This window comes from Acomys russatus, chromosome 26 (assembly GCF_903995435.1).
Source record: "Acomys russatus chromosome 26, mAcoRus1.1, whole genome shotgun sequence".
Classification (NCBI taxonomy): domain Eukaryota; kingdom Metazoa; phylum Chordata; class Mammalia; order Rodentia; family Muridae; genus Acomys; species Acomys russatus.
This window is the reverse complement of record NC_067162.1, coordinates 50350753-50422453: the sequence shown is the minus strand read 5'-3', so window position 1 is coordinate 50422453 and position 71701 is coordinate 50350753. Positions and strand designations below refer to the sequence as shown.

The 71701-nt window shown below is 50.1% G+C and overlaps 1 protein-coding gene across 1 annotated transcript; it reads right to left on the bottom strand.

Annotated features, from left to right (window-relative positions):
• Positions 1-41331: 41331 nt before the first annotated feature.
• On the bottom strand, positions 41332-68062 carry LOC127209565 (mitogen-activated protein kinase kinase kinase 21-like). Its single transcript, XM_051169255.1, is given in 15 exon segments — positions 41332-41741; positions 43790-44009; positions 44011-44255; positions 44258-44530; positions 45855-45952; positions 46888-47038; positions 48749-48871; positions 50117-50357; positions 52364-52539; positions 53355-53503; positions 55355-55535; positions 67303-67677; positions 67680-67848; positions 67851-68020; positions 68023-68062. Coding segments are annotated over 15 exon segments (2982 nt in total). The 3' UTR covers positions 41332-41370.
• Positions 68063-71701: the final 3639 nt, after the last annotated feature.

The window sequence follows — 71701 nt, the reverse complement described above, 5'->3', positions numbered from 1 at the left end:
GCAACCCACTTGGTGTGAGTTCCAGCCCTGTGAGAGACCCTGCTTCAAAAGACAAGGTGATGAGCACCTAAAAAAGGACACGTGAGCTTGGCCTGTTTGTCCTTCATATGTAAGCGGGCAAATGCACACCCACACACATGCATACACACGCACACCTACACATGAGCACACACATGTACATGAGCATGCGCACGCATATACCCACACATGAGTGCGCACACACATACATGCAAACATATATGTACAGGAACACACATGTGTACACGCATGCACACAGGGCTTTTTTCCCCTTCTGTCACTCACTGTGATCACTATGACAAATACTCAAGAGAAGCAAGTCCAATGTTCCTTGGTTCATTAATTCCCATTTTAAACCCGCTTGCTTGTTAATTCCTTTTAGGCTCTTCTCAGGCGGTGGCCGTCAGCAGTCCAGGATTATGCTCCTTGAGGACAGAAGGCACAGAACAGAGGCGGAGACATGAGCTCCACACAGGGTGCACACACGTGGAGGACAGAGAGCATTTTGGGAAGTCGGTTTCTATCTCCACACATGGGTTCTGGGATTCAACTCAGGTCATCGGGCTTGGCAGCAAGCGTCTTTACCCACTGATCCACCCCACCTGTCCAAAGGACATTTAAAAAGAGACATTTTGGATCAATGAAGTTGAGAGATTTTTGTTATTCAAGGAAAGCTGAATAATATTGTTCAGACTGAAGAGCGTTATCACCTGGTGCTGGGATCAGCAGAAAGTAACCAAGCACACACACACACCAGCACACAGACACAAAACAGGAGTACACACAGGAGTGTGCACGTGCAAACACACCCACACACACAGGAGCACACACATGCACACACACAAAGGAGCGCATACACACGCACAGACACATGGGAGCACACACACATGGGAGCACACACATACACAAGAACACATACACACACACAGGAGCATGCACACACATGGGAGCACACCCACATATACAAAGGATTACACACACAGGAGTGCAAACATGCACGCACACAAGCACACGTACACACACACAAAGAGTATACACACAGGAGCACACACAGGAGCACAAGCACACACACACACACACAATGTCATTTGCATTGGTCAATGTAAACAAGAAGGCATTCTCTTTCCCTTGTCGCTTACCTAGAGAGAAAACCAGGAGTGCAGGATAAGACTGTCCACAGGGCGCGGGGCTCGTGAGTGGTCTGGAAGAGCTCAGGTCATCACACTTTGAAAGCAGGAAATGCAGATGAGAAAGTGGGAAACACACTAGGTAGGAATAAGGGGGGACGAGGGCGGGGGGTGGGGGGGTGGATGCGGAGTGTCTGCACTTAAGCTCCAGGCTTGGCGGCGGAACTAGCCCAGCCTGGCCTTGAACTCAGGTCCCTCTGCCTCCACCTCTCCAGTGCTGACACTCCAGGTGTAGGTCATCACTCCTGGGGAAAATGACTTAATGTAGAATCCAGAGCAGATAAACAATTACCAGGATTCAATGTCAGAAGTCAGACCATGCAGAGAAAACTGGGCAAGTGGCTCAGGTAAATACTTCAAACAAAGCCAGTGGGGACGGTGGGAAACGGGTTCACATAGACCACATAAAGGCAGCACCCACGGGGCTGGAGACATGGCGCAGCAGTTGAGAGCATTGGCTGCTTTTCCAGAGGACCTGGGTTCAATCCCCAGCACCCAGTTCCAGGGATCTGACGCCCTCACACAGACATACCTGTAGACAAAAGACCAATGTACATAAAAGTCATATAAATTAATTATTTTTAAAAAAACACTACCCACAGCCCCAGGATGCCTAAAATAAACATTAGCAAGAAAGTAAAGAAAGGCTTCGAAATTATGGAGGCACTTGAAGAGACATAGAAATTAATTTGGAAATGCCCCAGGAGCTACAAAACACACAAAGGTATCATTACGTCAGAACTGATAAGGCCTGGGGAACTTCCTGGGGAGGGGGTGGGCACAGTACTTTCTACCTCAGTTTGAGTGGTAGGTACACATGTGTAATATTTACAAAGTTGTCACATGTACCCTCCACTTGCACGAATGCACCACACATAAATTATATCCTAAAAGTGGAAACAGGATTTCCGTTCCAAAAAAAAAAAAAAAAAAAAAAAGCAATTTTCACTGCATTTAAACTATAAAAGAGTCCTTGTCTCCTACTAGACAGATGGCTGCTCACGGCTGCTCTGTTCATGACAACCAGAAAGCGGAATCAGTGGGGACGCCACCGCCGATCACCTGAGTAATGGGCAGTGAAAATGCAGTGCGTATGCACAAAGGGAGTTTATACAGCTGGGAAGTAAGGACAAACCGGTGACATTTGAAGGCAAATGGCCAGGACTGGAAAAACGTTACACTACCCGAGCCAAAGGCAATCCCAAAAGGCAAACCCTGTCTGCTCTCTTTTACATGTGGGCCCCACTGTCAAAATGTGCCCCTTTCGTTCCTCATCCCCGCGGCGCCCCCCCCCCCCCCCGGCCCCGGCCTTGCGTTGTCTTGTAGGTTCTTAGATTTTGACGTCTGGGGAGGACTTCTCCTGCAAATGAGTCACTGCTCAACTCTCTGGCCCGGCAGAGAAGCAACTCTCCGCACTCCAGCCCTCTGCCGTTGCTGTTCACCTATCCTGGCAGCCTTAACCCTCTGCCCGCAGGCCTGACTTCAGAGCGGAGAGTTACACAGAACCCGGGGTTCTAAGTGCTCCACTGGTCCGTTGCGCTGGGACGTCTTTTAATGTCAAAGAAAGAGACCATTTGTTAATGACACCCAGTGCAGGGGCATTTACATTTGTTGAGTAAAATCTGTGAGCTTATGGGAAATAAAGTCACGCCTAAAATTTTTAAAGAGTACATAGATGCGTGTGTGTTTAATTTGGGGTGCATTTAAGTCTGGGTGCCTATAGAAGGACTGTCTTCTGAAAGAAAGGCCTTAAGGAAGAGAGGAAGGCGGCAAGGAGATGAGGGCGTTCACTGGGGAGCAGAATGGCAGGATACAACAGAGGGGTGCGGAGGCCTAGCTAACACCAAGATGCTCGAAAAATCCTTACGGAATCTGCTCTCCTGACCGCTTTGGCTATGGACTCTCCTGTCACTTGCAAAGTCTTTCTACATCTACAGAAGGGTCACACATGCCCACTGTCTCCTTTCTTTGAGGGACATATCTCTGCTGGTATGAATACTTCTCTGTCTCCGCCCATCCTCAGCCCAGCACCTGCCTCCTCCAGGAAATCTCCCATAGTCACTGCTACTTTCTGACCTTGAACTGGCAGAGCACCCATGAGAAGCCATTTGTGTGGCCCTGGCCAGCCCACCTTGTCAGATGAGATTTGTCTCTGGGTCTCTTCTCCTTGGCCGAAGAGCTCTCATGAGGGTCTCACGGAAAGACTGGGAAAGCGGCTGGGGGCTTAGTTCAGTGGAAGGGTATTTCCCCAGCATGCCCAAGACCCTGGGTTCAATCCTTAGCGCGAAAAAGAGAGAGAGACGGAAAGGCATCCTAGGAAAGGATGTAGGCAATATAAAATACAATTATCCATCTCACAGAAACAGAAATGAAGACACCAAAGAGCCGCCTAAAAGGTGATTCTTCTGGAAGTGGGAGAGGGGACGGTTGCCTTTGAAGACTGGAGTGAGGGGGAGCAAGTTGCAGTTACAGGATTCATTAGTTACTTTTCTGTATCTGTGACCAAATACACGACACATCAGCTGAAAGGAAGAAGTAGTTGCTTGGTCCAGTGTCTGAGAGGTTTCAGTCCACAGCCCTCGTCCTCGCCCTCACTGAGTCAGAGCCCGCGCTGAGGCAGACGTCAAGGTGGTGGGAGCATGCAGCAGAGAGCGCTCACATCCCAGCAGCTGGGACACAGAGAGAGGACAGGACTGGAGACAGGTGTACCCCCCAAAGGTGCACCCCCAGTGAGTGCTTTATCCATCTAAGCCCTACTTCCTAAGGTTTCCAGAACTTTTCAAACAACAGCCCCCCCCCCCTGCAAGCCGCGAAGGTGCCATTTTGTTCTTTGTTCTTTCATCTCCATCTTGGTTAGACAATGCTGACCCCTTGAACAGTCTGAGTTCTGCAGTTCACGCAGCTTGTTTCTGTAGACCCTTTTCCTGCATCCTCATCCTCCCTCCCCCAACAGTGGCCACCAGAGAAGTTTTCAGTCTTCTGATGTTTTGTTTTTGCTGTGTGTTGTTTTGTTTCAGGTTTTTTGTTTTGTTTTGTTTGGAAACAGGGTTTCTCTGTGTAGCCCTGGCTGTCCTGGGCCTGGACTCGCTTTGTAGACCAGGCTGGCCTCAAACTCAGAGCGGTCCGCCTGCCTCTGCCTCCCAAATGCTGGGATTAAAGGCGTGCGTCACCACCACTCCTGATGGTTCTTTAAGTCATGGTTAGCCCTAGCAACAACAACCTTCAGATCAACAAAGGAACCTCTCAGCCCACTTCCTGCTTCCCCAAGGCAGATGGCCAGCTCTGGCTTTTACACCATTGACCCCCTGACTCAGGTGTCTCAATACAGGCTAAAGCGTGCGCTGTCCCCAAGTCCCTGGCTTCCTTGTCAGCCTTCTTCTCACAGACCATCCACCCCGGACACAAATAATTCAACACACAAGCTGGTGGGGAGCGTTCTGGGTGACGGAGAGTTCTGCGGTCCAGCCTTTGTCCCTGTGTTGGTCTGGCTGTCAGTGTTGCCTGACACGGGTTGGGGTATGAGGTGGAAATCTTAATTCTAGATGAGCCATGAACTTCAAGTCAAAGACTCAGTGTCCCTTTCAGACATTTTCATAGCGAGTTTCTTTTACTAAGCTCATTTTTATTTGGTGCTTTTCCAATGAAAAAATTCATTAGGCAAATTCCTCCGAATAATGCCACTATGATAACTGCATAACGAGGCCAGACATTGTTATCCAATTTCCACAGCTGAATGGCAAAGAAACTTGGGGAATGCCCTGTCAAGGGCACCCTGGGAGGGTGTCCCCAGCCTGCTCCTGTCCTCCTGAATTGCAGCTCCACGGGACACACTGACAAGCCTGCAGGAAGGACTGCTTCCCAGACCATGCACTTGGCATTAGCTAAAGAAAAGGGACTTGGTGAGAAACAGCTCTCTTGCCCTCACTTTGGCATCTTTCAAGGACCCTCACGTCACTGGGAAATATGTTTGCCCTTCGCTGAGATCCATATGCACGCAGAGGAACATTCAAGAAGACAGAGAAGGAGAACGCTTCAAAGTGGGGGCTGCGTTTGGAGCGACAGCTGGGCGTTTGCTGTCTGCTTGGGATAGCAGCAGAAGCCGAAAGAAAATACGTGCCGATGGGTCTTGGCCGAGACCTAGGAGCTAACTATGCACAGTGTTCATATCGCACACATCTTCCTGAGAGAGTGGGCTGAACAACGGACCTGGCGCTTTCGTATGAGGGGCTGAGAAAAAAGAGGGCTTCTGAGCCCTGTGACGTGAGAGAAGCCTTTCAATGCCCTTAAACGAAACAGACAGAGGGACAATGGGCAATGTGTCCTGGGCCGCTCCATCTTCAGCTCACAGGCCTTTTTGTATTTTAGTATTTTGATACTTAGTGATGGTGTGAAACTCCATTCCCAGAAGCAGAACGCAGAAGTTACCCCTTGGCCGTCTCTCGCCTTGACCATCTCACCTGACTCCTTCTCCTCCTCACCCCTTCTCCCCTCTGCCTATAATCTGTGTGCTATGTTGTTTCTGAGGTAGAACTTGAAACCAAGGAGCCTCGAAGACACTGGTTCCCAACTCATGCTGACTGTGTGTTGTAAGCAGGGGTGCTCTGCCTTGAAGCACCCCACTTTCCTCTCAAGTACAGAAGGTGCCTGCAGAGGGAAAGGCTTCCTTTCCCTGGGGCTGCAGATTAAAAAGAAACAGGTTATATTAAATCACGGCATCCCATTTTGGCTCCCTGCGGTTTGCCACCAAGATGGTCGCCAACTCTCCTTGTTCTCGGAGGATCAAATCTCTCCTCCCCATATTCTACATACCCAGCTTGCCCAGATTCTGGATTTTTCTTAAAGCAACCAAGAGCAGAGGTGAGATGGAAAAGTGTTGTGTGGGGTTTTTTGTTTATTTTTGTTTGTTTTTTTGATTGAATACTTCCCATTGGAAAAGCATGTGTGGGGATGGACATGTGGACAGGACGGACATATGGACGGGCTGTCGCTGAAATGCTGAAGTGTTTCTTAGGTTTGTAATGGCACTGGGATGCGGATGGCGCCTTGTGCTCAGCTTCTCTTCCTAACACTAGAAGTAAACAGAAGTAACTTATACTACAGCTAGAAAAGCAAAACCGCAGGAAGGCAGGGACAAGGCGCAGTAACCATGGTAAACCCAGTACTAAGCACATGGGGAAAACTCATCGCTCCCCCCCACACACCCCTACGCCGTGTGAATGGAAATGGGGCTCGGTCCTATCCACGAAAGAAAAAGCAGAAAACCCACTGTGTGGTGAGGCCAACCTTTTGATTAAAAAAATAATAATAATAACTTTCCTGGGTTCCCAGCTTGCCTTGTGGTTCAGTGAATGAAGGCTCTATTGTACCCAATACAGTGTCCCCTCTAAATTAATCATAACAGCTTTGTTCTGCAAGCCTGACCCTGCGAGGAACTAATAAAAAAAAAAAAAGAACCATATTACAAAAGCTGTCTAGGTAGAAAATTAAAATACACTCCACTGTGCTGTGGCATTCGCTGGCTTTTTTTCTCCTGTGTACGTAAACCCATCGAACTCGAGGGGCAAGGTGGTGTCTCGCTCCGACGAAAATTTTGAACATGCTGAGCTGGGTACATGGTGCAGGCCCAGTGAATGTGTACGGAGGAACAGACACCTCCCCCCGAAAGCCAGGCTATCTCTGAACAAACCAGGAAGACTCCATTTTTCCCCTTGGCATGCATCTGTGTGTGCACGTGTGCATGTGTGTGTGTGTGTGTGTGTGTGTATACATGTTAGTGTGTATACGTGCAAGAGGAAGTCAGATTTCAGTCTTGGATGGCATTCCTCAGGAACTATCTACACTGTTTTTTTGAGACAGGGTCTCTCACAAGACCACAGACAGGGTCTCTCACAAGACCTAGGGCTCCTGGGCTAGGCTTGGCCAGCGAGCTCTGGGGATCTGCCTATTGCTCCCTCCCCAGCCCTGAGATTACAAGAACACACTTGGCTTTTTCACACGTGAGCCCTGGGAACCAAATTCGAGTTCCTGTGTTTACAAGGCTGTGCTTTGCAGAGCCATCTCCCCAGAAGCCTGGGTTTTTAATGCCACTCTGCTAAATGATAAGTCAAGACCGCTATTACCAAACATTAGCAAATCTCACCATGGCTCGGGCCATCGCTTAGTAACTCTTAGGGACACTTACTGAAGTCTGGGACGAGTAATTTCAGGAGACAGGATTGTATTTCTGATTTAATCTCATAGCTGATCTCCTGCGGTGGCTTAACAGCATGTGAGTAGGAGTGGCTTTGCTTTGGTCAAATAATTTCTGTCAGCTTCCGAAAAATACACACCAAGCCTCTATACACGCCTAAAACTACGAAAAGCAGTTGTGCTTCTAGGGGCAGTACACAAATCCTATTGACTTATGAAAAACAAATGATGATGCCTTTGATACAGTCACCACCATTTTATGAACTTTGTGGAGCTCTGGCTGATGGCATGCAAAGCTTAAAATGGCCCTAGCCCAGGGAGTGTCTTAAAGGTCCTGTGCACTCTCTATCTGGCACGGGCAGCAACCGTGCCAGGAAACAAGCACAGCTTCTCAGGAATTGCACGCCCTCAGGTCCACGCTGCCAGAAGAGGAAGGTGGGAGCTGTGCTTTGGACTAGACCCTGCACTGAAGGTTTGCGTTCCCTCCCTCACACCCCCAGGCTTTGCTACTGGGAGTTTATTCAGCCTTTAGGAGGTGAGAGGAAGCTGGGTTACTTGGGCTGTGACCCCCGTCTTCTCTACACTGCCTACTTCCTGGGTACCATGAGGTGAGGAGCAGGACCCCCAGGATGCAAAGGCTCAAGGTTACCCAGCCAGCCCACCCCAAACTCAGCATCCCCAAACTGCGAGTCTGGAGAAGCCATTTATTTATTTATTTATTTATTTATTTATTTATTTATTTATTTAAAGCTAGTTCACCCCGGGTGTTTGCTACAGTAATGGAGAACTGCCTGAGAACAGGGCTTGGATCCTTGGCAAAGATGGCCACTGGTGACTGGGGACAAGACATGCAGGGTTTCAGAAAATTCAACTCCTTTGTAAACACACATGCATCATGTAGATTGCCCAGTCCACTCACCCTGAGAGGTGAAGGCAAACAACTAAGGCAGGGGAACCCTGACATCGGAGGACACAGGCAAAGGCCTCTGGTCATAGCTCCTTTGAGATATCCTTGGATGTGGTTCCTTCCGAGTGACTTCCTTTAAAAGATGTGCGACTGTTTCCCTCAAGCACAGATGTGCAGCGAGTTCAATATCTAGAATTAAGAAATGAAGCCCCATTCACTCTTGGCTAGAACCCTTAAGTCACTGTTTGGGTTGTCTTAACACAGCCTGAGGCAATGCCTTGAAATCAGACACATTAGTGTTTCCTTTTCACTGAAGTAGGTGTGTGGTCACTCCAAGTCGACTGATGGTCAGAAGTGGTCTCAGCCCACCTCAGAACAAATTGTGCTGTCAAGTGAAGTCAGGGAGATGGGATTCCCCTGCCAAATGCATTGTGGGAAATTCGTTTACTTCTTAGGTTGCCTGCAGGTCCCTATGTGCTCAGATCCCTCTGTCATCCCACACAACCTCAGCCACATGCCTGGGGGGAAATGATGGGTCTTTGGTCAAGGAATCTTCCAGAGTTACGCAGAGACCACATGACCCTTCAAGCTGTGTCCAGACCATCCTATGCTTCTCAGGGTTGGGAGTTGGGAGGAGGCACAGTCCTTCCTGTATGAAAACATACAGTGTGTGTGTGTGTGTGTGTGTGTGTGTGTGTGTGTGTGTGTGTGTGTTTAAACATTGAATTGTGTCTCAGAGGTCCAAGGACAAGGTTGTTTCCATCAGTTGCCAGTGATTTGGTGCTGAGGGTGCTGGGAAAGAGAGACTCTGAGTTCACAGCTGGGAGAGAAAGGACTCTCTTTCCTCAGAGGTCAGCAAGCTTTGGGAAGATGACATGGAAGAGGTGCCGACAATTCGAATGGACAGAGAGATTTGGGCCGTGTCCAGTTGTTGCGCTAACAGTGCTCTCTGACGGCTGATGACAGCTCGGCTCTGATGCCATGGGCCTGACGCTGATGGACTCTAAGTGCTGTGGTGTCTTCAGCTGAAGAGCTTGGCCTCCGTCTCTCCTCCTGTCTGCTGGGAGACAGATGGCGAGCTGTGAGGAAGATGCCATTAGGCTCCCAGCCCTGGGAAGACATATTGCTGTGGCTAGAATGTCTATTTCTGACTTTTTTATGTAAAAAGAAGGAGCTTCTTATCCTGGTGAAAACATGATTATATCCCACCACCCTGGGCAGCTGACTCTAACCCTAACTCAGGCAGGGTTCCTGACACTGATGGGGAGGGGTGAGGGAGTTATTTGATCTTTTACAAACACTATTAGTTGGAAATTTCTCAAAAAAGATAGATTTTTAAACAATTATGTTTATTTATTTGGTGTGTGTGTGGTTGTGTGTGTGTGTGACGTGTACATGTGAGAGGACAACTTGTGGGACTTGGTTCTCTCCTTCTTTCATGTAGGACAAAGGGCTGGAACTTGGGTCCCCAGGCTTGGCAAGGGGGTGCCTGCACTCACTGAGGCATCTCTCAGGGCCAACTACAGACTTTTCAGTCACACAAACATCAGCACAGTATTCTGGGGAAACCGTGTTCACACCTCTCTGGGTTACAGGAGTCCTGGATGAGATAACATGGGACATACTGTAAATTCAGTATTTTTAACTCACTTCTGTTCTCTTGGTGTGTGGGAGGAAACTCAGACAACTCATTCAACAAGACAAAGGCTACACACCTGCCGTCTGCAGGAAGCTACACCTTCATTGACCCTGGTTAAGTAAAATTAACTTCTCAGTGGTGAGTGTCATCTTGATGTATCTTTTTATACTTGTATGAAATTAAAAATTACTGAAGAAGAAAAGCATTCATTGAACCAATGTGGACAATTAAAAGGAAAAAAAAAACATGCCTTCTTCTTTTGCACTGAGGGATGCCAGCAAATAATTTTTAGCAGGTCAAGAACATGAGGAAACTAAAACTTCATATATAAGTGACCATTAACCATGGTGCCAAGAAAACAGAAGGGAAAGAGCGCAGTGTGGGGGAAACTGGAAATTCACGTGTAAGGAGTAAAGTAGAGCCCTTCCTGCACAGCGTGTGCAAAAGCACATCAAAGACAGATAGGAGGGGGACTGCAGAGGTGGCTGAGCACCGCCATCTATAGCTGCAGTTCCAGGGCACTGCATGCACACACACACACACACACACACACACACACACACACACACACACACACACATACACGTACACACATACACACACGTACACACATGGCACACACACGTGCGCACACATATGCATAAATGACACGCATGCACCTAACGATCTAAAAATGAGCTGACATGTGATCAGCTGGTAGAATGCTTGCCTAGCATTCACAGCGCCCTTGTTTCAAACTCCTGAGCTGCGTAAAACCAAAATGCGGTGTCACATGCCTGTAATTCCAGCGGAAGTCAGGATAGGGGCGTCAAGAGTTCAAGGTCATCCTCTATTATATGGAGAGTTTGAGGCCATCCTGAATGTGAGTCTCTTTCTCAGAAACTAACCAAACAAACAAACACTCTAAATATAAGATTAAAACATTACAATAGTGTGGGAGAAAAACTGAGGAGAAATCTTGGGTGTCGGGTTTGGCAATGACTCCTTGGCTGTGACACCTAAAGGAGAGGCAGCAACACAGAAGAAACAGAAGGAAGATGCTAAGCCTCAGAATTGCCTGTGCGTCAGGGACACGGCGTGCGCAGGAGAAGGGTAGCCTGGGTGCTGGCCGACTCCCAAGCAATATGTCCGCCAACTGGCTAGTGTGCAGAATATAGACAGAGTCCCGCCCTTGGCTCGGCAGTGCAACGGAAATGTGCACGAGACGTGAAGAGACGTGTCTCCGAAACCAGTGTGTAAATGTCCGGCAAGCATGAGAAGGCATCTGGCAGCTGTTATGTTAGCTTAACACAACCTAGAATTGCCTGCAAGAGAGTCTACACACATGCACACACACACACATATATACACACACACACACACCATACACACACATATGCACACACCACACACACATATGTACACACCACACACACACATATGCGCACACACACACACACACACACACACACACACACACACACACACACAGAGCACACTTAAATGAGCAGAGAGGAGATAGTCTGTGACAACCAGCCAGTCAGTAACTAACTAAACGACCAAGTGTACGTCGTGTGTCTGAAACCCAGGAATCCCCAGTAATTTTCTGACTCTTCAACTACCTCACATGAGGTGACCCATGTTCTCCCATGTGAGGTGACAGGGAGATGCCTATCTGAGGTAGCCTGTGGGCCTTTACTTGGGGTGATCAAAACCTTTCATCCAAGGTAACCTATGGACTCTCCCTGAGGTGACCCATGCATCCACCTGAGGCGATTTGGGGACTGTTACCTGAGGTGACCATGGAGTCCTATTTAAGTGATGATCACCAATCCACTGAAGACTCCTGTCCTGCGGTGACCTTAAAGTCTCACCTAAGATGACCTACCTGAGCCGACCTGTGCGCTATCTCTTAGTCAGAGTTTCTACTGCTGGGTAAAGACCACGGCCAAAGGCACCTTGGGTAGGAGAGTGTTTCCCTGCTTACATATCCTGCCTGTCAGTCCTGGGAGGGAAACCAAGGCAAGGACTCAAGCCAGGCAGGAACCTGGACACAGGACTGAGGCAGAGGCCATGAGGAACAGTGCCTGCTGGCTTGTTCCTCCTGAATTACTCAGTGTGTTTTTCTATATAATCTAGGACTGTAGGCCCAGTGGTAGCAGCACACACTGGCTGGGCCCCTCTTACGGCAATCATGAATCAAGAAAAGGCCCCTAGATGGGCACCTAGCTTGTATCAAATTAACAAAACAAAACAAACAAACAAACTAGCCAGAACAGACACTGTCCAGACCTGAGGTGACCTATGAACTTCCACCTGAGGTGACCTAAGTGACCTAACTACTTCCTTGCTCCTTCGCCTGCTAAAGAAATCCACTGCCAGGAGCAAACGCTGACTTAATGGCTCTCTCTGGGCCGCGGAACACAGCAGAAGCACTTTGGGCCTGAGCCAGGTAACCTTCGAGGCTCCCTCGGCTGTGACCTCTGTATTGACTCCAGATTGCTGGGGTGGGGCCGAGTGAAGCACACCTCCAAGACCAGTGTGTTCCACAGCTGACAGCAGCGACTCCCCTGGACGGAACTGTGCGCGTCAGCTTGTGTGCCAGCCCCTGCCTACGTAAACAACTCTTCCTAAAAGTGCAGATCTTGTTCCCCAATAATTAAAAACACAATTATTAAAGAGAAAAATAAGAAAAGTAAAACCAAATTCCCTCCCACTATCTGAGGATGACAAAGGCTAATAAATTGATCCATTTCATCTTCTCATCCAGCATTGCATTGTGAATTTTCTGACATTTAATATTTTATGAAAATTATACTTTAATGGCTGCACAGTATTATGCAACATATAAAACATAAGACGAATCCCCTAGGTGTTTTTTCAGTATTTTGAACCACTTCTTAAGCTACCCAAGTCTTCTCGCGCATTTCTGAAATGGTTTGGATACATACATCGTCACATATATGAGTTCCATGTAACATACAACTTCACACGTGTTAGCTTTGTGTAACATACAACTTCACACGTGTTAGCTTTGTGTAACATACAACTTCACACGTGTTAGCTTTGTGTAACATACAACTTCACACGTGTTAGCTTTGTGTAACATACAACTTCACATGTACGAGCTCCATGTGGTATAAAATATCACACATATGAACTCCTTGTAACATAAACATCACATGTATAAGCTCTGTGTAACATACAATATCATATGAATAAGCTCCATATAGCATAAAACAGCACATGGATGAGCTCCATGTAGCATAAAACAGCACATGGATGAGCTCCATGTAGCATACAGTATCACACGTACGAGCTCCATGTAATGTTTTTAAGGGAACTGGAATTCACTTTCAGGGTGAAACCTCAGGAGCCTCCATACAATGTTCAGCAACACTGTCGGTTGTTAGCATGAAGCCTGCCTGCCTGTCTGGGTGGGTTTCCCTCATGTTGATACAGGCATGAAGTTGACTTACCCACATCAGATGCGCAGAGTAACGAGGCTTCGGCGCCGCCATGGCAGGAGTGATGACTTCACAGACATTGTGAACAGAAGCTTCTGTCAGACACCGAGCAGCAGAGACTGGACCTGAGGCCATGGTGGTCAGTGACGGGCAGGCACGCGTGACCGGCGCTGCTTAGCTGTGCGCACCCGAGCTCTCTACACACCTAAACCTGCTGTCAGGACTCGGACGCTGGCCTTGGAGTCTGCACGACGAATGAATTTCCTCTCTGCTTCACAGTACTGCGTTTTGTTAGACGACCCCACCCCACCACCACCGTCACGGTCACACGCACGGAAATCAGGCCACGTCCCGCTCTACTCTCTCTCCCTGGATGGAGTTAATGAAGCGTGACGTGTCCTTGCCGTTTCCCTCCACGACACTGCTGCCTGCCTCACTGCCCAGGATCGCTGCAGCTTGTCATCAGCGCCTTCCTGACTTACAGATACACATCGTCAACTCGGAGCCTCCCCCACGTCACTCGGAAACTGTGCGCCTTTGTGCCGCCCCCCCCCCAACCCCGCTCTGCTGAGTTACCGATGTGTGACACACTAGCTCCCTCCTAATCCGGAAACTGTGGGATCTGTCTCCCTTCAGGACACTTGTCATGCCACACACAGAGCTATCTCTCCTCTGCTCTCTTATGTCCGGGTCTCATCATGGCTGCCATCAGCTTCCTTTACAGAAATTTCTTCTATGGAAGATTCAAACACCCGTCCCTCTGCCCGGCCTGTGAGGTTGGGTAGTTGACGTTAGATTGGCAGGGCTCAGGCCTGACCCTAAAAACTCCAGTGCCGCTATGACACACTTTTCTGTCTGTTTGTTTGTGGTTTTTTGTTTTGTTTTGTTTTGTTTTTAAACAGCATCTGTCTGTGTAGCCCTGGCTGTCCTGGACTCGCTTTGTAGACCAGGCTGGCCTCGAACTCACAGCGATCCACCTGCCTCTGCCTCCTGAGTGCTAGGATTAAAGGTATGCCCCACCATGGCCCGGCTGACAGACTCTTACCCCTCTAAAAAGCCGTCAACCCCAGAGGTCTTCGTGGTAAGCGGAGCCCATGGCACCCTGACTTGGACGGTCACGTCCACTCTGAGAAGTCAGCGTCCCGTTGTTCCGATGCAGGGGATTGCTAGGCAGTCTGCAGGTACTCCTGAGCCAGGATGGAAGAAGAGAGGCAGAGGCATGTTGCAGGACGTTCTGTTTACTTGTTCGGGGGACCTGATGCTCAGCACTCGTCCAGCAGACGAGGTATGACCAGGTATGACCACAAAAAGAGAAGCACATGGTCAGGCCATGCCCGAGCAGGGCAGGGTGGGGGCAGGGGGTGGGGGGAGGCACAGTAGGGAAATCCTGTGTGACTGGGGCATAGGCCTTTGTCTTCCCCCACCCAGAAGTGCCTGCGCTCTAGGGTGGAACTCTGCTCCCCGCTTCCCTCACAGGCCTCGACTCTAACGGGGACTGATTTCCACTTTGGAGACTTGCTGGGATGGCAGACATGTCCCCAGATAGTGGGGAACACTTGGTAAAGGCTTGGGTTCGTTACCCGGTACACTTAAGGGACACTACAAAGGCAAAAACTAAACCAGTAGTTCTACCTTCAGGCCCCAGCAGCCTGACTCTGCCTTCACTTCCTCCTCCACATTTTTCCAGCACTTGGCAGGAAGCAGGTGATGTGTTGAAATTACTCACCAAGGGATGGTGAGGGCATGGTAGTCTGCTCCTTATGGCTGGGTGGATATAGGGGTTTGGTTTATTTCAGGCAGGGAAGATACAAGTGGAACAACCTTGTATCTCTGAGCGGGTTAGACACGGCTGAAAGATCACTCCATGCACACAATCTGGAATATTATCTCGTGGGCTCTGAAAACCTCGCTTTTCTTATTTAGAAAGTGGACGGTGGCTTGGAGCATTCAAAGGCGGTGCTCAGCAGCTGTAGCTACCCGGGTGCTGCCCACAGGAGGCAGCAGTGTAAGGTAACCTCAGCCACCAGCCACGCTGAGCTTCTTTAAGGGTTTTTGTTTTGTTGGCTCTAGAGTTGCCTAGGAAAGGGGAATGTGAGTGTGGGAGGTGGCATCCCTTGCTGTGCGTATTTCTGTATGGATGTGGAACGTGGGCAGCTGGAACTGAAAATCCTGTCCTTGTCTTTTCACTGCGTGGAGCTGTTTGCGTGGCTGCTGTGTAGAAGCAGGCCCTGTGAACTCACCTGGAGTAAGTAAGGCCTCTGAGCAGGACGCAGGGTACTTTCTCCAACACGCCTTTCCCGTGCCCCCCCCCCAACTAGTCCTGGGGATCAAAAAAAAAACCACATTATATTTTGTCTTTGATGTTCACTTTTTGCCTTATTCTGTGATTTAGGACCTTTTCTCCCCTAGTCTTCCATTGTAAACAATTGATGTTGACTTTTAGCAAATCACAACTTTGGCATAAGTTCTTTATCTCAGAAAAAGGGTGACTCGCCACAGAGGGCTATCGCGTTTATCTTTAATGCCTTCCCATTCCAAAACATGTCTGGGTCTGGTCCCGGGGTCAGAGAACTACATACTCCTCAGGCTGCCAGAGGACAAGGTGCAGACCGTGTCCTCTGGGGCAGCAGGGAAGAGAATGAGTCACTGTGGTGTGGAAGGAGTGTCCAGAAAGATCCGTGAAGACAACCGTAGTTTTTATTTTTAAATAAAGTTTGGATGACAGGTATTGTAGTTTGAATGTGAAGTGTCCCCTGAGTGTGTACATTTGAATGCTGTGCCGACAGCTGGTGGCACTGTCTGGGAAGGCAGCCAGCTTCCTGCTCCACCATTGTGTCGTCACCACCACGGTGGACAACACCCGCAAACGGTGAGCCAAAATAAGTTTCTCCTCCCCTTACGTCAAGTATGTTGTCATAGCAACAAGATCCGTCACTAATACAGTGGATTACTAGGATGGGATGGAGGACAGGAACCAGGAAGTGCCGTGGACGGAGCATGCTACCAGCATTGGTAACAAGCCCTCATCTGCCCACAGGCCACCTGAAGGAGGGCACGCAGGGATGGGCTACCCGCTGTGTTGTCAGATCACACACGCAGGCATCAGTCTGCACGTGGGGAAGCGCTCTGTGGACTGAGATGCAGCCCAAGTCAGTGACTTATTTTTAAAGTATTTTAAAATGAAAAAAAATTTATTTTAACTCTCTTGAGTTCTTACCCAGGGCCCCTGTGACAAGAGGCAGACCATCGACAAAGAAGCAAGCAGGGGTTTGTTGTTCGTCTTCAGTGTCCTCCCTCCTGACAGTGCAGCAACTCAGTTTCTTCTTTCGTTTGACTCTTTCCTCTGGTGTCTATTATCCCATCGTGATAAGAAAAGACAAGGAGCTGCCCGTGGAGAAGCGCACAGCGTTAGTCCCGGCACACGGGAAGCAGAGGCAGGGGGATTTGTGTGAGTTTGAGGCCAGTCTGGTCTACAGAGTGAAATCCAGGGCAGCCAAGGCTACAGAGTGAGACACTGTCTGGAGGGAAAAAAAGACAAATAGAAGAGTAGGGAAAGATCTAGATAATTTCAGAAAAACAGGAGTATTATCGATGACCTTAATAATGGATTAGTTACAAACAAAGTTCAAGGGTTTTGTTTGTCGGTTCTTTTCACATGGAAAGAAAGAATAATTGTAGCTTTGAGATAAGTACGGATAGTAGAGAAAAACTCAAATAGGGTAGGAACCTGTAGGCAGGAGCTGATGCAAAGGCCACGCAGGGGTGTTGCATACTGGCTGATTCCTCATGGCTTGATCAGCCTCTCCCTCCCTCCCTCCATCCCTCCCTCCCTCTCTCCCTCCCTCCCTCCCTCCCCCCTCTCCTTCCCCCTCTCTCTATCTCTCCCTCCCTCTCTCCCTCCCTCACTCCCCCCTTTCCCTCTCTCTCTCTCTCTCTCTCTCTCTCTCTCTCTCTCTCTCTCTCTCTCTCTCTCTCTCTCTGGTGCAGCTCACCTGTGGCAGTGGAGCTTGAGCTTGTTTCTCCTCGGCCTTCAAAACAGCCAGGGACTGAGCACTAAAACCACAAGCCAGAGGGGACATTTCAGATTCAACCCGAACAGGTTCAAATAGCAAATGTTAAGCTGCTCTCAAGAAATAGGCATGAGCTTGCCCTTCGGGGAGAACGAGGAGAGGTTTGAGTGGTCAATGATCCTGGGTTAGATACAGTCAGAAGGCAAGAACACCGCTAGACATGGCTGCCCTGAATTCTTTTATCCGAAGACAGGAAGAGTAGAGCTCCATAATTGAGACAGAGGTGACACAGAGACTTGTGAGCTTTCTGTCCTCAGTGTCAGGTTCATGACGGCGTGGGAATCTCATTGTGTCTCTGGGGTCAAAGAGCAACCTGACCTCATGGTGGCACCTTGTGAAATCACCCATGATGAGCAGGGCACTGTGGTCCGGGGCAAGTGCCAGCTCAATTAATCACTGTCATAGCTGCTTTTTAAGCTTTTTTTTTTTTTTTTTTTTAATGTATGCTTTTTTTGGAACAGAGGATGGTGCAATATGCCCAATATTCTGCAAATGTTGTTTTTATTTCCTCAGAAGAGGGGCTGAGATGAGAGGCGTACCCAAGGTTTATGAATACATGGCTTGGGGTGAACCCAGAGCATTTCTGTCTAGGCCTGGAAGCTTCTAGGCTCCACACAATCTAATTTTCTGTAAGCCTGGACCTGGAAGGCTTCAGCTTCCAGCCTCTGTACAGTCTAACCTAGTCCTAGAGTGTTTTCAGCCTCTGAGACTTACTGCTGAGTGAACTCAGCATTTCTAATTCTTCCTGAGCTATAGGCTGACTGGTTCAACTCAGCTGTTCTGGCTCAAAACTCTTCCTTTCCAAGCTGACTGATTCAAACTGGCTTCTCTCTGATTCTCACTGAATTGCTCTGCTTTAAAACAACAACAGCTGCCTCTGAACTCTGTGAACTGAACTGCACGAACTCAGCTACACTCAACTGACCTGCACTGACCTGCGCTGACCTGCACTGACCTGCGCTGACCTGCACTGACCTGTGCTGACCTGTGCTGACCTGCACTGACCTGCGCTGACCTGCGCTGACCTGAGCTGACCTGCGCTGACCTGAGCTGACCTGCGCTGACCTGCGCTGACCTGTGCTTTGCTCCTAAACTCTATTGCACCATCTCCACAAACTCCCTGCTCTCTCTGCCCTGCTCTTAAGTAGTTTCTCTTTCCTGTCTGTTCTCGTGAGGGTTGGGAGTATCCTATCTCTGACACAGTTCTGTCAAATCTTTGCCTGATTTGTCACTTTGCCCCCAATTAGATGCCACTGTTTGGGATTAAAGGTGTGTACTAGAGGTATGTCTGTCTCCCAGCCAGAGTGACTAAAGGTGTGTACTAGAGGTGTGTCTGTCTCCCAGCCAGAGTGACTAAAGGTGTGTACTAAAGGAGTGTCTGTCTCCCAGCCAGAGTGACTAAAGGTGTGTACTAGAGGAGTGTCTGTCTCCCAGCCAGATCACACAGATCTAGGTCTCTGGATGTGATCCCTTGCCAAAGCAGCCATGTTGCTGGGTTAAAATTCCTCTACAGTGCTCTGTTTTTGTAAGCAGAGGACATGTCTGCCCAACTCCGATGAATGCTCAGAAGATCAAGCATAGCATGTCTACCTATGGTCTTGGCCCCTTGTGCCACTCAGAACAGGGCTTCTTTCATTCTCCCCTAAGAGACAGCACGGTCCCTTCGCTGTGGTCAAGCCTCCTCTTCTACATGGTCATCTTCCTGAAAGGTCTTTTACTGTCTACGGAGTCATGTGACTGTGAGTGTAGATGCTGCCTGAAGGTTCTCGGGCATTCCTTGTCTTCGCATAGCCTGGCAAACCCACGCCAGATGTCCTCTACCAGACAGAAGTTCACCCACCTCTGCACCGCTCACGTGACCGGCAGAGATCAGAGTCCAGAGGGCACCTGTTGAGATTCCCAGGTTCCTGTGCCCTGGAAAAAAGAATTAGACCAGGAGTGCAAGTAGTGGCTTAAATAGAGCGAGCCTTAATAGATAGGAAGGATGCTGTGAGAGAGTCCAGAGCAGACTGCGGCTTGGGCTCCGGTACCTGCAGAGGCCCCCATCTCTCATAGACACTCACCGGTACCCACTGAGACATGGTCTGTGAATCTCTGATGTCGAGTTCCACCGTCTCACACCTGGGGAAGTGAGTTTATCTCAAAGGAGAGATTGGCGGCCACGTGTCTTACTTTCTACCCATTCACTGTCTCCTGCCTGGAATCAGAAAACCTGGCTGCTGGCTTGTTCTGGGAAGTCTCTGTCACCCTCAGGAAGCTACAAACAGAAACCCGCTCTTCCCTTCCTCAGCGCCCCATCTTACTGTTTTCTGTTTGTCTGTCCACGGCATTAATTACGCTTCAAAGAAGCTCCATATTCACAACAATCAGTCCCAGTGGGCCCCTAGAGCCCCAGCCTGAGACCTTCTGGAAGGACAGCAAGTGCTGCTAGCCCTGAGGCCCCCTGCAGCTGCAGCAGAGCTTCTTCTGACTCCGTGAAGCTGCCATGGTGAAGTAGGCCATGGCATGCAATTCTCCTGCCAAGTGGGGACAGACTAGCCATTTTGAAAGCACGGGTGGTAGAGGAAGCTGGTAACAGTGTCTACACACCAGGAGTTTCCAGAGAGGAGCTTTTACATCAGACAATTGTGCGAAGTTGAAAAGCTGGGGCACTGTTTCCAGGGCCTCTAGGATGTCTCCCTTTGTCCATCCAGTCACTCCTGCCCCTGTTGGAAAGCTTCCTTTTCTTTCTGTTCCTGAAGAATTCCACCTACCCTTAGTGTGGCAGCTTCCTGCACATGAGAACTGCCTCTCATTAAAGTTATGGCCAATGAAATGTAAACTGAGTCCCTAGGGAGGAGCGTTATCTTTTACAGCAATTATTTTCTGATACAATGGGACCAATGGTGTCGGCCAGCAGACTCTTGTTTTCTTCCCCACTTTCTCTAACTGGGATGCAAACACCATCCCTGGAGGTGTCACAGCCTTTCTACAAACAGAATCAAAAGCCAAAGTTTAGTAGCATGGGAGCAGGGTAACCGTGGGGACCCATATCTTTGCTGGCCGCCCTGGAGGCTGCACTAGCCCTAGGCTGCAACATTTAGATGATTAGAGAGAAACAAAACCCACACTGCAAGAACTTGTTGATTTTCCTTTCCATGGATGTCTTAGCTATGAATCTGGCAAAACCAAGCCCTCCTCTCTTATCCACACCTCGGGGACTACATGATTTGTTTCGCTGGCCTCAGGGCTTCGGCGCGATGCTGTGGGGACCACTGAGGAACCACAACACCATCGCGTTTACACATTACTATCAGCGTTTATTTTTGCTAATCTAAATAAGACAAATTGAGAGAGCAAACGGGTTGAATGTCAGCCGAACTATCAGCAAGTCTTTGAGGCGTCTCATCTTCGTGATTTCCCCTCAGCCCCTCAGGAGAAGCAAAGGCATTCGGTAAGCGTTGCCCCAGCAACTGATTCTAGGAAGCCCAACGCTAGCGCTGTTATCTTTTGCTGTAATGAAAGAATTGTAATGAGTGCTTGAAAGTGACTTGGGGAAACTGTAAGTTCGATTTGTGTTTATTAACCAGTTGTAAGTTATGACATCGGAGGCATTGAATTAAAGTACAATGTCATCTGTCATTCGGGGGCCCAGGGAAATGTCATCTGAAATGAGAACGCTCACTAACCCAGGACTTAATATGTTTATGAAAATTTATCAATAAAGTTCATCCAATGTGATAGATTGCCTGAGAATTTGAAATGAATCTCAGTAATCATTACCAAGGAAATGACTAAAACTATCAGGGGAATTGGCAAAAAAGTAACAGCTCCATCTGCTCAGTGATGACAATAACCCCGGTGAGGTGTACTGTGTCGCACTATCCTTTCAGCAACTGTGACAGGGATCACATCGTTTCTCCGCTTTATAGACAAAGTTTCCTGGCCTGTGAGATACGGCGAGCAGTGTCCTGTACAACAGACAGGAGCTGCCCCGGTGCCCCACTTTCACCATGCCTTCGGGATGGACTGTGTTCCTCGAGCCTTGAGCCAAAATAAATCCTGTTGCTTGGAAACATGGGCTTAAGTCCCACACTGCAAAGATGGAAAGAGAGATCCAACACCACCAAGTTTCCCTCTGTCCTGCACACGTGGTGAGCTCTGTCCTGCACACGTGGTGAGCTCTGTCCTGCACACGTGGTGAGCTCTGTCCTGCACATGTGGTGAGCTCTGTCCTACATACTTGGTGAGCTATGACACATGGCTGTTTACCTCACCACACATTAACTTATTCTTAACAGTTAAAAAGAAAAGTAACTAACACAGTCGTACACATTTAATTAAATGACATTTTTAATTGGAAAAGATACAGAGTACTAACAGATCTACTGATATCTCTAGAATGGCCATTGCTATCACCAGCGCCCTTTTCCATTTAGAGATAAGGGACATTTTATTGCTCATTTTGTACAAACACAGCCTAAAGAAAGTGAGTATCAGGCTAAGTGGTACATGCCTTTAATCCCATCACTTGGGAGGCAGAGGCAGGTGAATCTCTGTGAGTTCAAGGCCAGCCTGGTCTACAAAGTAAGTTCAGAACAGCCAGGACTACACAGAGAAACCCTGTCTGGAAAAAAAACGAAAAAAGAAAGAAAGAAAGAAGGAAAAAGAAAGTATCTAAGTATATAAGGGGCCATAGATAGAAACAGTAGAGAGGACAGGGTCACCCCATTCACTAGCTGGTGGTAGCCATCTAGGCAGTGGGCAGGAAGCGCCGAGGACACCCACTGATGGCGATGCCGCATCCCTCGCTGTGTGCATGGACGCCACCCTTCGCCACGCACAGGCCGTCACACTCCCTGGCTTACACAGTGAACTTTTTGCACAGTGTGAGGAGGATGATCGTGGACCTCTGCCAGCCTGCGATGGCGATAATTTTAGGAAGCTTAGCTAATTACATCGTTAGCCAGTGTGAGAAAACTCTTAATGAGACAAATATTTTGGATCAGGGAATCCAATAGCATTTTATGACGCTTTTCATTAGAACGGAGCTGGGGACGTGCCTGCCTTCCCAGCTTCCTCCGTGTTCAACACAGTGGAACATGCCGGTGGTGACAGCAAGTGCCCTTCTGTTCCGCAGAAAGGCTCTGAGAGCCAAGTGGACAATCAGCTGTGGCACTTGGTCTTTAAATAACCACCCAGTGCTGTGGCCCTTTGAAAACCTTGTTATTCTGAAATGTAAAAGAGCTAGAGAGATGTCCATCGCTGCAGAAAATCCAGCAAATGGGCTTCCACAGTACATCAGCTGTGAGTGTGTGTGAGCATGTGTGTGTGTGTGTGTGAGAGAGAGAGCATGTGTGTGAGCATGAGTGCGTGTGTGTGTGTGTGCCTGCACATGTGTGCGTGTGCGTGTGTGTGTGTGTGTATCTCTGGGTGCATGTGCACATGTGAGAGAGAGACAGAGACAGAGTATGTGTGTGTGAGCATGAGTGTGCATGTGTGTGTGCGTACACGTGTGCGTGTGCTCACATGCATGTGAGTGTGTAGAGAGATAGCATGTGTGTGTGAGCATGAGTGCGTGTGTGTATGTGTGCCAGCACATGTGTGTGTGTGAGAGAGAGAGACCACGTGTGTGAGCATGAGTGTGTGTGTGCCTGCACATGTGTGTGTGTGTGTGTGTGTGTGTGTGTGTGTGTGTGTGTGTGTATCTCTGGGTGCATGTGCACATGTGAGAGAGAGACAGAGAGAGAGCATGTGTGTGTGAGCATGAGTGCATGTGTGTGCGTGAGGGCATGTGTGTATGTGAGCGTGTGTGTGTGTGTGTGTGTGTGTGTGTGTGTGTGTGTGTGTGTGTGCCTGCACATGCATGCATGCTTACGTGAGTATATGTATCTCTCTGGGCAGGTGTGTAGGTAAGAGGTTGGCACCTGTGATGCTTAGTTTTAAATGCCATTTGCTACAACCGAGAATCCCCTGGGAAGAGAGTCCCAAGTCAGGAGTTGCCTAGATGTGCTTGGTGTGTGGGCTCATTTGTGGGAGATTGTCTCAGTTCTAAGTGATACTGTGGGCAGCACCACTTCCTAGGCTGGGGCTGGGCTGCATGAGAGTGAAGACAGCTGAGTGAGCAACAGGAGCATGGGTGCATTCGTTTCTCCCTGCTGGCGGCTGTGGATGGGACCTGAGTCAGTACTTACACTAGCCCTAACGTCTCTGCGGTAATGGACTGTGACCTGGCGCTGTAGCTGGAGTGAGCCTCTTTCTCTTCTGTGTTGGCAAGGGTGCTCTACACAGAACAGGGATGGCACCAGAAGAGCACCAGGCATCCTCCTCCTCCTCACCTCCTCCTCATTTTGACTAGATTCTCTCACCAAACCTGGAAGTCCCTGGTTTGGCTGAAAGCACAGGACTTGCTGCCTTGCAAGCTTAGGACCTGAGGTCAGGCCCCAGAATCCTAATTTAAAAAGGGGAAAAACCAAAACAAAACAAAAAACAAACGTTGGGACTGAAGAGATGGCTCAGTCGTTAAGAGTTCTTTCGAGGACTGGATTTAGTTCCTGTCACCCACATATTACAGCCACGCATAATTCCAGTTCCAACGAATCCGACAACCTTTTCTGACCTCCACAGGCATTAGAGGTTTATGTGCTGCACACACTATAGACACACAAGCATTCATACACATAAGATAAGTATTGAAATAACTGTTCGAGGTTACTTTGTACCTAAGCGTGGTGATGCACATGTGATCCCAGCTCTGGAGGTAGACTCAGGTGGATCCCTGGGGTTCCTCAGGATCCCTAGCCTATGGGAAAAGCATTGAAGCCACACCCCACACTCAGCAGCCAATACATACTGCTTCACTCCCCTCCCCAGCACGAGCCACTTACCTTCTGCGTCAGTTACTTACCTTGTTGCTATGAACAGATGCTCAACAAGAAACAATTTAAGGGAGAGAGGGGTGTGTTTCCTGGTGTGTAGTCCATAAGGGAGAAAGTCACAGAGGAGGCACCCAGAAACAGTTGGTTAGATTGCTTCAGCATTCAGCAATCAGAGAGATGAAAAGGAAGTAGGACCTCAAAGCCTGCCCCCCAGCGATCCACTTCCTCCAGCAAGCCCCGCCTCCTAAAGGTCCACAATCTCCCGCAACATCCATCAGCCAGGACTGAGTGCTCAAACACAAGGAGGGTGTTTCCCACCTGGTCCTCAGCACATTCTTGTAGTGAGAATTCTGGATGCCTTTAAAAACTCAGTTATGTTATGTAAATACATTTTTGTTTTCATCCAGGGTGTGAGATATGAGCCTGCTTCAGTTGTCCACAGCTGTTAACTGTGATTGTCTCATGCTCTAGGAGGTGATTTTTGCCAGCTACAGATAGTTTAATTCTGGGGACTCTGGACAAGGAATAAATGGGGGAGCCCTGAGAGGACTGCTGTTCTCCAGCTGGTGCATCTGCTATTTTTCTGGATTGCTGGATATTCTAACAACAAAGATTAGACTTGCCCCTAGGAACCTGGCACCCTTAATCAGCAGGAAGTAGTCTAAAGTGGTGTACACTCTCTCCTTCTTTCTGTCCTACCTAGTGCTAAGGGGTTGGAGGGATTAGGGGGGAATACAGTTGGAAGGGTGGTAGCTATAAGAACCAAATAAAGTAGCCCAAAGAGTGGGGAAAGGGGGATGAAAAAAAAGATGAAAGGGCAGAAGGTGGATTACTGTGTTTCCTTTTAGACTAAGAAGACAACAGGCCTCAAATATTCTACTTTGGTATGGATTTTTTTGTATATTGATAGAAATTAAAGGTTATTTTGTTACAATATAAGGTGTGCATATATATTCATATATACATATGTTTCAACTCTTGCATAACGTATTGCACATATGTAACTCTTTTAAAAATTTAATGTAAAGGTCTATGAAAGCTACTATCGGAACTGTTTAGGATAGCTAAGAATTAGTCATCTATGAATAACCTTACTTGTAGCCTTGTTAGGTACCAGTTTAGTTAATTACAGAAATAAGCTCTATTTAGCGTACTGCATATGTTTTCAAAGTTAAGCAGATAGTAAATCGCTAGAAACAAGCAATGTTTGTCTATGCAGATATACTCTAAATAGAGCTCTTTAGAGATCTACAGAATATGGCATTTATGATGTTTTAATAATAAAAGGCTTTTCTGACAAAGAGACACATCTGTTCCTGGCAGCACCCCCAATCTACTTCAGTGAAGATGATGGCCACTGAAGAACCTCCACGTGGAATTTTCTTCAACTGTGGCAAAGCTGGCTATTGGAAAAAAACAAAAACAAACAAACAAAAAAAAAAACAAAAACAAAAACAAAAAACAAAAAACCTCTTACCTCCACTGCTGACAGCATGCTGTCCAAACTGTGGACAAGCATGACACTGAGAAGTCGACTGCCCAACTTTGCATGGACAAGATGGGCCAGTCCTTCAAAATTCCTGCTTCACATAAAAGCCAGGGTCTGGATGCCCCTGGAGAGAACCTTGGATGACCCTGCAGGAAGCCATCAGTCTCTCTCTGTCTCAGTTTTGGAAGCTGCTTGCTCTGCACTTCCTGTTTGCTTAGGTAAAATTTACTCTTCTCAGGTCTCTGATGGGGTTGAAGACTAGTTAGTTACAGTCTTACAGCTTTCCTTGTTGTCAGATACAAAAAGAAAACACACAAAAGAGGTATAAGTGTATAAATACATAAAAGCTTAAGTTGTGAAGGACCTAGGAAAGTGTTTTAGGGTCTGAAAAGATGTTGACAAATGCAAGTTATGAGAAGAAAGTGGTTTGGGCACAGAGCTTTGGACTCACAGGGTAGGATAGACAGTGGAGTGTTTCCCCCAAGGTTGCCAAATGCACATGCGCTGGAGATTGGAAATATAATTCTTACTTGATAGTTCTCATAAGTGTCTTTATTATACATAGTTTATTGATGTCCAAGAAAGAGCCGCTTACTTGGCCGACAGTAGGAAATGTGGTGAGAAACCCAGTGATGTGATGTGAATGTGATTTTGTCTTAATCCCGGGTGTGGGATACGGGGCGGCTTCGGATTGCCCACAGCTGCATCACAGGTGACTGTGAAACTGAGAAGTGTTCCTGCTCTCTAGTGGTTGGTTGTGGTATGTCCAGTAGCCATGTGACAGCAAAAGTCAAACTTACTCCCAAGGAACCCAACACCCCTGATCATCATCAGGAGGCAGTTGAAAGGGGTCTTTGCCCCCTCTCCCCTCTAACCTTCTTTCTTGCCTACCTAGTGTTGGGGGGTTGGAAAGGATTGGGGTGCAGAAGATTGGTAAATATAGGAGCCCAGTAAAGTAGCCAAAAAGCCTGCCTTCTCATTCTCCTCCTAAACAATCTTTGTCCCCTCTGCCAAGAGTTTTATTTTTTGCGGTGCATCTTCATGGTTGTATTTGACTAAACTGAAGAGCTGTTTAAAGTTCTCTCAGTAAGGGACCGGAAGCTTCCATCTTTCCACTGTTCCCCTTCCTGGCTCATTACAGCTTCAGGCTTTGCAGATGTCCTACAAAGAGGCTGCTGTGGTCTCCCCGAAACCCCACTGTGTCAAGGTTAAGCTCAGAGTCCACAGTCTCTGTCAGGAAGGCTTGTTGCCTGGGCAGGGAGAGCTGCTGCGTCCCTGCCAAGCTGTCCCAAATGCTTTCCCATCCAGATCCATGCTGGGGACTGGCTGTGGAAAGCTGCAGGGGATCCGTCCTTGGGACGTTCTCAGCCATCTGCTGCTCATGTGCGCCCGGGAAGAGAGGGAGCTGCCAACTCAGCCATGAGAGCCTGGCACTACACGGTCATCTAGAAACGACCACCTGGTCCTCCCAGGAAAAGCCCTTGCTTGCTTTGAGCAGATCCAGCGACTTGCCCTCGTCCCCTCTCGCTGTAGCCACCTTGCCAGGCACACTGTAAAGGGCTCACAGGAAACAGAAGGGCAGAAGGAAACATCCCTCATCTACAGATGCTCATGAGTTGCTGAAGAGCCCTGTGGAAGAAGCAGCTTGTCCCATCATGGCGGCTTGTGTCCTCTGGTTGACAGCCTGGCCCAGAACTGCCAAACGATGAGATGGCGACTGCTTTTTTTTTTTAAACTGATGCTAGCATGGTGACACGTGCCTATAATTCTAGCACGGGCAGAGTACAGGCAAGAGGGTCTTGAATTTGAGAGGCAACCTTGGAAAGAAACAAAGAGAGAGACACACACACAGAGAGAGACAGAGACAGAGAGAAAGAGAGAGAGAGAGAGAGAGAGAGAGAGAGAGAGAGAGAGAGAGAGAGAGAGAGAGAGATTAGAAAGGAAGGAAGGATTGTGGGCCCTAGACACACAGATTCATAGCTCATATGTGAGCTGGTGGCATGCCAGCAAACGTGAAGCTGAGGAGCAAAGGAACAGGTGATGGGCAGAGATGATGAGCAGGAGGGTAGGGGACATATTCATGAAAATGTCCTTATGTAACCCTGTATAATGAAAAATAATTGTCAAAGAAATAAATGGAACAGACTGAGAAACGGGAAACTGTTGGGCTCTAGATTCAAGCAAGCCAACAGTGCAGGGCAGCTTCTTTGAGTCTGCTGAACACTGTCTCTGCGCTTGGTACTAAAGAATAATTATTTTTGTGTGTATTAAGAACATGGAAGCTAGAGAGGTGGCTCGGTCGTTAAGAGAGCTTCCCAGCCTTTCTCTCCTTCCTCCCCTCCCCCATTAATTAATTTAATCACTTTATAGTTTGATCATAGGCCCCCTCTCTCCTCCCCACCCCAGTCCCACCCTCATCCACCCCCTTCCCTCCACTCCCGTCCCTCTCCTCTTCTCCCCTCAGAGAAGGCAAGGCCACTTCCACCCTGGTTGGCTGACACCTGCCTGTAACTGCAGCTCCAGGGAATCTGGTGCTCTCCTCCTGGCCTCCGTGGTCATCTGCAAATGGTGTGTGTGTGTGTGTGTGTGTGTGTGTGTGTCTGTGTGTGTATGTGTGTGTGTGTGTATGTGCGTGTGTATGTGTGTGTGTCTCTGTGTGTGTGTGTCTGTGTGTATGTGTCTCTGTGTGTGTGTATGTGTGTGTATGTGTGTGTGTATGTGTGTGTGTGCGCGTGTGTGTGTGTCTGTGTGTGTGTGTGTCTGTGTGTGTCTGTGTATGTGTGTGTATGTGTGTGTGTCTGTGTGTGTGTGTGTCTGTGTGTCTGTGTGTGTGTATGTGTGTGTGTGTATGTGTGTGTGTGTGTGTGTGTGCGCGCGCGCCCGCGTCTGTGTATTCATACTCTTTGACAGACACATAAATGAAAATAAAAATAAATTTAAAAATAAAAAGGACACGGATATTGTGTTACATTAGCAAAGGACTAAAAAGAGTGGCTCCTTCTCTAGGCCGCCCCACCCCGCGCTTTCAGAGTTCACGAGCACTCTGGAAACCGGGCAGTTCTGTGCAGAGCTCCCAGAAGGGGCCTAGCACCTTCCCGAGGGGTCATCGCAGAGCGTCTTTCTTGACCCTCTTCTTCCTCACACAGGCCTGGCTTCACCAAGCAGCTACAAGGCCCTCTGGTGTCAGGGTGGGAGCATGGCTGTAATTACTGATGCTTTTGTAACCTCAAAAGTTAAACATAAAAACATTTAAAAAGAAAAAGGAGGGGCTGGAGAGATGGCTCAGAGGTTAAGAGCACTGTCTGTTCTTCCAAAGGTCCTGAGTTCAATTCCCAGCAACCACATGGTGGCTCACAACCATCTATAATGAGATCTGGTGCCCTCTTCTGGTGTGCAGGCACACAATTGGACAGAATGCTGTGTAAATAATAAATAAATAAATCTTTAAAAAAAAAAAAAGAAAAGAAAAGAAAAAGGAATGACTCACAGAGACTGACCCACCAACCAAAGTGTGTGGGCTGGACCTAGGCCCCCGACATATATGTACCACGTGTGCACCTCGGTCATCATGTGGGTCCCTAACAACTACAGTGAGGGCTGTCTCGGACTCTGTTGCCTGCCTTGGATCTCTTTCCCCTAGATGGACTGCCTTGTCTGGCCTCAGTGGGAGAGGATGCGCTTAGTCCTGCTGCGGTGATGTGTCAGGGTGGGTTGGTACCCTTGGGGCCTCGCCTTCTCTGAGGGGAGAAGGGGAGAGGGGAGTGGAGGGAACAGGTGGGTGAGGGTGGGACTGGAGAGGAGAGAGGGGGCCTGTGATCAAGCTATAAAGTGATTAAATTAATTAATAGGAGAAGAGAGGAAGGAGACACACAAACTGTTGCTTTTTTTCTTCTGCACTCTCCTTTCATCCTGAACAACAAAATCTTGTTTGTTGTTCATCCATCTTAGTATGCTGATGTTACCCCCATATGTGACTATTGGTTCTCACAGGCCAAGCAAAAGTGATGAGCACAAACTCTTCCTCTTCTGTGTGGGATGCCAGTCGTGGCTGTGGGAAAGCACAGAAGGGCGCTAAGCAGTTCTGAGTAGGAAATGCCTCTCAGGGCAGTCAGCATTTAAATCTTCCCCTAATGAAATCTGCTGTGACTGTCAGGGAAATTTTATTAGGCCATCATTAAAGAGCCGGTGCAGCTGGACTTTTCCTTCAGGGCCTAACAAATATTGAGGATTTTTTTTTTTTTTTTTTTTTTTTTTTTTTTTTGCAAGTCAGACCACAGAGCGAGAGCTTAGTCATTAGAGTCCTACGGGCTCACTTAATCAGACCGCCCACCCTGTGGACTTCAGCAGGGCAAAAAATAAAACTTGGCACCCCTGACAACAAAGACAGGATCGATCCACTTATTTGAGTCCCAGGCACTGAATCAATACTGGCTTCACAGCCTCTGTCACTCCTCTGGAAATTATGCCCATTTTCTCCTTTCTCCTTCCACTTAATCCAAGCCTTAAAGTAAGAATTGGAAAAGCAGGTTTATTTGAGTTCCCGCTATGACATCATGGAAGACGACGATCTGGACTGTGTGTTCAGGGATCAACTGTGACGTCCCAGCACATCCCAGAGCATCGGTCTTGAATCTCTGATCACAAAATATATTTCATGTTAACTAGCCACAGGGGTATCTAGAGAAGCAGAACCAATAGACTGAAGATGCATTAAATTTCCTAGAATGACTTACAGAACCTCGCCATGGCTGGGAACTAGCTGACTCAGCAGTCGCGATCCATGCTCAAGGCCTGGAGAGTTCCTGGAGGACAGCTGCTGCCTTCAGTCCACACTGGGAAGCTGAATGAACTGGGCTGCCATGTCAGTGGAGGGTGGAACAGGAGTAAAGGAGAGCAAGAGTGGGCGGGAGCCTTTCTCTCCATCCTTGCTGAGAACCCAGCATCCAGCACCCTGAGGTCATTATCTCAGGCAGGGGGAGAGGACACCCTGCCTGCTGCACAGAAACTGCGGACCTCTCAGCATATCACCCTGGACGCTAAAATCTGAAAACAGCGAAGCATGGGGTCACTGGGCAGGAGACAACTTGAGTTACTGTGACTTTCCCAGAAGCACATGCAGCCCGGTGAGGGCAGGGGATAAGGGTGCTCTCACACACACACGTGTGCACGCCTTAGCCAATGGTGGGGTCAGGGGATAGGGGTGCACTCACACACATACACACGTGTGCACGCCTTGGCTAATTGATGTGTACGTTGCTTTCTTTGCTGGCACTCATTCGCAGATTCCTTTCAGCTGCTTACGTACATCACTGTCAAAGAATTTTGGAGAATATGTAGAAAGCTGGAAATTGAACCAGTGATTCAATATGGCAACCAATCCAAGCAGGAGTCATGTTGTGTCTCCGCTAAAACCCAACAGATGGTACGAATAAGACATTCAACCTTGCCGGGCGTGGTGACTCACGCCTTTAATCTCAGCACCTGGAAGGCAGAGGCAGGGGGATCATTGTGAGTTCAAGGCCAGCCTGGTCTACAAAGCGAGTCCAGGACAGCCAAGGCTACAAAAGCACGCCCACTAGGAACACCCCCATTGTCAGCAGCTCAGCCAGAACTCTTCTGCTCTGCTCAAGCCAAGTAGAAACAGAAACCACAATCCATCTTTGCCAGGTAGACCCTACGGATCCACCCAACACCCCGAAACAGTGCCTCCAGGTAGGGACTGAGCCTCAACCAATGAGCCTGTGGGCGACATTTCATAATAAACCATCCGGTCCTCAATAGCCAACCCTCAAATGAATCAATGAGGGCTTGTTCATCTTTTCCATATCTCTGTTTTGGACCTGGTTATCCGGAACCCCCACTCTAAGGGACACACAGCAAATTAAATCCCTCTGCCTCAAGCCTGGAGGCTGAGGCTGGCAGAGTCACCTGGGTTTAGAGCGCCACCGTGTGGTGTCTCAGGAGAGGTACCAACTCCTCTCTCGGCTGCCAACCAAGCTTTGCTTCTTGGTGCCCAGTCTCAGTGGGCACTGATTATCCACACGGAACCCTGCAGAGCTCTTACAGTGCTGGTCGCAAATGACTGCCTGCCATTCAAGGCAGTTCGTGCTCACTAGAAATCACATTTGTTCTCTCTAGTTGTTCTTGCCCAAGAAATGAAATGCCCGCACAGCCCAACACGAGGGAGTCTCCAGGGGCTGTGGGCTCTTAGCTCACCAGAATTGGGGGGGGGGTCATTGTTGGTGTGCTGGGCTTGTGAAAGAACTTACTTTAGGCGACCAGCACCTGAAGACATGACACCCAGCTTCCGGCCTCCACAGAGATGCACACACAGGCGTGCATGCACACACTCACAGAATCCATACAGAAGTGCCACGTAATCGAGTGCAGTTTTCTTCCTTCCTTTCTTTTTGTTTGTTTCAGCCAAATGCTTTTTATTGACCTTTCAATTTTTTTCTTTAAAAAATATTGCATGAGAATTTTATATGTGTGTATAATGTGTTTTGACCAGATCCACCCAAACTCCCTCCCCCTTCTAGTCCTTTCCAGAGTGTCCCAGCAACACTTCTCCCTCTCAGCTTCATTGCGCTCCCTGTAATGTTAATATGTGGGCGCGGGTAACCTATGGGAGGAAGAACCGCCAAGGAAAACTGCCTCCCCCTCCCCCAGAAGCTGTCAGTTGCCAACAGCTCCTCCCTAGGGGTGGGATTTTGTGAGCCCCACCCCACTCCGTGCAGGGTATTGACTGAAGTGAACCTGTGTAAGTCTTGTGCGTGCAGCCCCAGCTGTTACTCAGGTGCACAGCTGTCCTATCCGGGCCAGAGATGCTGTTCCACAGAGTTCCCGCACACCTCCAACTCTCATGGCCTTCCCACTCCCTCTTCCACGATGATCAGAGAGCATTTGGGGTAGGTCTGCGACACAGACATCCCCATTTGGGGTCGGACACTTTTATTTTTTGCACCTTGGCCAGTTGTGAGCTTCTACATTCATTGACATCTTGGGTGTTGTTGTTTGTTTGTTTTTTATCTATCTGCTTTGGAAATTTCAAACTATGTGACTATTCTAGTTGAAAGAGTCAAAAAAGACGCAACTAGACTATCGTGAGCCCTTCAAACAACAGGGAGCGCTGTGAACATTGCTGTAGTGAGGGTTGTGGTTTCTTTAAAAAACCAGTTCTGTTTGGTAAACATATTTTTGTTTTAATCCCAGGTGTGGGATATCGGGCTGCTTCAGCTTGGCCACAGCTGGTAACTATGGTTGTCTCATGCTCCAGCGGGGGCATGACCTTTACCAGCTGCAGACAGTTTACCTTTGGCGTTCTGGGTACTCTGGAGAGGGGATAAATGCCAAAGCCCAGAGAGAGGCTGGGGGTGCTGGGAAGAAGAAGGCAGATGTTCCTCATGCCAGTTCCTGCTTCTGCTGTTGTTGCTGGCTTGTCAAGTGCTCCTGAAAAAAGAAAAAGATGATAAGAAATTGGAGAGATCATGATGGGTGAAAGATTGGATTTCCAAAGCAACTCAGTGCCCCTTAATCAGGAGGAAGTAGTCTCCAAAAATCTCAATGTCCCCACTCCCCCACTAACCTTCTATCTCTCCTACCTGGTGTTGGGGTGTTGGAAGGGATGTTGGAAGTGAAGTGGAGTCAGGGCCCAAAGGGACCTGCAGATGTATCTAGCTTTGGCTCCACATAACCACTAAGTGTGGGCTACTCATGATTGGTGTTGCGTTCCCAGGAGCCTGTGGTGGGTGGTGTGATGGCGAGCCTTGGTTGTAGACTTGATGGAATGTAGGTTTAACTAAGATACAAACCTCCAGATGCCTCTGGGAGGGTATTTCCAGGAAGAATTAATTGAGGAAAGAGGACGCTCACGTAAAGTGGGCAACACCTTCAGCAGGGGCCCAGATCCAAAGAGGTCAGAGGGGAAGTCAGTGCCGCCTGCCCACCCTCGCCAGGTCAGAGGGGAAGCCAGTGCCGCCTGCCCACCCTTGCACCGTGATTCTAAATGCATTCACCCTGTCCCTGCTGCTGTCACTCTTCTCTGACACCAGAATCCATCTTCTTCAGTTTTCCAATGTTAAGACCAATGGTTCCCTTGGACCCCTGGGGCTTTCAGGACAGACCGGAACTACTGAGGTGAGGCACCCAGGCTGTGGTTTGAGCAGCTATTGGGCTCATAGTTTCCCCAGTGTGTGGACTAGCCAGCCCGTATCTTGTGAGCTAGCCTAATAAATCTCCTTTTTGTCATATATTCATTCTTTCCCGTCTGCTCCTCTAAGAACCCCGACTAATACAAGTGGGTTGCAGCTCCCAGCGCCTCCTATGGGGAGACTTCAGGTGCCTGTGAGATACAGATAAAGGGGATCGGCACATAGACATCCCTTGTCTTCCGGCCCGGGCCACAGCCCCTTCACTCAGTGCCACGGAGTCGGCAGACTGGTTCTCTGTCTGACCACCCCTTTCCCTTTCTTCCTCCTCCATATACTGTTTTTGTCTTGATTTAATAAGCCTGGCTCCTCTGTAACCCTGGGAACACTTGGATGAAGGATCCTCTTTTCTACCCTTGGGGTACAGGAGCCATTGTGGCCTCTCTGTTAAACGTGACTGTTGAAATCTGCCTGTAGTTGCATCTGAGCACAAAAGGGTGAGAGAGAGAAAGGTCTTTACTGAATTTGCTTTCCATAAGCCTGTTATTAAATCCTCGGTTTCCAGACCTCAGCACAAACGAGCCGCCAGGGCAGCAAAGCAGGTTTGGGATGTTAATTGTAATGTATTCCTCTCCCATTGGAATTGTCCCCAGTAAACCATGTGATGAGACGAAATCGACAATAGAGTCTCCTTACCGTGTTTTTCCGTGTTGAAAAAATAGACTGAGTTTCAGCTGGGGATCACTGTGGAGAGGTCGCGGGCCCCGAGTGGCGGGGGAGAGGACACGTTAGAATCTAAGAAGATGTCGGCTGCTGGTGTCAGAAATTACAACACAGAGAAGCAGCCTACAAACGAAAGCATAGATACGGGTGGCATGCCAGCTGGTGTCGGGCACAACCAGGATCTTGGTTGAGGTGGGAGCCTGTGTTCCCTTCCCCTCTCAGTGCCAGGGACCCCATCTGACTTGAGCCTGTGCAGGTTCTATGCCAGCCGCCACAGTCTCCGGGTTCACATGTGCATCAACCCCATTGTGCCTGGAAGACACCAGCTGCCTCCTGCCTTTATAATGGTTCTGCCTCTTCTACATAAATCCCTGAACCTTGGGGGAGGTCTCTGGTGAGGACACCCCATTTAGGACTGAGTGCTCCAAGGGCTCTCACTCTGCACACAGTCCAGTTGTGGGTCCCAGTGTTAATTCTCTGATGAGGGTTGAGCTATGGGTGTACGGATATGTCATTAGGAGTCATTTTAATGTGACATTCCTCTAACAGCATGATAGGAGCAGGTCTCCCTCTTGGCCACCTTGGCAGTGTCAGGTATGGGCTCCACTCCCAGTCAAATAGTGACTGGCTGCTCACATACAATTCGTTTCACTATGGCACCAGTATATCTTTCAAGAAGGTGTCTGTTGTAGGTTGCTGGGTTTGTAGTTGGGTGATTTGATTATTGCCTTTCTCCTCTGGCACCATCACAGCATGAATGCTGGTGAGCAGGGGGAAGGTTCTAGATGAGCACCAGCTTTACCGTACCATCACAGCATGAATGCTGGCTAGCAGGGGGAAGGTTCTAGATGAGCACCAGCTTTACCGTACCGTCACACCATGAATGCTGGCGAGCAGGGGGAAGGTTGTAGGTAAACACCAAGCCTACTTTTCCATATTCAATGAGGTAAGCCAATGCTGCCTTCAGCACTAGAGTCTTACCATCACGTTGCAGAAAACAACCAGTAGCCTTGGAGATGGCCTGGGATGTTTAGGGGAGTGCCCATGGGAAATATGTAACCAATTCCTGGCACTGGAGGTCTTGCTTGGTGGCACTGCAATGAACAATTGAGCCAGCTCAGTCAGACACTGGTGGGTTGTCCTTGGCTGCCAGGCACCGAGAGGCATTCGGTCTACAATCTGCAAAATGCCCCATTTACATGTAAAGTCTACTGGGTTTTGGCCAGTAGATGCATCCACGCAACACCACCGTCAAAATAAAGCCTAGACTGTGGCTGCCCAGTCACGCTACTTTCTAGCCAAACCCTCGGCCACGTCCAGCCACAGGCGACTCCCTTCCTGAAGGCCACACTCATGGGGTGCTTTTCTCTGCTTCTGATCTTTGTCTCCACTGTTGTTGCTGATAAGGGCTGGTGGTTTCTTCCCTCCCAGCAAGTGTGAACACATGCCCTTACATTGTCACATGGCAGCAGCTGGCCCCGCCAGGTGACAGGAACATAGGAAGTGAGTGTGCACAGGCTTCTTTCCTTAGTGACACGGGGCTCGCAGATCCGGTTTCTTGTGTAACTGACCTGGCATCAGTTGTTGGTTTTCTGTAATTGCTCACCCGCACGTAGCGGCAATTCTCTCCTTCCTCAGTTTGTTCCAATTTTTGTATTATAGTCACAAGTTGTCAAACTGGAAAAGAAACAAGAGGAAAAAACATATCTTCAAGTATAAGAGGTGATTTGAGGATGAAGAGGCTTAAAGGCTGAGCAGCAGGCCCACAGGTGCCTCCACAAAGGGAAAAGGATGGAAAGTTCTAGGCCTTGGGGGGTCCTTACTGCTGCTCATGTCCAATATGCCTCTCGTCCTCTGTGTAGTTACATCATGCACTGCTGAAGGCAGTCAGCGCAGCTTTAAAAGCTGTGTATCTCAGGGCTGGGAGTGTAGCTCAGTTGGTGAAGTGCTTGCCTTGAAAACACAAGGACCTGGGTTCATTCCCTGGAACGTACATTCCAAAAGTCCAGGCCTAGCGATGCACACACGTAATCCCAGCACCAGACGGGCAGAGGCAAGTGCATCCCTGGGGTTTGCTGGCCAGCCAGGCGATGCCTACGTGGGGACTTCCAGGCCAATGAGAGACCTTGTTTCAAAGAACCAAGATGGATGTCTCCTGAAACAAACCCTGAGGCTGGCCTTGAACCTCCACACGTGTGCATACCACACACATGTCATGTCGTTCTCTGTCTCTCTGTCTCCCTCCCTCCTCCTTCCATCTCCCCCATCCCACTGTGTCCCTGCTACAAACTCACCCCATGGCGGAGGGAAGTACTTTGAGCTAGTGTCTGAGGAGGGTAGGACCACGGCTCACTTCCTCCTGAACCGAGCACAGACACTGGAGACTGACCTCCACTTGTATCTGTTGGCAGCAGACACACAGCTGAGCCTTACGTGTGAGACTCCACTACACACACACACACACACACACACACACTGCTGAGGGCTTCCCTGTTCACACCCTCCCAAGTCCTGTTGTCCTTCAGCCCTCTGCTTCTAAGGGTGACTGACTATGGCTGATTGTCTGCACAAGCCCTTGTACTGCCTTGCCTGTGAAGTCCCGTGTGTCTAGCGCCACCTCGTGGAAAGGAGGCATAAAGCCCAATACAAAAGTGGTTTTTATCTTTGCCACACTGAGTCTGAGTGAAGCACACTAACAAGACGGTAACAGCCTGCTACTCTCACGCTGAGTCTTCCCCACCTGTAAGCCTTCCTTCAGTGGCTGCCCCAGAGAGAGGTCATATTCTAAAGTGACACACTGTCTGTCCCTTTAGCTGTCAGACTATTGAAACTACAGACCCTAAGAAATTGGTGTTTGTCCCCCAGGGAGCTTGAGCCAGGGAGGTGCCAGTCAGATTTGGGGAGTTTAGCATCCTGTGGGAAAGATTAAGCTTTGTCACAGGTGGAAGCAGTATTGGTGGGCTTTAACCTTGGGGCACCCCATGAATACCTTGTGACAGACTGAGTGGAGCCATCCTGGGCCTGGAATTCAGGAAGCAGACCTGGGAACCGCACCTGGACTATTGTTTTTCTAATTGACCCTCTACGGGAGAAGGAGACCACGCTTCCCACGTGACTCAGGCAGGTGGGAAGGAGAGACCAACAGGTTCAGCCTGGGCTTGAGCGCATGTGGAGCAACGAACAGGCTGGACCAACACGCGGGCCAGAGAGACACCTAAGGACCCGTCCCGTGGTTCACTCTTTTGTCCCTTTAACCTTTTTTCCTTCTTGTGTAAGGTAGTTGGGTTGTATAATAAAGTTTAATTAATAAGAAACAGAGCCAACAGCATCCCAAAAGAGCTTCTGCCAGTTCTGATAGCTTGTCAGACCAGCTGCAGGACATCCTAGAGCCCAGGCCGTAGTGGTCCCCTGCGTGTTGAGCAGGACTGCTTGGCTACACCACTTCATGTCACAGCCCCAAAGATAGGCTTAGTTTCATTTGTTCCTCTTCACTGATCTCTCTCTTTAAAATGTGTGCTAAGGAATGGCGGCTGAGTCTGGCTGAGGCAGCCAGGGTCATCCTTCCCCCAAGGCATCGGGTTTCCACTCTTGGTCCCCTGTTCTCCTTCCTCCTGCTGTAAGAGCTGGTGAAGTTGTCTCTCTGGGCTTTTCCTGTGATCTCCACTTTGCACACAACTGTCATGTTTCCAACAGGACACTCACTGGCTGGGCTGTGATCCTCACTCATGCACTGAGCCTAGCTCCCAGCACTTCAGTAAGTGTCCTCATCTGGACCTGTGTTTTTACAGAGGCAGATAGAGACCTCTGGGCTGGATCTGAGTCAGTATTAAAGATGTTTTTGTAAGATGAGGTTGAGACATGGACACACACAAATAAAAGCCATGCTATGGCACAGGAGGAAGAAACCCCATGTAGGCAGGCAGCTCCGTCACCTGAGTTCAGATCTCAGCCCCCACATCACCCAAAGCAGCGCCTGCCTGTGAGCTCAGCCCTGGGGAAGTGCAGAGGGGATGTCTGGGGCTTGCTGGCTGCCAAGTGAGCTGAATCAGAGACTCCAGGCTCAGTGAGAGATTCTGGCTCCAAAAATAAGGTAGAGAGAGACCAAGAAGGACACTTCACATTAAACTCAGACCTCCACACACATGTGCTCACGTGCATGTGCATCTGAAAATAACACATGGGGGGGAAACAGAAGGGGATGGAAGAGAGAGAGAGAGGGAGATTTGCAAGCCAAGGAGAGTGGCCTGGAAAGATGCAAACTCCACCCTTGCCTTGACCTTGGACTTCCTGCTTCAAAGGCCCTTCCAGCAGGAGCTGCGACCTCCATCCTCCCGAAGGTCTGCTGCCTGCCCTACAGAACTCAGGCTCGGCAGCCCCACCTCCGTCAGGAGTCAACTTCCCAGAAGTGTCTCTCTTGAGATGTATATCCTACTGGCCTCCTCTCTATGGACAACATTCTCCGGGATTCCTCACAGCTGATGCCAAACCTACTGTCAGGGCGGCACTCGGAGGCCACCAGAAGCCAAGCCGCGTGCACACCGCCCTTTCTGAACTGCCTTTCCGTGAGCTTAATAACAGTAATACTTACTGAAAACCAGCTAACAGCCAGCAGGCTCCCCTTGGCCGTGGTTTGGAAGCATGGGCCAGAGGTCAAAAGGCAGGCAGGGTTCAAGTGCAGCAACTTACCTGACCTGCCTAAGGCTTGGTTTCCTGTTTTCTTGTCAGCAAAGTGGAAATCATCATTCACAGACACACACCCCCCAATCGTTCCGGGGCAGTCCTATCGTTCTGGGGCAATCCTTGGCCATGGGGCTGCCTCTGTGATGTTCCTTAGCCATGGGGCTGCCTCTGTGATGTTCCTTAGCCATGGGGCTGCCTCTCTGATGTTGCTTTCTCGGCACTAGGAGCCTCCGTCTCCCACTTCTCGTCGTTTTTACTGAGAAGATGGGTGGAAAGTTTTGGGGGGCGGTTATAAATCTGCAATTCTAGCTAAGCGATTTGGGCCCAGGTGAAAAAAAAGTGAGTTCCTGTTCAGAAGTGAATTGTTACTGTCTGTTGCTGTGGCAAAACACCATGACCAAAGCAACTTGGGTGAGGAAAGGGTTTGCTTGGGCTACACTTCACAACAGAACCTGTCCTGGATGGAAGTCAGGACAGGGGCTCAGGCGGGAACTGTGATGCTCACCAGCTCCTGGGGCCTGCTCAGCTGCCTTTTTACAGCAGAGCAGCCCGGCCCACCTGCCCACGGGTGGCCCTGACTACAACAGGCTCGGTCTTCTCACATCAGTCATTAATCAGGAGAATGCCCCCATGGACTTGCCAATCTAACAGGGGCATTTTCTCCTTTTAAAACCGAGGTTCCTCTCTCCCCCAGATGACTCTAGCTTGGGTCAAGTTGACAAAATACTAACCAGCCGAGAAGTGACTAACAAGTTCGAGTTGGTGGGTGTGGTGCGCTGGACTCAAGATGGGAGAGAACACAGGAGGGGGCGCCCTGTGTGCAGTCTGATCTTTCATTAGATTTACATTTTTTATTCCTTCTTAGAGTGTGTGTATCACACATGTGTGAACACAAAGGTATGTGTGCATATGTGTGTGTGTCTGTGTGTGTGTGTAACCAGAGGTCAACCTTGGGCATTAATCCCCAGGAGCCATCTGCCTTGTGTTCTGGCACAGGGCCTCTCATTGGCCTGGGGTTTGCTAGTCCACCTAGACTGTTCACTAATAAGGCCCGGGTCTCCACATCCCCGTGGAACCTCAAGTACGCACCGCCATGACTGGCTGTTTTAGGGGGCCCTAGGGGTTGAACTCATGTCTGCATGTTCACACAGAAGCCTCGCCCCTTCATGCTTTCCTCGCTGAATAGAAAGCAAGCCGCTGTAAGCACTTAGGTCAAAGCCACGAAGCCAACAGACAAGCTATAAAAATGTTTATTACAAAACAAACAACCTGTGTAAACACCTCTGTCAGGCACAGACTTCTGCACATAGCGTGTCAGGCCCCAGCTACAGCGGGAGGGGAAGGCTCAATACGGATTAACAGGAACTAGATTAAACAGTCTTTCAGTTTGTTGAGGTCTATAGCGAATGGGCCGCCAGGCTCTGCTATATGTGCACTAACTGTTGAACCATCTCTCCAGGCCTCGATAAAAACCTTTATAGGTTACACCCAACAAAACCTCCGGGAAGAGCACTGTCTTTGTGTAGCTCAGGAGTCAACTGGACATACATACTTTCCACATTACAAGGCTACTGCTTTCTCTGGGTGGTTTCAGCAGGACTCTGAATCAACTCCAATTATCAGCAGGGACTTTATCCCCTCTGTGGGATAGCCTTACTTTTTAACATCACATTATCACTGTCAAGAAGTGAATAGCTACTTCTTGGCTTTCTGTTGTACAAAAAACAAACAAACAAAAACCCCAAAGGACAAGAAAAAGAGAAAAAGGATGAGAAAGGAAGCAAAGAGCATCGGTCACTGCAGTTTCGCCACGTGCTCGAGGCTGGGCACACATGAGGGTGAAGCATGGGTGCAGGCTCAGACGATGCCCGGCTCAGCTGACACTCCTTTGCACTCCTGTGGGGGACACAATGCAGCCAACCGTAGTCACCGGTAACGCCTCAGGGTCAGCACCCTCCACACGGCACAGTGCCTGCACGTGACCACCTCCACTGACAATGTCGGGAGGGCAAAGGCCCTCAGGTCAGAAAGTCTTTCTCGAGGGCATAGATGGATGGTTGGCACATTATGTTTTTCACTCTACAGGAGGGCATGGCACAGTCGTTGCTCTGACCTTCCAAGTTGGTGTCCAGCGAGGAAGGTGCCTGGTACCTGCTCCCCTCCTGGGCACCAAGGAAACAGGCAAGGGCTGGCAGCACATGGTCCTTGTCACAGGCCCAGGGAGGCGGGGACGTTCTCAATGGAGCAGTGTGTGGGCTTTGTGGCAGGGCAGGGCATGCCTGGCACTTGGCTTGGACACTGTGGGGTTGTGCAGGAGAGTCCTGGCTTGCCCAGTCACTGCGAGGAGCAGGTGAGGTGGAGCATGGTCGTCCAGAGTCTCCATGGGTACCTGGGCAAAGGAAAACCAAGACGGACAGACAATGTACAATGAGCAGACAGACCTCTGAAGCGATGAGGGAAGAGAAAAAGTGACGAGTACTCAACTAGATGGTGGGGTTACCTAGAGCCTCAAGACTGTGATTACACAAGCCTTTCACAGCCACCACAGGGCGTCTTCCTTAGTGAAAATATGACATTAGACCAGAAAGGGTGTTTTGCTCTATGAAATTCTCCCAGCCATGTTCACCGAGCCCCCTCATAGCTAGGATGTCAGACATGAGCCACTGTGCCTGGCTCAAATAGCTTTACATAGCCACAGCTTCAGAGAACCCTTGTATGACGGTAATCTAACTACCTTCACATACAGAAGAAACAAGGCACAGACGTACCTGTAACTGTACGGTTGCCTTTTTTTTTTTTTTTTTTTTTAGCACAGCCCTACCTAACTACAGGAGAGGTGATGCAGCTTATCAGTACACAGACGTGTTACAGAGATGTGGCCAAGGTCACATTCAGCAAACCTGAGATGTGGCCAAGGTCACATTCAGCAAACCTGAGCACCAGCTTCTACACGGTTAGCTGTGACACCATCATGACCTGGGTGCCTGTGTGTGTGTGTGTGTGTGTGTGTGTGTGTGTGTGTGTGTGTGTGTGTGTGTGTGTACCCCAGATGTTTCCACCTATTTTCAGAGATAGGGTCCCTCACTGATTTGGCTAGACAGGTTGGCCAGCAAGCCCCAGGCATCTGCCTGTCTCCATCCTCAATGCTGTGATTACAGGTGTGCACCACCACGCCCAATATTTTTTTTCTTTTTCTTTTTTCTTTTTTTTTTTATTAACTTATTCTTGTTACATCTCAATGTTTATCCCATCCCTTGTATCCTCCCATTCCTCCCCTCCCCCGTTTTCCCATTATTCCCACGCCCAATATTTTGATGTGCATTCTGGGGGTTGAAATCAGGTTGCGTTATGTGCACAGAAAGCATTTTATTCACTGACCTGTCTCCCCAGCCTTAGAGATGCCACCTGGATCCTCACAGGTAGTTACACTAAAATAAGTTCATATGGGCAGGCCCCAGTGTCTTCTGACCATGACACACTCATAAGAACCGCCGTGTCGGGACACAGAGAGACCGTGTGAACAAGCCCAGCAGAGACATCTCAGAAAGACCCAGTCCTACCAACACCCTTGCCTTGGACTTCTACCCGCAGGACAGTGAGAGAAATAGGGTCTAGTGTTTAAGTCACTACGGCTGCAGCTTTGTCACACACCAACCACCAACCACACACAGGTGACAAGGACCTCAGTCCGGGCCCAGCACAGCACGTTACAACAGCATCCCAGGGAGGCCTGAAGACAGCTTCTGGTCAGCATTAGGGTGAGAGGGTTAGAATCAGGGTTTAGAGCCAAGACTTAGGTTTAGGGTTAGGATTGGGTTTTATGTGTGAATTAGAGGTTACTGTTTACTGTTAGGGTTTAGGGTTAGAGTTAGGTGTTTAGTGTTTAGTGTTAGTATTTAGGGCTAGAGTTTAGGGTTAGTTAGGTGTTTAGCGTTAGTGTTAGTGTTAGGGTTAGAGTTAGTTTTTAGTGTTAGAGTTAGGTGTTTAGTGTTTAGTGTTAGTGTTACTGTTTAGGGTTAGCGTTTAGGGTTAGAGTTAGGCGTTTAGCGTTAGTGCTAGGGTTAAGGTTGGTGTCCGCATTGGGGTGAGAAGTTTAGGGATGGGGTTAGATGGCTGTGGCTCGGGGCTGTGGTCAGCTATTCTGCCCTCTATTTGTTGGCACATGGGCCTGTGACCCATCTCTGTGGCCAGACCCTGGTCCCGAGTGTCACCCATCACTTGCTTTGTACCTACATGATCTTACAGTCTGAAGCTGCTGGATCCTAATCAGGCCCTCTCTTCAGAGTCTACGCTCTGGTGACATTAAAATTATAAAGGCTCACACAGTGTCAAGTTATTAACAGAAATCACTAGAAAAAGAGGAGGAACCGCTTGTCCAGCCCACATTCCCCAGCCTCCCCAGTGCCATAGCACCGGTACCGGGCTGTTGCTACCTACTTGGAGACTGTGAGGGGGTCTCTTCAGACCCTGGCTGCACACAGTGGTATTCTTTGTCTTCTCCAGTGGCACCGGCTGGCAGGTTCTCCCCTGTTTGCTCCGGGAGAGCAGGTGATGTGCTTCTCAGCACGCCACAGTCAGTCTTAACTCTTGGCCCAGGGGTGAGTTCACAGCTTCTTTCTGGGGCGACAGAACAGGAATCTGGATTGAGCATTCCTGAGACCACAAGAGACCCGGGTGCTCCCCAAAGAGGGCTCCTCCTCACCAGCCTGCAGCAGACACTTCGTGGAGAGAGAAGGCTTCGAGGAAAGGTGGGTGGCACTTGGCAGCAGGACAGCAGGATCATCATCACTGGGTGTCTTGCCTGCAGGCAGCTGATTCAGGAGTGGGCCGGTGCTCTCTTGGCACCTAGGGACCCGTTGGAGGATGCCTTCTTGCTTCTTTTCCTCTTTGGGTGATGGCTTTTTGGGGCCTGCGCTCCGTGTAGCCTCCTTACATCCAGTCCCAAAGCCAGTGATGCCAGCAGCACCCCACACTCACACAGAGCCGACTCCGTCTTCTTCCTCGGCATGGGCGCACCCATATTGTTCATCGAGGAGCCCTTAGGGGATTCTGCCTCCCGATTCTCAGCAACGACTGAGTGTTCTCCCTGGCTGTCTTTGCAAAGAGGAAGAGCAGCAGAGGCCTGGCCAGGGGACTTCATTTGTCCATCAGGGACAAGGCCTGGCTCCTCACACGGTCCTAAGCAGAGATACAGGTGTAAGCACCGTAGAACTATTGTGTAGCAAACACCAGCACTGAGCCTGTACTGACACCCTGGACTCCATGAGGTACCACACTACAGCAAAACACGCAGAAGCCTTTCAGTGAGAGAACTCTGGTGGGAAGAGCCCCGAGCCCTGGGATGCAGGCTCCCAAAGGTTGTATGGAAGTTACCGGTACTTCCTGCCCTTCAGGGAAGTGTTCATCAGCATTGATGACAGAAATTAGTGTGGGGACACACACACACACACACACACACACACACACACACACACACACACACCACTGTATAAGATGCACATATTTTATTGCTTTGCCAAAGTGCACAGCCCCTGTCCACTGCTCAGTTTGCACACAAGACTGCTACATAGCACGTCAAGAGTTCTCAGGTCGCAAAACCTAAGCCAGCGACAACTAAGACACCCAAGTTCTTGGCCAACCTGGCACAAAATCCAAAGTCCTGAGGTGGCGCCAGAAAGCTGCATTGTGACAGACCCGATCAGAAGCTGGGGCTAGCGCAATGGGTGTGTAGGGAGGTGATTTCTCCAGAGAGGCCAGAGTCCCACGGAGGTCACCAAGTTCACTGGCTAAGGAGGGGGGTGAGGCTCTCCTGTAGGTGTGAGGCAACTGCAACCTCCTTGTGCTGGGCTCAAGGTAAGACACAACAGACCTGCCCTGTTTCCTGTGTGGTGATCTCCGACACATAACCTCACTCCCATGAGGACGGCCATGCTCTCCAAGATAGTGGGCGGGACTTCTCTCTACACACCTGCCTTTCCCCTGAGGACCTCTGCTCACACGCAGCCCCGGTCCCTCCACTAATTTTCCTTGCTTATTGAAGGGACCCCTCAAGAGGAGGGGACATGGGGGTGAGTTCTAGTTTTACTGAAACATTTCCATGTTGTCACAGTATTAAAAAGGCTGTTGTGAGTGCTCGGGTGTAAATGGCCGGGTTCTTTTTGCTAATAGCCATCCTGAAGGCCTTCAGTAATTTCCCTTCTTGAACTCATTCTACACAGACTATAGTATAACCCCAGCTCATCCTTAGTCCGTAAGCTGCCATTCCAAACTCATCTGGCCTACATGGCTGAGTGGAGTGCTAGATTTTCTGGTAAGATCTAGTAAGCTATGAACTCTATGTCCCCAAACACGTGGAGCCCACTTTCGTAGCGCCAAGAAGTCCCACGGGCTTACGTGAAGGACCTGACGCTACCTTTCAGCAGACTTGAGGGCCACGTGAGATGATTCAGAGCCCTCAGGAGCTAAGAACAGCCCAGCCTCCCACCTCCTGAGGCACAGTTACCTGGCTGGCCCACAAACAGTGAAGCCAAGGGTGTGGTTTTCTGACTTTTTATTAACAGAGACGACCAAGGGCTGTGGCCATCTGAGAGAGGTCTGACCCTGTGAGAGAAAGACATTTGTGTTCACACAATAAAACTGCAGAAGACCCCATGTTAGCAGACACATGTTAGCAATAAATGCTTTGGTATGATCATGTGTGTATGTGTGTGTGTGTGTGCACATGTGTGCACATGTGTGTGTCTGTGCTTGTGCACATGTGTGTGTCTGTGTGTGCGCATGGTTACTTGTGTGTGGTGAGTGTATGTATGTGCATGTGTGTTTCTCCACCTCTGTGCCCTGCACGTGGAGGGCAGAGGCTGATGTTCCATCTCTTCCTCAATTGCTCTCTATTTACGTTGTATCAAGGCAGAGTCTCTACCTAGTCTGCCTCGGGTGGCAAAGCTGGTTTGCCCTAGAGATCCCTTGTCTCTTCCCCTCAAGGGTTTAAGATTACCCTGGGCTGCCATACCTGCCCAGCATTTGCAAGTGTTGGACATGGGACTCTACTCTTCCTGCTTACCAGACAAGCACTTTCTCCACTGAGCATCTCAGTCCAGCGGCTGAGTTTTTAAAAGTGCAAAGAGGACACCTTTGTGCTTTTTGAATTTTTGAAGGCCTCACAAAGTACAAATAAAACTGTTAACATTTTAGATCCTTTTGTGACAAATGTATGCGTGCAAACCAAATGCATGTCTGGTGCCCACAGTGGCCAGAAGAGGGAGACACATCCCCTGGAGTTAGAGGCGGCTGTGAGCCATCAGGTTGGTGCTGGGAGTAAAACCCGGGTCCTCTAAAGGACTGAACAACACAAATTATACTTGATACATGAAGATGTCAAATTACTTACTGAATAGTCATGTCATACAGTCAGCCCAACACGCTGCAGAACACTGAGGCAACACCCAGGGGTCTCTGCGTCAGTCTAACTGCAGCCTGGACACAGGCAGGCTCTACTATCCCAGGCCATGCCAGGCGCCCCCTCCTCACACACTTACCGCTCTTGGCCTTCCGGTCTTCCCTTCGCTTGAATGGAGCTCGGTCCCCACGTGCAGCCTTTCTTCCGGAAATTCCTCTTCACATCCTCAAAGTCCTCTTGCCGGAAGACCGCGTTCCTTCCCCGGGTTTTATTGCTCTCATCCGAAGTTACTGCACAGGAAAAGCACTGTCACACACTGACTTTACTAAAAAGTCCGAGAATCCATTCTGCTCTGCATGGAGTGAAGGCGCCTGACAGACCAGTGAGAACAACTCACTCACCCACCTTGGAACACTGCTTTTTGTATTCATAAGGAATTTTTTTTAAGTAGCAAAAAGACTAGAAAAAAAAGGAATAGACTGAGAGTGTAGAGACAGGGGAATCCCCAGCAGATCACCATCCATGTGGTCTGGGGACCTGTCTCAAAGGAGATGACAGGAGAGGACCCTCCTCCCGCCTCCACAGTCTCTGAGGCACACGCGTGCAGGCACTCGAACACATGCATGGACACACACTGTACAGACACACAGAGATTACTAAAGAAACTACAAACCACACATTCCTTTGAAACTGTGTAACTAGTATTGAGCTTGGTGGCGCACGCCATTTAATTCCAGCACTTGAGAGGCAGAGGCAGGTGGATCTCTGTGAGCTCAAGGCCAGCCTGGTCTACAATAAATGTAAAATAAATTTTTAAGACTTGTGTAGTTATCTATGTGTACATGGAAGGGAAAATCTCATGAAGACAGACATCAAACTATGCATCCAACATCTGCCTTTTAAAACAGGACTTTTGTAAACAGGAAAACATATCTTCTTTATATTGTTTGTAAAGTGCTCAAAGCATGTTCAAGTTCCTGATTAGGGTCAGGGTTAGGGGTTAGAGTTAGGGTCAGGGTCAGGGGTTAGGGTTAGGGTTAGGGTCAGGGTCAGGGTCAGGGGTTAGAGTTAGGGTCAGGGGTTAGGGTCAGGGTCAGGGGCTAGAGTTAGGGTCAGGGGTTAGGGGTTAGGGTTAGGGTCAGGGTCAGGGGTTAGGGTCAGGGTCAGGGGTTAGAGTTAGGGTCAGGGGTTAGGATCAGGGTCAGGGGTTAGAGTTAGGGTCAGGGCCAGGGGTTAGGGTTAGGGTCAGGGGTTAGGGTCAGGGTCAGGGGTTAGAGTTAGGGTCAGGGTCAGGGGTTAGGGTTAGGGTCAGGGGTTAGGGTCAGGGTCAGGGGTTAGAGTTAGGGTCAGGGTCAGGGGTTAGGGTTAGGGTCAGGGTCAGGGGTTAGGGTCAGGGTCAGGGTCAGAGGTTAGGGTTAGTGTTAGCGTTAGGATTACTTTTCTGGGGTTAGGTCTTAGGCCTCCTGTACCTAACAAGTGCTCTACCACTGAGCTATATCCCCAGTCACCTCAGCAGAAGGCAGAGATGCTGTCTAGTGTGGCAGTGTCTTTGAGATAACCTGGACTCCTGGTTCCAGGTCCCCACTGCATTGACACAATGTCACATTTATACTGGAGTATGAAAAAAATGTCCTAAAAAGCCAAGACCAACTTCTTTGTGTTTTGTTGTTGCTATTGTTTTGGGTGTTTTGTTTTGGTTTGGTTTTGGTTGTTTCTTCTATTCTTTCAGACAGGGTCTCCTATAGCTCAGGCTGGTCTTGAACTCGATATATAGCTGAGGCTGCCCTCAATTTTCCCCCTTCCACACCAAGTGCTGGGGCTGCAGAAGCGTGCCATTACGTCTGGCCCCAAGGCCAGCTTTTATTTCCAAATCTTCACTGCCATGTGTTCACCATCCCCCACCCACGCAGACCACTGTGATAGCACAGCCACTCAGTGTGGCCGTGGCAGGCATGGCCCTGACGAAGAGGAAGGCTACTGCGCCATGGACGAGAGCTCACACTGGATAGCTCGAAGGCGGGGGAGCATCACGGGGCTGCTGGGTGGGCTGCAGAGTCTGCTGTCCGAGCTCCGGCGCCTGTCCAAGGTTGGGGAAGCCTGCACCGTGATCTTGTGCTGGAAATCTGAGAAAGAAAGAGCCAACTCTTCAGGGATATACCATCACCTTCCTCACTGTCTTTTTACAGTCATAGCCAGCACTGTCAACTAGGCAGAGACTCTTCCAGGCATGTCAGGGCTAATCTCTGGGCCTGTTTCTCAGGATGGCCCTGTATCACTTCTCAAAGACTCAAAGGCGGGCACAAGGAGGTATGTGCTCATTTCTCTCCGCTCCTGGCTGTGGATGTGGCCAGCTGCTCTGCACTCCTGCCGTGAGCTCCCTGCAGTGATGGCTGGCCACCTGCTAATGCGAGTCTCAGCATCGCCTTTGTCAGGGTGCTCTTACGACAGCACAGATAGTTCATACGGGGTGGTTTCATTTCTGTAGATGTCGTAGGCTGGGAACAGGGCTAGGACGTGGCAGAATAAGTGACCATGTTGGCTCATTCTGGAACTCCAGGCATCACTGTCTCTTCCATAAAGTACAAGAATACACTGCAGGGTATGTTGTGTGTGGTGGCTTGAGTGGTAAATGTGCCCCCCGAAAGCTCTAGGCATTTGAATACCTGGCCCTCAGTTGGTGGGGCTGTCTGGATGGTTTGGGAGGGATGTCCCTGTTAGAGGCTATATGTCACTGGAGGAGGGCTTTGAGAGTGGAGTGTCAGCTGGGCGGTGGTGGCGCACGCCTTTAATCCCAGCACCCGGGAGGCAGAGGCAGGCGGATCTCTGAGTTCGAGGCCAGCCTGGTCTACAAAGCAAGTCCAGGACACCCAGGGCTAAGCATAGAAAGCCTGTCTTGAAAAAAAAAACAAAATAAAGCAACAACAAAAAGAAGGTGGGCTGTTGTTCCACCTCTCTATCTTTGAAGAGTGGGGCTTGGCTGGAAAGATTTCACTCTTCCAACACTGGATCTTCCCACCCGAGTTCTTGGTCGTTTCCCACCCCAAGTTTAGGGACTCATAAACATATAACGGTGGCAATACATGCAGGCCAGAACACGAAGATTAACAAAGGCAGAAACAGGGGCTAATGTATACTGGCTTTCCAGCCCGCCTTCTCCTTTATATTCAGATGCCCATCGCAGCACTCACTGCTGAGAGCCAAATATTCCGGAGAAGTGACGTCACACAACTTCCGTCTCACATGTCATCCATGAATGTTCTCCACATCAATCAATGCGTCAGGGCCAGGGTTGGCAAGCGTTTGTGCACTCACTCACTCACAAAACCGTTCATCCACACCTTGAAATGTTACCTCCCGACGGCACAGACCTGAGGGCAGGCTGATGCGGTGGCCATCTTTGAGCCTCAGACGGCCTCTCCTGAACCTCCCCTTCCTCTTCTTCACATGTGGTGCCTCCTGGCTCAGCTGGAAGATGAGGACGTTCAACTCTCGCTCCAGCACGTCGATCTCCCGCTCTGCCAGCTGCTGTTCTCGGCGTCTGAGCAGCAGTTCCTGGGATCTCTGCTGCAGGGCTGCTCGGCTCAGCTCCTCCTCCCTGGACCTGAGCTCCTGCAAAGTTAGGACCCCGGAAGTTCAGCACGGGCTTCCTGTACCGCTCCCCGCCCCCAGCCCTTCACAGTGAGCTCACTGTGCCCAAGATGGCCCGAGCTGCCGATCACCCAGCCTGTTATTAACCATGGGGGACACCAACGCCAGCTCCCTTCTCCTCTGTTCATCCCCGACAGGGAAAGGCCTCCCTCACTCATGTTCACACCTGAGGTTATCGTGGCTTTATGTTCACCTCTGGCTTTCATGAGCATGTGACACATCTGTTCTCAACCTGTGGGTCGCAACCCCTTCGGGTCACATACCAGACATCCTGCGTCTTGAATATTTACGTTATGAGTCATAACAGCAGCAGAATTACAGTTATGAAGTAGCAATGAAGTAATTTTATGGTTGGGGGGCGGTCACCACAACATGAGGTGCTGTATCACAGGGTCTCAGTGTTAGGAAGGCTGAGACCCACTGAACTGACATGTAAGTCACACACCAACACTCGTCAACAAAGAACAGCTGTGAGTAACCTGATTTATCTGCTCACGTTTTGAGACCCAGTCTATGTAGCTCAGGCTAGCCTCAAGCTAAGATGGAGTGCCGAGCAGTGACCGTCAGGCTGCACTCTCTTATGTTGTGCAATGCTGGGTGTCGGCAGCAGGAGCTGCAGAGATACAACCACCCCAAACATTTTTCCTCATAGAGAAGAGACCACGTTAGAGAGGTGAAGAGACAGTTTAAAAATTTGCAGGACTCTCAGGGGTTTTGTTGTTGTTGTTGTTGTTGTTGTTTTTGTTTTTTTTTTTTAGCTCTTGAGCATGGCGAATCACAAGTGTGTGTTAGTCACAGGCTCTGGTTTTTGAGGTTCTGGGATGGAAGCCGGGGCTTTGGGAGTGCCGGTGGCAGTGTGCCCTCTACCACCTAGGTTTCAAAATAAATCTCCAATTACAACTCAATGCAGAAAGGATGACGCTCATAGTTACATGTTACATACATGTACAGTTCTTAATCCTTTAGGGGAAAACCAAGATCCCTGCAAAATGTTAAACCATCTCTTCACTTCTCTTACGTGTTCACTTTTTTTAAATCTGGAAAGATTTTTAAAGATAGGGCCTTGTGTAGCCCAGGCTGGCCCCGAGCTTCTGTTTCTCCTGCCTTTGCGTCTTGAGTGCAAAGGTGCAGATGACCTGGCCAGCAGCTTGGGAGGCAGAGGCAGGCGGATCTCTGTGAGTTCGAGGCCAGCCTGGTCTACAAAGCCAGTCCAGGACAGTCAAGGCTGCACAGAGAACCCTGTCTTGGAAAAAAAAAAAAAAACCTACAAAGAGGGAAGGGTCTTTCAAATTATATGTTTTCAGTACTCTTTATTCTTAGTCTGAAACAAAGCCAGCATTAATTAACAGGGACACATGGCCCGGGTGGCACTGCACAGTGAGACCACCCCGGCTGGCGTCCCCTTGGCCTGGGTGGCACTGTGCAGTGAGACCGCCCCGGCTGGCGTCCCCTTGGCCTGGGTGGCACTGCGCAGTGAGACCACCCCGGCTGGCGTCCCCTTGGCCTGGGTGGCACTGCACAGTGAGACCGCCCCGGCTGGCGTCCCCTTGGCCTGGGTGGCACTGAGCAGTGAGACCGCCCCGGCTGGCGTCCCCTTGGCCTGGGTGGCACTGCGTAGTGAGACCGCCCCGGCTGACATCCCCTTGGCCTGGGTGGCACTGCGCAGTGAGACCGCCCCGGCTGGCGTCCCCTTGGCCTGGGTGGCACTGCGCAGTGAGACCACCCCGGCTGGCGTCCCTGTGGACCGGGTGGCACTGTGCAGTGAGACCGCCCCGGCTGGCATCCCTGTGGACCGGGTGGCACTGCGCAGTGAGACCGCCCCAGCTGGCGTCCCTGTGGCCCGGGTGGCACTGTGCCGTGAGACCGCCCCGGCTGGCGTCCCCTTGGCCTGGGTGGCACTGTGCAGTGAGACCACCCCGGCTGGCGTCCCCGTGGCCCAGGTGGCACTGCACACCACACACTCTCACCTTCTCCTTGGTTCGCAGCTCGTTGAACATGTTCTGAATCTCCAGTTTCCAGTCTTCCTGCATGGAGTGGAAGGACTCCTGGGGCATCTCGGTCACCACGGCCTCCTCAATCGCCGTCAGCTGCTGGAGAATGAAGGCAAACGAGGGCCGGATGTGAGGGTCCTGTTCCCAGCACTCTGCGACAAACGAGAGTCACATTACTCTCTCCTCTCACTACAGCTGTATCTCCAAGAAGGCTGCCTGTCGCCCTAAACCAGGAGACCCCGTCTGCAGAGCTGACTGCTGAAGATCCTACGTGCATATCCATGAGCACCCAAGTGCCCCGTGTCCCCAACACTCGTGTCAGAGGTGACAGATTCACAACGAGATGGATGGGCTTGTGTTGGTCCATGGATGCAAGGGTTTTTTTTTTGTGCTGAGGCCTAGCTGCTGTGCCAGAAGCCCAATACTCAAGGAACTGAGGCAGGAGGATTGCTTTGAGTTAGTTCCCAGGCCAGCCTGAGCTAATAGGAGACCCTGTTCTAATAATAATAATAATAATAATAATAATAATAATAGTAGTAGTAGTAGTAGTAATAATAATAATAATAATAATAATAATAATAATAATAATATTTCTGACATGTGTCACTGCACCTAGCTTAATATTTCCTTTGCTTTTTCAATTTTATACATTTATTTATTTATCAATCAATCAATCAATCAATCGCCGTGTGTGTGTGTGTGTGTGTGTGTGTGTGTGTGTGTATGTGCGCGCGCATGCGCGCATGCATGCGTGCTCAGGGTATCAGGGGAGCACCAATGGGCATCTGGTCTCTTCCAGCACGCAGAAATCAAACTCAGCCTGTGAGCCCTGGTGGCAAATGCCTTTATTAGCCAAGCCACCTCAACAGCACCCACACTGCTTTTTAAAAAAATAAGAATATCGTATCTGTCCCTGTTAAGAACTTTCCTTGGCCCCCAGACTCTCTAGATCAGGGCTGAACAACACCTTTCATGAGCTTTGCAAACGGCTCAGGGCAGGTGGACGGGATGGGCAGTGTGAGCTTGTTGACGGCCACCCCGTACGCCACAGCCAGTCCATCGATGCCTCGGTAAGGGACCTCTCCTGTGAGCAGCTCCCACAGCAGCACTCCATAGCTGGAAAGCAAAGTTCCCATTAGTGACTTGGGCTCGCCCTTTGCATCCTCCCCCACGCCGTCAGCCGACTGCCAATGGGATCAGCATTTCCAGCTGACCCAAGGCAGCTCTACCCCAGAATAGCTGGATTACGGTGCTGCACATCTGCAACCCCAGCACTCAGGAGACTGAGGCAGAGGGATTAAGAGTTCCAGCCTAGTCTGGGCTACACAGTGCGATCCTGTCTCACAGAAGTCCCCAGAAAGGAGCTGGAGAGATGGCTCAGCAGTTAAAGGGTCACTAGAGGACTCTGGTCCTATTCCCAGCACCAACTTAACAGCTCACAGCTGTCTCCAACTCCAGTCCTAGGACATCCAGTGCCCTCTTCTGGCCTCCCCAGGTACTGCATACATGTGGTGCACAGACACACAGTCAGGCAAAACATCCACACACAGAATTTCTTTTTAATCCTCCACTAGATGACAGAATCACACACACTTGGGCTGAGCTTTTGTGTCGCTCGGGGCTACACTCTCAAGCCCTGGGCTAACAGGATCATCCTCTACACACCACTGAGCCTGCACAGCTGACATTCTTGTTGCTGTTGTTGGTTTTTCTTTTTTTTTTTTTTTTTTTTTTTTTAATTTAGTGCATGTCCACGTGAGCACCATGGTTGCAAGCTGAGGTCAGAGGATGACTTTCTCTGGTGGGAGGCTGTTCTCCACTTCTGCCAGCTGAGTCTCGAGGACTGAATTCAGGGTGCCAGGCTTGGCAGCAAGGGCCTCTGCCCACTGAACCACCTCTCAGGCCCCAGCCATCTGTTACTGTCACCGGCCTCGCATCTCTCCTTCTCTCCTAACCGGCAACTTCTAATGAAAATTCAGATCATCAGGTTTTGCACAACTGAAACCAAAGTACAGGTGGGTTTCGGAGTTGTGTCTGCTCTGGCCGCATTTGGAGGTTCTAAAGCGTGTGCTCCCCCAACTCCAGCTTGTAACTACAGGAGGATGGCAGACACACAGCGAGGGGCCTAGGCTTGGGGCATGACGTTCAATATAAAATCAATTTATGGGGAAGGTAGCAGATTTTTTTTAAACCCCTGACAGATTAATTTCTTAAAAGATAGCCGAGTTCCCTTCTGTAGCTTGTTTTCATCCGGACAGAGAGTCCCCATGATAAACTCCATGAAAAGATCATTGCTGCTTTATAAAATGCGCATGCTCAGCCTCTGCCCTCAGAGGGTCTGACTCGCTAAGCCATGGAAGGGAAAGCTCTTAGGGTTCCCCATGGTCCCCGGGATGCTACAGAGTCTTTGTCTCAATATATAAGTTACAAGTAGAGAGGTCCTGAGTTCAATTCACGGCAACCACACGGTGTCACACCAATCTATAATGAGATCTGATGCCGTCTTCTGGCATGTAGATGTACATGCAGATAGAGCATTCATATACATAAAATAAATAAATAAAAATTAAAAATTAACAAAAGAGAATCCCTTTTCAATGTCATTTTCCCCCATAAATTATGGCTTTTTCATGCCCTTTTGTTTTTGGCTAGTCCTCCCCCTGCCCCCTTCAGTCCTCCACTGTCTCTTCCTCTCCCGTGGATGGAAATGTCTGAAACCCTGAGCCAAAAATAAAGCTTTCTCCTTCAAGACGTGACCCCAGACCCTGTTACCATGGGACACAACGCGCTGAGCAGCAACCTCCACCACCACGTCTGAGTCAGCTGCCCTCGCATGCACGCACTTTGCTGTTCGAGGCAGGACCACGAAGCCCTGCCGACTCCAAAGAACAAATGCAGCAGCAGCAGCAGCAGCAACAATGCAGCAGCAGCAAGCCACTGCAGCTCCAACCAAAGACGGGTGCTCACCTCCAGATGTCGCTGCCCTTGGAGAACAGGGAGGACCTGATGACCTCCGGGGCCATCCAGGCATAGGTCCCCGCCGCACTCATCCTGGTGGTCCTGTGCCACTCCCTCGCCAGCCCAAAGTCTGTGATCTTCAGTGTCTTGTTGCAAACATTGTCATGCTCGATCCTCTCCAGCAGCAAAACTGCAGGGGAAAGGGCGGGAGGGACGTGGGCACACGGCCCGACCCCCCAGCCAATTGCTTATAAGTCCTCTACTGCTTTGCTTCATAGTCTTAATAGCAAAACCCTTTCCATTAAAAAAAAAAAGAAGAAGAGGAAGAAGAAGAAACCTCTGACCACAGATACTTGCGTATGACACACACAGTGGTTGTATTCACACCCGCCTCCCACCACCCTCCCTCTATCTTTGATCTTCACACCAGGGACAGGACCTGGAGCTCTCCGAATCCTAGTGGGTGCTCTACCACTAAGCTACATGCCTAGCCCTCTAAAATGGCATCTGAAACACCATCTTGTTTGGGTAGCCAAGGCCTGCATCAAAACATGCCCAGGTTTTATTGTGACTACATTGCTCACATTGTGCCCACGGCTCTAAGGACAGCTCCCTCCAGGCACACCCTCTGCTCTTCTTCTGACGTGCGCCATGACTCCCCCACCCCTTGTCTCCTGGATACAGGCCACCCAGTATGACCCCAAAACCCATGGGGGAGGCCCTCCTTCCCCTGGGATGATTTCCATGAGATTTGCTTCTGAAATGAGGTCACTCATGGGTGGCCGTCTGTCCATGATGCCTGGGCTGACAACACTGAGAACCCCAACTCACCCTATAATGGGGCCTTCTTAGCCTGGCACAACCCAGACAGACAGATAAGAGCAGAAGGGGCCTCTTTGTCACTTCTGTATTACCTGCTGTATTTCACCAGGATGTCACAGACCTGAGGCTGACAAGGAAACCCAGCCCCAGCTTCAAACAAAAAGAATAATTTTGGAGGTGGCGGGGGCGGGGGCAGGGTGAGTATAATTTTAAAGTGCAGTTTTCATTGTACTGTGAAATGTAAACATAAGATTATCAACTCGTTTAGATTAAATAAATTTTAAAAAATACAATCACATGGTAGCTACCAGAGTCAAGAACATATTTGCATTCTGCCACTTTTATTTAACTTATAGCAGTTTGCAGCCATGGCCAGGTAAAGTTTTAAGATAATCTTCCAGCATGGTGCAGCTGAGGTAGAAAGTTAATGATTCTTAGGGTCAAGAGCCTTTTTACCAGGATGTCTCAGAGAAGACCAGTTATCAAAGTCAACACGACTAGAAAAATAAATGTTTCACTCCAAGAAACTCCTTCCTCATCAAAGCAGAGTGTCTTTCCTGCTGAGTGCACAGGAGATTGCCGCCAATAGATGACATATTAACATAACTCCTTATCAAGGACCAATGTCTGCAGAACTCTCACAGACGTCTGAGTCCATGGAGATAATTAGTGAGATACCAGGACTTCATGAAGTTGGAAATTCAGAGGGCAGGCTGCCCCGCTCAGCCCACACCTGCTGGTGCCTGCCCGTCCCCTCTGCTTTTCTACCTCCTGCCTAACACTTCCCTGTGCAACTACACATAAAACTCAACTAGAGAAACTCAGTCCCCCAAGCCCCCAGAGCAACACTATACTCTGTATGCCTCAACATAAGCTGGGCTAGCCTTCACCAATGCTGGGCTAGCCTTCACCAATGCTATAGCATCCATTCTAACAGTAAAGATACCAATGCTGTCAGTCAGCCATCTCCCACTGAGCAGAGCTGTTTCCACACATTGCAGCCCTTCTCCTGCCAGCCAGCCAGGGAAGAATTAAAACTTCCAGTTTACAGATTAAAAAATGTAACCCAAGATGCCAGGGCTGTAAGCAGAGGTGTCCCTGGGCACTGGCTGGCTTTGTGTATCAACTTGACACAAGCTAGAGTCATCAGAGAGGAAGGAGCCTCAGTTGAGGAAACGCCTCCATGAGATCCAGCTGTGTGGCATTTTCTCAATTAGTGAACAATTGATCAATGAGGGAGGGCCCAGGCCGTTGTGGGTGGGGCCGTCCCTGGGTTGCTGGTCCTGGGCTCTATAAGAAAGCAGGCTGAGCAAGGCATGGGGAGCAAGCCAGTAAGCAGCACCCTCCATGGCCTCTGCATCAGCTCCTGCCTCCAGGTTCCAGGCCTGCTTGAGAGACTGTCCTGACCTCCTTCAGTGATGGACAGCAATATGGAGGTGTGAGCCAAATGAACCCTTTCCTCCCCAACTTGCTTTTCGGTCACAGTGTTTTTGCAGCAGTGATACAAGCCTAACCAAAACGCCCTGCATGGAGGATCTCTCACATTCTCCATCCCTGCGCTGCTGTTACCAGGGAGGCAACAGCCAAAACCTCATGCTGACTAGATGCCTGCTTGAATAGCTCTTCCCTGGAAGCTAAAGCCCATTTTTGTTCTTTTGAATTTTAAGAACGATTAATTCCCTATTTAAAAACACATGTGGTCCCCAGTCCTTGAAGTGGGTGCTCCTAACCACAGAAACAAACGCAAATGATTTGTGTCTTCACCAGCTCCTGTTCCGCCCTGCCACGCCCACACTGTGCTATCTTTATTTGCAAGGAATAATGATCCCTCTATAAAGGCCCAGGGATGAAAAGACCTCGAAGTTCTATAAATCTGATTTTTTCAGGCATTCTCTCTCTCTCTCTCCTCTCCTCTCTCTCTCTCTCCTCTCCTCTCTCTCTCTCTCTCTCTCTCTCTCTCTCTCTCTCACACACACACACACACACACACACACACACACACACACACACACACACACACAGAACCAGGTGTTTCAGCACTTGGTCCCGAGCTGCTGGCACTGTTTTGGAAGGTTGTAGAACCTTTAGGAGGTGGAGCCTGGCTGGAGAAAAAAAGTAACAGTGGGCGGGGCCTCTAGGGTATCGCTGGCCCCACTTCCGGTTCACACTCTGCTTTCTTGACTAAGTGCAGAAAGTGACCTGACCGGTTGCCCCCCCACTCCTGTCTGTGCCTCCATCATGGAGGGGTTGGTCTGTCCTCTGTACTGTGAGCCAAAATAAACCCTTCATCCCTCAGGAGTCTTATCGGGAATTGGCCACAAACAATGAGAAAAATCACCAATGCAGAAGGCACAGCAGCAGCATTGACCGTGGACCTCAGAATGTGCCTAGTCCCCAGATCCGCACCCTTGCGAAGGCCAGAGCATGGATTCCACAACCCAGGAGAGCAGCTGACAGGGAGAACTGGGCCCTGGCGGAGCTTCCTTCCTAAGTGGGCGGGAGCCCGGCCTGCGCAATTGTTAGCAACTGTCCTGCCAGGGACCAAAGTTCCCCTAGCAACTGGCACCTCGCACTCCACAATCAACACAAAGCAAGCTAAAATAACACCTCAGCGCCAGCCATAGGCCCGGCCTCCATGAAAGGCCCATTGTGTGGGACTCGGCTTCCAACTGGCATGGCAGAATTCCTGAAATTCCTTATCTTTTGGGCAATGTGACCGAAACCACAACGTGCCACCTCAGCGGGTAAATTAGGCCTGGGCCCTCCCTCCACGTCCCCAAGGGTTTCGGGCGCATACTTCCACTTCCGGTCCCTAGGCTTTGCATAGGGTAGGACCAGAGTCACACACCTAGCGGGTGGGCTTCCTGGCCTGGGAAAGCTTCCTCTCCTCATCGGCTGAGCCTTTGAGAAACTTCTCTGAGGCTGCAGGCGGCACTCTCCGCCCTGCTCTGTCGGCTCCGTTCCTCAGTACCTGGCCTTGCCTTGGCTGCCCACCCAGCCCTGAGATGGAGAATCCCCCAGCATCTCTGAAGTCTCCCTGGCGTGCAGGGTAATTAAAAAAAAAAAAAAATTACAGCATACCCACTCTGTCTTTCTCCAACATTTATGGGGTCACTGAATCCAGACTCCATTCTGTGAGACAGATGGGTTTTAATTAATCTTTAACTAGGATTGTATTGTTAAAAAAAAAAAAAAAAAAGCCAGCGCGTGGAAAACAGGGAATAAAGTAGAGAATACTTACAAGCATCACTGCTCTCCACCCAGGGTCACAAGGTCACCTTGTGAATGTCCATATTGCATACAATAGGGCGCACTGGGTATGGAGCAGAAGCGAACTGTCCAAGTTTAACGATGCCGAGTTGGCGTTTCTTCTGAGCTCCTCAATCCACCTCCCTCGTCGCCCCTCACCTCTGAGCCATGGAGGCCCGAATCTCAGCCCCGGCTTTCAAGTCTATTTGCCACCTTTGGACACTGGTCTGCCCAGCTTGTTCTTGTATTCTCCACGAGAGCTACCCCACCTCACCCTCCCCGCCCCCCACCTCCTAACAATTCTGCTATCTAAAGTCATTGTGAAATTTAAAACAAAAACAAAAGCCACAGCTTTGTCTCCGTGTTCTCACCTCCCAGAGCTTGCTCACTGGGTGAATGCTCACCACCTTATAGCAAGCCGGGGGGGCCTGAACCCCTCCACGGACCCCGAGCCACCATCTTTGGGCTCCTCACCGGATCCTGCTTCCGTATAGAAGAATGTGTAGGAACCCCTTCCCGGGGGCCTTCCCTCCCACATGACTGGAAGGTTCTTTCTTTCTTCTGAAGATTTTGTTTTATGTGTAAGTGCTTTGCCTGCATGTACACAGGTGTACCATGTGCCTGCAGTGCCTCGGAGGCCAAACAGAAGGTCAGGTCCCCTGGAACTGCGGCTGCCACCTTGTGGGCGCTGGGAGCATAGCAGCTGGATCTGGCAATTCTCAAGTACTTCCTGTTGTCTTTGTTGGGTGAACTGAGTAACCGGATAACCAACTGTGTGGGGGAGGAGTGGTCTGAAGGAAGAGAAATTAGCACGAGCTCTTGGCCTTCAATCACCTCCAAGCGTGAAACCATTCACCTGTGCTGTCTGGAGGAAGGGTCACACCTGTTCCCAGAGGCAGAGCCAGGCAGGTGTGTGAATCCAGCCCCTAGAGCCAGGACGCCCCAGCCCTACCCTTGCTGGCCTACAGAAGCCCTCCACCCCCGCTTGCTTCACCCCCCCCCCACCCCGCCTCCCCAGCTATTTCTGCCTCTGTCTTCTCTTCTCACAAGATCTACAGAGCACGGCGGAGGACCGCCGGCTTTTCTGACTCCCCTCCCTCCCTTACTCAATCTGAGTCCCAAATTTTCACTCCAACCAGGGCCCTCTGCATGTGATCTCAAACTGCTGTTGGTGATGTTCACGGACCCAAAACCATACACGGGACAATGTGAGGCCACGCACAGCACAGCTGCATTCAAACCAGCCCTGCCGTCCCAAGTGAAAGCTTCGCAGGGGCTCTCTCCTCACCCCCACAGCAGCTTCCTGCCAGGAACCTGACAAAGGCTCGCTGGCCGCCGCCCACAAGAGCAGGCTTCTTTGCTTCACTTCCTCAAGACTCTGGACTTTCCTAAGAACCCATGTCTGGAGGACAATCGGCCGCTGCTGCTCAACACTGACAAAAGCTCGTCCTTTTTATTTTCCTTGAGACGGTCTGACTTTGTAGCCCAGGCTAGCTGTCTACTAGCCTGCACTAGCATGCCCAGATTTCTTACTGTCTTACTCTGGATGGCCCAGGCTAACATGGAATTCACCATGGAGCTCATGGTGGTCTCGAACTCCCAGCAATCCTCCTGCCTCAGCTTCTCATGTTAATACTCCAAGCATGAGCTCACCACACCGGACTCTCATCATCCTTCCGACCTGAGCACTTAAGCTAAGCATCATTCACCAAGCAACAGATTTAGTGTCTGTCTGATGCACTAGGGGAGGAACTTGTTTCACTTTGTCCACTACAGAGAACCAAGAGCCCGAAGGGACTCCAGACACCTAATATATGGGTTATTGTCAATCAATAAACGTGTGTGTGTGTGTGTGTGTGTGTGTGTGTGTGTGTGTGTGAGTGTGTGTGTGAGTGTGTGTGTGAGAGAGTGTGTGAGTGTGTATGTGAGTGTGTGTGAGGGTGTGTGTGAGTGTGTGTGAGGGTGTGTGTGAGTGTGTGTGAGTGTGTGTGTGTGTGTATGAATGAGTGAGTGAGTGAATGGGCTTTCTAAGTACAGAAGACAGACATGGAAAGAAAACCAAGACACAGTTAACTAAATAGACCCCCACCACCACCACCACCCACCACCACCAAATCACTCCCAAACCAATTCCATGAGACAGGCCTTCACAACAGTATTCCGTTGTCATGAAAACTGTTCACAGCTCATGGCATGAGAACTCGACACGGAAGTTTCCATAAGCTCAGTAAGTTAACAGTGGGGACACCTATACAAAGTAGGCTGGGGGCTGGCAGAGCAGTTCCATCAATAAAGCACCCTCAGGTGACAGACCCTCAGAAAATAAAACCAAGGTGAGGAGATGCCAGACCACATATCACACACACACACACACACACACACACACACACACACACACACACCCCACTTAAAAGAAAATAGGACTGGGGAGATGGCTCAGGGGTTAAGAGCACTGGCTGCTCTTCCAAGGACTCAGGTTTGGTTTCCAGCATCTACATGGCTACTCACAGCATCTGTAACTCCAGTTTTATGAGTCTGATGTCCTCCTCTGCCACTAGTGGGCACCAGGCATGTTCCTGGTAAGCAGACATACATGCAGGCAAAATATTCAAACATATAAAATAATTAATATATTCTGAGTCTCAAGAGAATTAAAAAGAAAATCCAAATGTACAGTGATTTGTTCATAAATTATCAACAAAGTGTGTGAAGCTGATGCCTGAGGGTCACGTTTTTACTGCTGCTGTTCAGTAATCCCTGACTCTACCATCATAAAGCAGACAATGCCATCTTGTTCCTCAGCTCCCTGTGCGTGCACACCCTTGTGAAGCACCAAGGTGATTGACACTGCCACACCGGGAGCATTCCACAACCCGTCCCGGCCTTTCCATCCAGCCACACCTGTAACGCTCACTGCTCCTCCCAAAATGCCATTTGCCTCCACAGCAATGTTTACCAACTGCCTTTGAAGTGTTAAGAACTGTGGAACAGATTTCCCCACAGGACTTGAGTCAGCCTCCAAGAAAGGAACTCTGTACACAATACCACAAGTCAGGGTGCTCTGTAGCTGACCAGGAGATGGCTCAGGTGGTGCAGTGCTTGCCTGGCGTGCAGGAAAACCCTAGGCTCCATCCCACTCTGTGGTGACACATGCTTGCAATCCCAGCACTCAGGAAGTAGAGACGGATCTGAGATTCAAGGTCATCCTGTGTACCTAAGAGGTGAGGCCAGCCTGCTACACAACCAGACTCCATCTCAAAAGCAAAACAAAATAAAACCAGGCCTGAGTGACCCTAAGTTAATGCCCTGGCCTTTCAGAGTCTGGTAAGGTTAAACATTCACAGCCAGTGTGAGCAAGCAAGGACCCACCGCACCACGTGTCTCAGGCCCCACCCCGAGACCCCTGAAAGCTGTTTCCAATGAGACAGCAATGGCAGCCGTCACTCACTTCACACCACCTTCTGCCCATTGGCTAGTCACTGAAAACATGAGTCAGGGCGGCGGTGTAGCCTAGTGGTCGAGCACTTGCTAGTCCTGCGTTCCATCCCCAGCAATAAAACATATATACACATATTATTACATATACTAAATATATTATATAGATATATATTTTACATATATGAAATAAATAACAAAAATCAGAGCACATCATCAGTTCTGGGCACAAAACGCTCCCAGGATGCCAGGCAGAGACATAAGAGTGTCCTGAGCGCACAGGTATTGGCACAGTCGAGCTCTCCACCCAGGCTGCTTCCTGTAGGCCCTGCTCTGAGAAGGTTCATTCTCCTCCACCACCAGCCCCTCTCTCACCTGCTTGGTTACCTGGCAGACATGCAACAATTACCCGGCGTGAACGCCAGCCCTTCCTCATCGTACGCTGATGAGCAGAGACGCTGTCATCCACCTTGCCTTGCCACAGTGTCCCTGTGACCCAGAAAGAGCCAGAAATGGTTTAAAATGCATCCTGGAGCCAAGGTGTTTCATTTTGCTTTTTGACCCTCTCTGAACGAATACGTAGTTGGTCGCTGGCTCGGACTCATTCCAGCAGCTCTGGAGGCTGAGGTTCCAAAGCTCAGGGCTTGCTTGGCTATGGAGTTCTTCAGGTACCTGACCATGTCTCCTAATGAAAACAGTAAAGAAGTCGGAGGATGGAGCACAGGGGCTGCTTGCCAAGTTTCTGGTGAGACCCTGGGCTCCGTCCTTAGTACTGGGGCAGGGAGAATTCTCAAGGCTCCTCAGAACTGCCTCTTCCACTCTCCAGCAGGGCACAAGCACACAGCTCTGTGCTGTGCTGTGCTTGCCCTGTGCTGTGCTGTGCTTGTTCTGTGCTGTGCTGTGCTTGCTCTGTGCTGTGCTGTGCTCCCAGCATTTTTTTACCTCAGGAAGCTCAACACCTGCAGCTTGGGGGTTGCAGGGTGGGTGGTTCAGCAGGAGATGTGCCTGCTGTGCATAAGGACCAGCGTTTGATCTCCCAGAACCCACATGACAAACCAGGCATGGCAGCACGTGTTTATGATCCAGGGCTGGGAGCTGGAGTCAGCAGGACCCCTGGGCCAGCAGATGGCCAGCAAGCCTAGCTAAATGGGGCAAGACCCTGTCTCAAAGACAAGGCAGACAGCATCCTGAGGAATGACACCTGAGGGTGACCTCTGGCCTACACACACACACACACACATACACACACACACACACACACACACACACACACACACACAAGTTTGTAACCATCAGTCAGCAAAGGGCAAAAGCTTGTCTCAGCCATTGTGCTTCACACAGACAAGTCCCCAGGAAGTAGTAAGACTTAGAACGCACGAGAGAAGAAAAAAACCTGTCAAAAGGCGTAGAATCTCCAACAAATTCTAACATTTGTTAAGCAGTCACGCTGCTGGCTGAGGGTGGAAGTCCTCTCCTGCTCCTCACTGTCATTGGTGACTGCACAGGCAAATAAGCCCCATACTGACCCAAAGCTCTGTCTGCAGTCAGTAACTCTGCAGCAACTACTGCCGGCAGCAAAAAAACGCCGTCAAACAGGTGCGGGAGCCGTGTCACTACACCCCACAGTCAGAACAAGGAGGTACAGCCTCGCGCATCAGATGGAATCCCAAAATACCTCATGCATTCACTAAACAGAATGCACACTGAGGCGGAGCCTTGTGCAGCTCGTCCTGCTCTGAACACAGTAGGCCACAGTCATTCAAATATCCCGCCTTGTTCTAACTAATTGGTACTTGAGGTGAAGTCAGAACAAACCCTTGGCCAAGCTACCATCTAGCCAAACCAGTTCATTTTGAGTGACTTAAAATAAAATAAAAATTTAAGTGTTTTAGTTTTGGGGACAAAAATCTCATACAGCCCAAGATGGCTTTAACCTCAGTATGTACCCCTGGACTGTCGATCCTCCAGCCTTCACCTTCACAGTACAGGGATCCGGATCGATTTGTCACCATGCCCACTTTCTGGGGTGCTGAAGATGCGGGGAGCCCTGTGCTAAAAACACACACTAGGAACTGGGCTACATCTACAGCTTGCAATGGTAACATTCTAAAATAAAGGAAAACTTGACTCTCTTTAAAGAATTATTCATGCCCTAGGAAATTTGGCTCCTTGTTCCAAAGGTGAAAAGATCTCAAAAGGCTAAAGGTAGGAGTCTCTAAAGGAATCCTCCCAGACACACAGCAGCTAGCGTTGGCTGGGATAAGGGAAACCATTTACTAGTCTTACTTTAAAAACTATTTAAAATAGTTTACAAAGTACTAAGGACATCTTTTAAAAAGAGCCAGCTTTTATGTGGAAACATGTAAGCAAGGATTCCCATGCCGTCCTGTGCTTTATGCACACACTAGCAAACACGCACTGACGTGTGGCGTGGCCCTCACAGGCACTGAGCTGCTGAACTGTACTAGGTCAGGGATTCTGTCTCAGCACCAGAGCGACGAAAAGCCCTGAGGTGTCCTCTGGTCTCCCGCACGTGTGCGTGAAAAGCCCGTCCACCAAACCAGACTGGGTACAAACACAAAAGCAGCAGCTTTGGCCTTGGACCTCTGTGTAAGGACGGGATGGGTCTTGGCAGGATTAACTTGCAGAATGCCAGGTTCTGTGTTGTCGTGAAGATCCTGCAGAGGAGGGGCTGGCAAGGGTGCACTGCTCCCCTCCCCACCCCCTTCTGTAGAGGCCTCCAGCAGTCTGGTTTGCAGGACAAACGGAGGGCTTGCCTTGCTCTGTGGGCAGCAGGCTACACACAGCTGCTCTCCGGATCTCAGACGTTAGGAAACAAGAGGGGACTGATAGCAGAACTATTAAGCATGAAGCGCTTACATAAATAAACCCCTTATTGCAGCTGCCTCAGCTAGAGAAGGGCTTGACCTGCAAGCCCAACGGCAGGACCTGAGCTCCATCCTCAGAAACCTCACAGAAAGCCGGGCCTGGCAGCACACTCCGTGGAGAGGCCCAGACTCCTGATCCCATGGAGGGGCTCCACACGCCAGCTACCTAGCCACATCCTCTGATTCCAGAAGAGTGAGAAACTCTGTCTCAACGTTTAAAAAAAAAAAAAAGGCATAGGGCAGCTAAGGAAGAACACTGAAGCTCTCAAGCAGGCCTTCACATGCAGGAACACCCTACCCGCCAACCCTCCCACGTGTGCACTTGGACATAAAAGAAAGACATGCAGTACGTTACGTGGGCAGAATCCTTAAAGCAAATCACTCCGGGGTCTTCCACACGGTCATCTGGAGTGCTGAGACACAGGGCGGCTTGCCCAGGCCATCACTGCAGCAGCTGAGACTTAAATTAGGTAGGCTGAGGGCAGGGCTTGGGTCATCCAATGCTCACACGTGGGTACCACATTCCAAGCATTCATAACGGAAGAGAACGCTTTAACTTTCAAGTACATTTCCGAACTGAAGAACCATGGCAGCAAAATAGAATCTGTGCACGCTTATGAGGAGAGTAACGCTCACCGACCTGGTTATTATCTTTTGGCACTTAGAGGACACTGACGCCCTTCCGCTAGCTCCTGTCCTGGCAGGTTTCTGAGGGTTGAGGGGCGGTGCGCATGCGCATTAGCTCCGGCTGGCTCCAGTTCTTGCGAGAGATCCCATCTCACTGTAGGGGTGGGAAGACCCTCAGTGGAGAAGAAGCAACTTCAAACTGCGAACCCTCTAGCTCTCGTGGACGGCAAATGTTGTCAGCGTTTGTGCTTAGACCGGATTCAGCTCCTTGCTAACATCTGGAAAATCCAATCTGACTTGTAGATAAGGTAACTGACAGCAGCCTGATACTTAAAGTTTGCAGTACTGTACCGGGGTCAGTGCCTTTTCTCAGCCCAAATGGGCGCTTCCGATTTACAGAAAGATTCCTCCAAACAAATAAGGACGTATTTCATAGGCATCTGAACATCTGATCGGTAAGGTTTGGGGAAAGACGACTTGGGGGCGGAGTTCAGCAGCACAGTGCTGCTTGGAAGGCAAGAAGCCCACCGTTTGCAGCGCCGCGCACCAGGAGAAAGGAATTAGAAACTTTAATAAGAACGCTTGTAACGTGGAAGGAAATGAGGAGGAGAGTTAAAATCCGGCCACCAGGCTAAACATACTCCGTTAGGGCCAGGGCTGGCAAAGACCTGAGCTAATGTACTGGGAGACCTACACAGATATACACCCACTGCCTACACCCCACTGCCTAGAGTTGCCGCAGGTCCAGAGTGTAACAAGAATTTATATGCAAGCGCCTGTTCTTGTCTTTTAAAGGGATGCAGAGGGTAGTAACACCAGAGTGAGCACGAACAGCCCTAAAGCAAGTTAACCAGAGACAGTCATCCGGCTCTCAGAGTCCAGGAAGACACCTGTTTGCTCTCGGCACCATGTTCCCTAGGAACTAGCCTCACTTACTGTTGCTGGACTTGAGGTCGCGGTGCAGGATGGGCACCACCGCCTCCTCGTGCAGGTAGAGCATGCCGCGGGCGATCTGCACCGCCCAGTTGACCAGAACCTGCGGGGGTATGCGGCGTGAGCGGCGCGGTCCCGGCGCTCGGGGATCCGGTGCGGAGGCCGCCAGCGCGCGGTTGAGCGCCCCGCCGCGCGCGAACTCCAGCACCAGGCAGAGGTGCGGCTTGCCGAAGGCACACAACACCCGCAGCTGGATGATGTTGGGGTGCCGCAGCATAGCGAAGAGCCGCGCCTCGCGCCGGACACTCTCGGCCACGCCGCCGCGTCCTGCTCAGGTCCCGCGCGCGGCCTTCACCGCCACCTCCGGGCCCTGCCAGTGGCACGGTACACCTGGCCGAAGCCGCCTGCGCCGATCAGCTCCTTGAGCTCCAGGCGCTCGAAGTCCACGTGCACCGGCGAGCAGGGCCGCGGCGGGGGCGGCGCGGGGCGGTGCACGGGGCCACACGGCGCCACGTAGCTGGCGGGAAAGATACCCAGGCCGCCGCTGCACGTTGGCCGGCCCACCAGCCCTCGGCGCCCGACACCGCGGCGTCCTGGGACAGCACCTTCACTATCGTGGGCCGCGCCTCAGGCTCAGCTCGTCCTTCGCTCCGCGCTTCGTAGTCGTAAAGCCGGCCCACAATCCCGGAGGACGAGCTCCCCGAGTCTCCCCGGCCCGGGACAGCGGCGTGTCAATTGTGCCCTCGGCTCCAGGCAGCGCCATATAGACGACTGGAAGGTCGCTAGTGGACCAAGTGCGGTAGCGCAACCTCAGCTTCCTCGTCCCCCAGCGGGGCTCATCGTCTGTCCAAACTAGCAGGGAAAGGGGTACCAGGATGAGCGAAGCTACAAAGGTTACTTCCCACTGCCTGAGGGCTGTGGCCTCTGCTTTGCCTCCAGTTTGGCTCACTCTTCCCCGCAGGCGCTGGCGCAGGACGCCCGGTGGCCGTGCTGGACCTGCGGTGGACTCACGCGCGCTCCCCAGCCCGCCTCCTTGGCCACTCCCGGTCCTTTCCTTTGGCACCAGCCCCTGGTCCCGCAGGCTTCGCTACCCCTTGGATCCACCCACCAGGTTCTTTAGTACCGCCTATGTGCGGGTCCGCCCTCTAGCTCCTTTTTCCCTGGAATTCGTCCGGACTCTAACCAAACCCGCCTCCAGGGCCAGACACGCCCCTCCTGCAAATCCATTCCCGCCAAGGTGGCACCTTCTGTCCGTGTAATTGTGCTTTTCCTCGAGCCCTCCCTCCAAAGTCTCCCGGTTCCCCCTTTCCAACTTTATTCCCCAGTTCATTGTGGCCCTGGATCCACCCGTCCAGGTCGTTAGGTGCCCTCCCTGGTGCCCGCCTTCCCGAGTTCACTCTTTAAGTTCATTGGAGCTCCTGGATCCACACCTCTAGGTCTGTTTACCTCCTCCCGGTGCCAGCCTTCCCGCCGCTCCCTCCACTCTGAGTTCATTAGCAGCCCCGGATCGTCACTCTCAGCCACACTCTACGGGTCCTTTCGGGGGGGCTCGGTCCAGCCGGCGAGCGCTTGTCTCCTGATCTTCCTGGCCTGCTCCAAGTCCGTTTACTCAAGATACGCCCACGGGGCCTCTAAGTCGCTGGGTCTCTGGACCCCTCAGGCCCACTCGGCTGTCTAGGCCCATTCGGACCCCACCTCCAGATTGTCATTCTTTTCAAGTCCTAGGGGTGTCCTGTTTTGAGCCCGCCCTCCAACCTCCCGGCCTGGCCTCGCTCTGGGCAGGGGACTGCGGAGCTCACATGGCCCTGAGGGCGGAGCAAGCCTGGGGCCTCTTGGAACTTTCTGGATAGGTAGAGAGATCAAGGTGCATGAGGGTGGCTGAACTCCACTGTGAAAAGAAGAGATGAGCAGAGGACCCCTGCGCTCCAGATGTAAAGTGACCGAGCACCCCTGCAACAGATGATCGCCGCCTGGAGCGCGGTTCCAGACCGGGGCCAGGTGTGCTAATTCTCACCAGGCTGCAGGTTACAGCCAGCCAGGGCAGAGAGGCACCTAACCCGAAAGCTGTTGTATGCCTGTGCCTACAGCGCTCTGATGTCAAGGATCCCCAGGTCCAGCCTAGCACGGTGCAATCCACCGGCTCTGATGTAGGTGACCGTGGTGGCACCTGGGAGCTACAGGCTGCCAGGGGGCTGGAACTGAGAATACAGTTACAAAATAAACCCCACCCGCTCTCCCCCTCCAGAAATCAGAGCAAATTGTATGAGGCCTGCGTGTCCTGGCCGGTGGTAGAGATGAGTACACCTTAATGCTAAACCCTACGAGGGGCTTTGGCTTTGTTTTCAGTCTCTGAATTTGCTCATCTGCAAAATAGTAATAGAAAGTGGTTCTTTGTTCATAGGGTGGCTGGGAAGAGCCCGGAGGGTGGTTACTGGACAGTAATTCTCAAATACTGGTTCGTACCAATCTTAACACTTTTCTGGAGGGGGAGCAGGGTTTTGTCTTGTAACCTGTGCTGACCTTGTACACACGTCAGAACACAGGGTTGCCTGGGACTCACTGCAGTGCTTCTGTCTCAGCCCCCTGAATGCTGAGGCACCGTCAGCCAAGCTCAGCACTCTCTAGTTGAGCAAGCAGATGGCTGCCAGGACCCCTTTCACAAACATACTTTCTAGCTTTCCTATTCTTACAATTTTTATTGTTTCGTGTGTGTGTGTGTGTGTGTGTGTGTGTGTGTGTGTGTGTGTGTAGAGGACATGTGGTATCACCTTTCTCCGTGGTACACCTTTGAGATAAAATCTCTCACTGAACCTGAAGCCAGGTTGGCTGCCAGCAAGCCTTAGGGATGCTCTTCTCCTCAACAATACACCAGTGTTACAGAGATGGCTACACCTGGCTTTTTATTTGGGTCCTGGGAATCCAAATTCAAGTCTTTATGCTTTTGCAGCAAATGCTCTTACCACTGAGCCATCTTCCCAGCACTGACATTTCTGTCTTTCTAATATTTATACTGTGATTGCCTTTTGCTTTGGACAAGCAATACAGGTCTCCCCCTACAAGCAGAGAAGTCAAGACTCATGATTAAGCTTAAATGTGAATCACCCTGAAAGAAACAATTTGTGGAAATTGTATTGGCACAAGTACAAAAAACAAAATTGCGAGGCTGGTAGTCTGGGGGACATAGGCTTCCTTGAGAAGACTGGGAGGCGCAGGAGGAGAAGCCGTTTCACCCTTCTCGGCAGCTTCCACTTTAGTTTCTTGTGTGATATAAACTCCATGGGCCATTACACACACACACACACACACACAAACACATGCACACAGACACATACACACACACACAGACACATGCACACAGACACACACACACACCAAATGTAACTTAACATTTTAATCTGAAAAAAAAATTAGGGATAGAAAACTATTTTCCCCAATGTTTACTTATGTCCAAACCCTCTTCTTATGTCCAAACCCTCTTCCCCCTTACATAATTCTCTTTAGAAGACAGAATGACAGGAAGATGACAGTTTAGAGGAGTTGCCTTTGCCGGGTCCTGTGGCCAACTTCTAGACAAGACACCAGCTGTCGCTACCCACCTTTGATTCTATCTGTGTGTCTGTGTGTGCGCGCGCGCGTGTGGAAGAGTTCAGAGCAGAAGGGGAGAAAATCAGACTGGACATGGCAATGGCTAGGGCACTGGGAGGGTGGAAAGAATAGTGAAGACAGAGAGAGAGAGAGAGAGAGAGAGAGAGAGAGAGAGAGAGAGAGAGAGAGAGCAGAGAGAGACACACACACAGAGGAGGGGGCAAGAGAGAGAGAGGGAGAGAGACAGGAAGTAAGAGAGAGGGGGATAGAAAGAGATAGAAAAGTGAGAAGAAGAGAAAGGTGTGGGGGGTGGAGAACAGAGATAGAAAGCAACCCCTGGACAAATTATGTGGATGACATAGAGGCCAAGCTGGGGCAGGGTGGACGAGGAGATAAGCTGGGTGCAGGTGTAGAGTTTGAAGTGTGTAACAGGCACTAGAAATACTGAGGGAGCCAGGACGCCAGGACGGACTTTGATACACCAGTGGGTTCCACTGGTGTTTGTCAGTGTAGAGCCATCTGCCCCTCTGCCAGGGTTCAGGGAACCTACTCCTCTCTGAGGACTGAAAACCTGTTTCACAGGTTCCTGAGAAATGGTGGCTTTCATCTAACTGCCAGAAATAGTCCATATTGAATTTATTTCTGGCTATGTGGACAGCCTGAGTCCTAAAACACTCTCTCTCTCTCTCTTCCTCCCCCCCCCTCCCTTCCTCCCTCCCTCCTTCCCTCTCACCCTCCCTCCCCACCCCCACCCGGGGTGTGTGTGTGTGTGTGTGTGTGTGTGTGTATGGTTTCACCTGTATGCCATAATTTAGTA